General features: G+C 38.2%; 2 protein-coding genes across 2 annotated transcripts; one reads left to right on the top strand and one right to left on the bottom strand.

Moving 5' to 3' along the window:
* The first annotated feature begins 17961 nt into the window (after nt 1-17961).
* Nucleotides 17962-32863, top strand: LOC139740994 (high affinity choline transporter 1-like). The gene is made up of 8 exons (XM_071651585.1): nt 17962-18127; nt 22704-22817; nt 24084-24239; nt 25244-25392; nt 26596-26721; nt 28022-28175; nt 30106-30323; nt 32369-32863. Exons 1-8 carry the CDS (start codon nt 17962-17964, stop codon nt 32861-32863), a joined length of 1578 nt encoding a protein of 525 aa, XP_071507686.1.
* A 7667-nt stretch (nt 32864-40530) lies between these two features.
* Nucleotides 40531-49545, bottom strand: LOC139741001 (protein cornichon homolog 1-like). Its single transcript, XM_071651591.1, has 5 exons — nt 49432-49545; nt 45499-45567; nt 44289-44401; nt 43589-43732; nt 40531-41413 (listed from the first exon to the last, which is right to left on the bottom strand). Exons 1-5 carry the CDS (start codon nt 49510-49512, stop codon nt 41386-41388), a joined length of 435 nt encoding a protein of 144 aa, XP_071507692.1. The 5' UTR covers nt 49513-49545; the 3' UTR covers nt 40531-41385.
* Nucleotides 49546-72089: the final 22544 nt, after the last annotated feature.

The following is a 72089-nucleotide window of genomic DNA, read 5'->3' as shown; positions in this document are numbered from 1 at the left end:
CGGATCGTCCCCATGCACACAAACACAAATGATATGTATCAATTTGTGCGAGCTATTACATATTGAAAACTTTCGGTCATCTGCGAAGCCGCGCTTCCGCGCGAACGCTACAACACGTAAAACGGGTCAAAAATCGACGCATTTTTCCACAAAATCTGCCATAACTTTTAAACTGTTTAAGAAGCAAACTTGGGGCGCCCGGATTCTGAAAGTGGACACTTTAGGAATTATTTATGTGTATATATCTTTATTGTAACATTTGTAGCAGTGACGCAAATTAGATCAGAAAAGTGCCTTATGAGTAGAATTGTCTATGGCGAACAGTCCAAATTTGACGAATTTGAGCATATTTTGCCGTCTTGCAATTCTTCCAGACGGGATATCTCGAGGACGGAAGATCGCACAAACTTGGGGCGCACGGTTTCAGAAAGTAGAGGTTCTGCCCATTTTTGTGACATAAGAATCTTGTCCATTTGTTGAGCAGTCCTGACGCATATTTGCAGTAAAGCTAGACTACCCATTCACTATTGCTGTCATAGGGAACGTGTACAATCCATACAGAACTATCACGTGACGAGACTACCAACGAAAATTTGAGCCGTTGACCTTCACTGTCTGCCGTTGTCAGCAGTGTGAATTCCTGTGATTTCAAGCTTTTGTTTCTCGCCAAATATCATTTTCAACGCAATATCCAGACACAGTTGTATGTGAGACATTATCTATATTGACATTAGCCTTATTGACAACATAACTGTTAAGTTTGGGAGCAAAAACGACCAAATACATTCCACATTCCATCTCATTTTTCGATGATGGCTGTAGTCGGACTGGTGCATTTCCTTCGGAGGTGGTAATAATGTAAGTAGTTGCAACGGTCACCTTGCCACCTGCTGTCTGCAATCGGGCGCTTATATACACGTGTTGTACACAGGTAATCAACTGAAATAATGTTGTAAAGGAATGATAAGGTCATAGACTTTATCATTTGAACTGTAGATTTAACCCGATTTCTGTCGCCTACACACACATTATGCCATCAGCGGAAGTGTTTCCGCAGGAGTTGTTCCGATGGAAGCACAAGTACCAAACAAAACCCCCAATGAACGTCTGTCTACTGCAGCGGAAACAATAAAACAGTGTGATGCAGACATGTTTCCAAATGTTTTTACATTGCTAAAAATATGCTGCACCATCCCCACAACCAGCTGCGAATGCGAGAGAAGCGCCAGTGCCTTACGCAGACTGCACACCTATTAGTCCATGGGCCAGGCCAGATATTGGTACCATCTGAGGTGGCAAAACCTTTTTGGTGTCATTTTGTTTGTCGGGCATAGATATGCTTATCAAGCTATGATAGCATTTCCAAATGAGTAGCTTAGTCATAGTAAATGAATTTTTAACCAATTTGGTCTCGTTGTTATATCCCTATACTTCTGAATCGAAACTAACCGCTATACAAAGAAGAGCACTGTCTTCTGTATGTTCCATAGAGCTGTAAAATGCAGCTCTGTGGTATGTTCACAGGTGTTCTGTTGTAAACGCTGTGCGCTTAGTCTTTATTCAAGGCAGCGAAGGGAATATCCAAAGGTTATGATGCCCACAACGCTTAGTCTTTATTCTAGACGGCGAAGGGAATATCCAAAGCGTATGATACGTGTATATCCTTTTATCTAAAAACAACAACAACAACAAGAGCAATTCCTCGTGAATTTTACCTTATCTTTCAATTATTTATCATTTTCCGGCGAAAACGCTACGGTGAAAACGCTGATACCACGCCAATGTCGCTTTATTTCCCTCCAACAATATAAGATAATGCAAAAACAATGTACCGGTACACTACGATACATTATAATGAATGATATTGTAAACGAACAGAGTGATTTTTGTTTTAAATTGATGTATTTGTTGATAGGGTAGTATAAAAACAGTATAGAGAATCCCTTTTATGAGGAACTTTAGATATGATAACGGTACATTGGTCTAGATAAAGACTAAGCGCACCACGTGACAGCTGTGGACATCATAACCCTTTGGATATTCCCTTCGCTGCCTTGAATAAAGACTAAGCGCACCGCGTTTACAACAGAACACCTGTGGACATACAAAAGGCAGTGCTCTTCTTTGTATAGCGGTTTAGTTTCGATTCAGAAGTATAGGGATATAAAAACGAGACCAAATTGGTTAAAAATTCATTTATTATGACTAAGCTACTCATTTGGAAATGCTATCATAGCTTGATAAGCATATCTATGCCCGACAAACAAACTGACACCAAAAAGGTTGTGCCACCTCAGATGGTACCAACAACCCATTTTTCGGGTCTTGGCCCATGGACTATATCTGAGGGCCAGCATGACACAAGACAGGCTGTCTGCTTTGGCACTCATGCATATCCATTACAACTTTGACGTTGATAACGAGAGGGTGGTGAAATTGTTCGCCAGAAAGCATCCCAGAAGACTGGAACTTCAAACAATGCTTAAAGACTAGAAAAAGACTAAGCAAAGATCACACTGCACAAGTGCACATTCAAAGGACCGGCAAATGCTCCCCTCTAACTCCTGTTATGTAATCATCATTTTCTATTTTGGATGATTACTTGCCTGTCTCAATATATTGTTGATTATTAGTTATACATTTTCTCATGTTGTGACAGTTCGATTGGTTCTCATTTTGAAGTGAGCCAAAACCTAAGAACATTCTCACTTATCATTTCCAAAGAGTATTATGCAGGCACGCAAACTCAATTTAGTTGTATTTCATTTAAATGTAATGGGTAAGAGGGTATGAGAGAGAATGCTGAACTATGAAGTAAAATGGTAAAGTAAAAAGTTTGTCAGATAGTATTACAAAAGCCTGAATATTGCAAGAGCTCCCGGAGTAAAAACAGTCAGGGAAAAACCCTATGTATGATAACATTGTGAGAGCGTTATACTGCATTGTGACGCGTCGTTATTTAATTTACATTCTTTATTCATATTTTTCATAAAAAACACAGGTAATGAGCCGGATTGGGTTAAAATTCTCACTTACAGCTTTGTAGAAGTCTGAGTCAACAGTATCACACAGTACTTCATGACGTATTAGTACAAACGATTTCTTGAGCCTGCACCGTTTCAGGCTCTGTTCTGGATACGGCGGTAGAAACTCATTCTTTTTTGTTGTTTATTTTATCATTATTTATTAATCTCTTTTCTAACTTACAGGTAGCGGATTTCTTTGCAGGCCAAATTCGGAAATATAGTGTTGATTATTACTTATACATTTTCTCATGTTGTGACAGTTCTATTGGTTCTCATTCTAAAGTGAGCCAAAACCTAAGAACATTCTCACTTATCATTTCCAAAGAGTATTATGCAGGCACCCAAACTCATTTTAGTTGTATTTCATTTAAATGTAATGGGTAAGAGGGTATGAGAGAGAATGGAAAGTGCTGAGCTATGAAGTAAAATGGTAAGGTAAAAAGTTTGTCAGATAGTATTACAAAAGCCTGAATATTGCAAGAGCTCCGGAGTAAAAACAGTCAGTGAAAAACCCTATGTATGATAGCATTGTGAGAGCGTTAGACTGCATTGTGACGCATCGTTATTTAATTTACATTCTCCATTGATATATTTTCATAAATATCTCAGGTAATGAGTCGCATTTTAGTTGTATTTCATTAATGTAATGGGTAAGAGGGTATGAGAGAGAATGGAAAGTGCTGAGCTTTGAAATAAAATGGTAAAGTAAAAAGTTTGTCAGATAGTATTACAAAAGAAACTCATTCTTTTTTGTTTGTTTATTTTATCATTATTTACTTATCTCTCTTCTAACTTAAAGGTAGTGGATCTCTTTGCAGCCCAAATTCGAAAATGCCTAGAGACAGCTAGTAACCAAATATGCTACTATGATTTAATAAATAAGAAATAATCATTCCAGTATGTATCTTAGTGTGCACAGTAAGACAGATCAAATCAAATAGGAAAACATCTGAGCACTAAGCCTGAGGTCTGAATTTGCACTCAACTTCTTCCAATGGCTAACGGATGTTTAATTTTTGAATTTCACTGACCTCAAAATTTCACAAAGAAAACCTTCTTAGCATGATGGTTAATATGACATTTGACTGATATTGGAGATGTTTGCGAATCGGATCTACTACCTTTAATATTATTAAATCTAAAATGATTATTTGAAAGTTCGGAAATGCTGGAAATATCCTACCACAAGGAGGCAAAATATAAATGGTTCACATATACAATTCATTTTGTTTTAAAAATTTTCTTATTTATTTTCGTTTTTGACAAACTCCCAAACCAACGGCTGATATACTGTATAGTAAAGTGAATGTTTCATCTTCCAAACAGCATCCAATGGGATGGAAAACTCCAACTGAAAGGTGGACACCGTGACCATACTCGCTTAAGAAAACGCGTAATAGGGGTCGTTTTTTCTCACGGATTAGATGGAAAGCGTGATGTACGAGCGTATATAATCAAAGGGTATCAAAAAGGCCGAAATTTGGGAAAATGGTATATTGTTCAATCATGATGAAGTACTTCTTTAGGGTGCAGGAAACATTTAAGGAATACTTGTTTTTAAGGCCCGAAAAAAATCATATGATCATTACTCGTTTAGGGGCCATTTTGAAAGTCCATGTATGAGCATGGTGTCCACCTTTTAATTGTCTCTACCCCTCCCGGGACAGTATCAAAGGACCGTTTTGTTAATTAACGCAATCCCCCCTTCCTTTAAAAATCCTGGCTTCAGGCCTGCTAACGCGGGTATACAATAGAAAAAATAAAAGTTAAAACAACACCAGGAAAATCACTATTCTCAATTTTGCAGCGCGCTACGCGCGCAGAGTCTCGAACACAATTAAACTTTGCAACTTCCTGGCAAAATGAGTTTTTACTATTTCCTAGATGAAATACCGTAACGCGATTGCATGCAACAGACAAAAATACAAATTTCCTCGAGACTTTGAAACGTCATTAAAACAGTCAAAATTCACACTTTGCGGCGCGCTTCGCGCGCAAATTCTTATACAACTTTTGTAGTTCGGTCGTCCAAAGAATATATATATATATATATAATTGTGTGTGTGTGTGTGTGTCTGTGTCTGTGTGTGTCATCATTGGTATTGGTGCCGAAGGTCCGTTTTTTTAGTGACCGCACCCCCCCCCCCCCCCCCTTGAAAAATCCTGGCTACGGGCCTGGTGGGGAACCTAGCTTGTACGTTCAGTACTGCACGCAGTGATCTATTTTGAAGAATTTGGAGTCTTTGAATATGAGATTTCTTTATATTCCTCCACACAACATCACAGTAATCTAATTTACTTTGAATAATTGATTTATAAAACAAAAGGGCTATATCATCAGAAATAAAAGACCGAATTCGTTTCAACAAGTACAAATTTTTCACTGTACTTTTACACAAATAATCAATATGTTCATTCCAGTCAAGTGATTGGTCAACATAAACGCCAAGATATTTACAACAAGAAACTTGTTTAATGGTTGTATTGTTAATTACTATATTGATATGTTGCTTTTTAACTCGCTTATGTGAACCAATTATCATAGATTCACATTTATTGGAATTTAGAACTAAATGATTACACTTCAGCCATTTAGATACATATTCCAAATCGGTATTAAGTTTGGTTTCAATCTGACTGATTCTCTCTCCAGAAAAATAAATACATGTGTCATCCGCGTACAACGCAACAGATGAATGCTGCAAACAATTGGGTAGGTCGTTAATGTAGATCATAAACAAAAGAGGACCGAGATTGGACCCCTGTGGGACGCCACACCTTACATTCAAAGGCTGGGATCTAACTGCATTGACTTCAGTGTACTGAAAGCGACCACTCAAATAATCCCCAAACCATTCACAGGCGAGAGGACCCATACCAATCAAGCGCAGTTTGTCAAGAAGTACAGAGTGATCGACTGTATCAAACGCTTTTCGCAGGTCAATAGTAACCATGCCAACGAGTTTCCCTGTGTCCATAGAACTTAACCAGTCTTCCGTTACTTTTAGGAGGGTGGTCTGAGTGGAGTGTAGAGAACGAAAACCAGACTGGTTTACATTGATAATATCAGCAGCTTTCAAATAAACATGAACTTGATTGTACACAATTTTCTCTAGTATCTTAGCGCAAAGAGGTAATATAGATATCGGTCTATAGTTATTCATATCAGTCTTTTTACCACTCTTCAAAACGGGTGTAATTCTGGAACATTTCAGTTTCATTGGCACCTTCCCTGTTCGAATGGACAGATTGAACATTTGGGTCAAAGGATTCGCAATATATTTAGAAATAGGTTTCAACAAAAACAATGGTAAATTATCACTTCCACAAGACTTTTTATCTGGTAATACGTCTATTACGTCGATTACATCTCTTTCCAAGATCGAGTGAAATTCAAACGAGGATTTTTGTAGAGCATGTCAGGAATCCCTTCCCTCCAAGTTCTGTCCATTGTGTTTACACATAAATATGTAGTTCCAAGAGTATTCAAGTGCAAAACTTGGAAGAATCAGACCAATGAAATATTTTACAACGAGCCACATTTCTCTGTGACCACTCAACCAAATTGAATGGAGTTTTCTGCAAAATATAGGTAAGATGCTATATTTTCAGACCCTGAAATAGCATTCAGACATTGGAAGTTATCAATGCGAAAATCCAATTGTAATTCTTTCTTTTTTGGGGGGTGGGGGTGGGGGTGGGACATAAAGAAAAGATGACGAAGTAGGGTAGTAATGCATTTCAGTCCAACAGCGCTATTTATTCAAACCAAATTTTCCACGCATACACACGTCTTCTTCAGGGTCGACATGAACAAAATATGTATGTAAAATATTATATATATATATATATATATATATATATGTGTGTGTGTGTGTGTGTGTGTGTGTGTGTGTGTGGTGTGTGTGTGTGTGTGTGTGTGTATGTATGTATGAGTTAACAAATTATATGTACCTTAACTTATTTTGCTGCCTTTACAATGATAGTCAACAAGTCAGGACAAGTGTCTAATCACACGGAAACAGATTGAGTACATAGCACGGTACGCTATCTCCATACTCCCCTATTTTGTTCCTCACGTTTAAACACAAATTACAAAAAAAAAGAAGAGTTTTTCTTATCATGGTCCAAAACTCTCCAAAGAGTTACCTCTTCCTGTCCAGACGCTGAGTTGATTACTCTTTTTGAAAAAAAAAAATCGTCGAACATTATTGGATACCCTAAGATATTAGTCTGGCTAGCAAAATTGAAAATCATTGTTTTTGTTTGCTTTGCTTTGTTTATTTGATTGCGTATTGCGGTGGTATGCATAACACACGCTGGTACCGATTACGTATTCACAATAGCTTGCATCCTTTGTAAAAGAGTAATTTGCACGTACTGTAATTTTGTTTATTTTGTATGCAGGGCTTCGTTATACAGCGGGTCTACTGAATATCAGTAAAACTGATCGGAATTAAAGTCCCTGGTAAAAGATGTGAGTGAATAAAGAAATAAATTCCAGGGGTGCTATCTTGACCTTATACGCCAGCATTCACAAACTCTACCAAAAGAGATGTTTATAGCAAGTTTCCCAAAATTTATTTTTAGAATATTTTCGTATAGAACGGATTCATCAAATTTGATTTGAGTTATCAACAAAATATTACAAATAGGACAGTTATCGGATAATAGCATTCCGACAGAAAGTATACCATACACTGGACATGCGTTCTGTAGCGAAGATGGTGTTTTGAATAGGGATGTTACGTTGTAGCCTCACCCTCCCCCTTCTTCTTCTTCTTCTTGCGGATATCAAAATCCTGCTAAACGAAAGCTGCGAGCTGTAAATGAAAAGAAATGAAAAATTACAATCTGTAGTATATACACAGAGGCACAATAGAATGAGAAAAAGAGGCGAATGAATCATACTGGTATTGTTTGAGGTGGGTAGTTTAAAAAATAGTAATTCAGAGAAGAGAGACAGGAGAGTGAGAAAAGCAAAGACGGCTTGACCAGTAGAGAAAGATTTAGTAGCAAGAGTTATATGGCCCAAGCGATAGACACCAAGTAATACAGGTCCACTACAGTACGTTGGACACTACTACAAAGTGCTTAATATACACGGGCCTATGAGCTCAGCACTAGGCAATTAAAAGGACCATGAGCTCAACACTAGACATAAGAGGCCCACTAGCTTGACACTATATAGGCACAAAGAGTCCATGAGCTCGACACAGTATATACAATGATGATGTAATGTTAGAGTTCATGGGACTTTTTTGCCTATATAGTTTCGAGCTCGCTGACCTCATTTGCCTTGCTGGTGTCAGGCTCATGCGCCTTATTTGCCCAGTGTCTACAGTTCTTGAACCTTATCTATACTATAGCCTGTGGGCCTATTTTAGCTGACATCGAGCTCATAGGCCTTGTTCACTTAGCGTTTAGCTCGTGAGCTGTGTTGTTTGTATGACTTCTAGGTGTTTGACTCGTGACGTGCATACGAATTACATGGGCATGTAATTCGTTATGAGTGTCACTGAAACAGCACTTGTTTATTCGTCGTGTACTAGTACTAGATGCAGTATTTACTGTTCCAGTTAAAGCCAAGTGCTGTGCAAACAAGCGTTGAGGAGCATGTTTGATAGCACTGCCATCATCACATTTCCCCAAACATTATTATCGTTGAATAAACGTCGGGGACAATAAACATGCCCCTTACTGGTGCGATACCGGGAGTCATTCGTCGCGATGCGCTGCAATATGGGCCGAATGCATAAACGCTATTGCTTGTGCTAGCCTTTTACTCGAATCCGTATGCATAAAAAGAGCAATTGCTTGCAAGCAGAAGCTTTTGCTAGCAAGCACAAGCTATTGCTTGCTGCCCGCAAGCAATTGCTGAGAGACCAAGCATTTGCTTAAAAACGTATGCATAAAACATACCATTTGCTAGTTCTTGCTAGCAATTGCTTACGATTTTCGAAGCTCTGTAAAATGAGCTTGAGCTTTTGCTTAACCGGAACGTTCCCTTTTAAGTATCATTTTCATATTTATGAAAGAAAGACCACACTTGTGAAGGAGTGGTATAAATCTACAAGAAATTACTCATAAGTAGTGTAAGAAACTTTTTCATTTCAACAACGGGAATGTCCAGTGGTTAGCACGCAAAATGTGATGAAAAACAGGTAGGATGTCTGACTTCAGTGTAGAGCGAGGAGACCTCTCTCCACGTGCGATCTGGCAGATCCGGGCTGCTGTAAGCTGCAGTGATGGGAATCAGCCAGTAATACGTGTGTGTGTGTGTATAGATGTGTGTGTATGTGTCTGTGTGTGCATTTCATAGCTCTTCTGCTATGTCAGGAAACGTTTCCACACACACATGCCCTTTCAAATACTTGAGTACATGCTGTCACACTCGCCTTTGTTCTTGTGTTCGCACAGGCGTGACATCCCTTTTGTTGAAAACTCAAGCAATTGCTTGTGCGGGACAAGCAAAAGGTATTGGCATAAGCAAAAGATTATGCATATGGATTTAAGCAATTGCTTGAGCTAGACCTTTTGCTAGACGAGCTTGTGCTTTTGCTTGAAGCAATCGCTTACAAGCAATTGCTTGTTTTATGCATTCGGCCCATGGTCTATAGGATATTCAGTAACGCATGTTTATACTAGGTTTTCAATCTACGGAGACAGAACTTCCATAATCAATCAAAATTACAGGCAGGTAGCATTTTTCTTCCCCTTAAAATGGACCTTGCATCAAATAAGCACCCTCGGATTAGCTGCATTTAGTGTACAAGATCTTCAACAGCTCCACACTATCATTGAAACATTGGAAGGTCTGAGAATAAACCTTCAGGAATAACAATAGTTATGTTTAATTGGTGCATTAACAAGATAACTACTAGCACTTAAAATTAATGATATCACATTCCACGTACATCAAAGTTAAGCAGCAGGCCAGTTAGTTTCACAGCCAGAAAATACGATTAACAAAAGTTTTTTGACATGTTATGTAGTATATCCAAATATTACAGCACCTTCGATAAACGTGCAAGTGTCATTGTTCTTTCACAGCAGGTACAAGACAAACACACGATTTTAATGTTCTTGTTTTGGTTTCCGTGTCTTCATGCGATGTTGAACAAGATCAACCTCTCACGAGTCTCACGTTCAAGGCAAAATAGATTTATTTTAAAAAAATCCTCGTATATCATTTACGCCACAGCCATCTAAAATCGATTTCATAGATGATACTACTACTTATAATGTGGTTATAATAAACACGTTCTTTTTAAGGTATTTTCTTTTTTACCGTAACACTTTTCACGAATAAAAGTACATTTTTGTGACTTCGTAAAACATTTATTTCCTTATAATTTCCGCATTGATGAAATGTGCCGACAGGAGATAAATTTGTACACACGTACTCGTATTATTGGAAAATTGCAAGGCCTTCACAATTATATGGGAGCATCGGAGGATTCCAACTTTTATCTTACACTAACAGACATCCCTCCATCAACTTGCAGCCTCTCCTGTGCCAGTGATCAACATCAGATCAACCTCTGGAGCAGTAGGAAGTGATGGAGGTTTCCATTTTCCTTCATTGCCGGGGGGAAGGGGGGGGGAGGGAGGGGACCAAACCATAGCACAGGTTTGTATCAGTCAGATGAAACAAAACATTTATGTCTTTCGTTTGATACCTTTTTATTTTTGCAAGAGCAAAGTGAATAGAAAGTTTGCGATTAGCATTCGGATCAAAACTCAGGGGGTGTAAAATTTTTATGGGATGAACATGCACAACTACTCAGTTTAATTCAATGTTCAATCTTTTCACCATCGTTTCAGAAAAAAAAACAATGAAAATGTTGTCAAAGATGCTTCATCATAATCATGCAAAGTAGATAAAACAGCGACAGAATATTGGCATGATGGTGGGAATCCAACGATAAGCGGTGCTTATAAAATAGAATATAACATGATCTATAAAATACAAATATTGGCCCAGCATAGACGGAAAAGAAAAGAAAACAAAAGTTCGTTATGTATATGTACAGGTCAAACTGGAAGCAGATGTGATGGAACAAAATATACGAATATTTTGAAATAGGTTCTTTCAAAATGAACCAATCATCCGAACTGTTCAATTTTGCATTAACTACCTTCATGAGATCACTCACAGGATTATGCTACACGAAATTTCGTCGACTAATGATCAGAACGTGACCACATACTATCATAAGATGAAGAAACACGCATTCAAAGTCATAATTATCAAGAAACAGAAGGGACCCTTACAAATATGAAGACCTAGTCTTGCTTTCTAAGTCTCCTGTAAGCAACGACTATTCCTCACTAATATCACGCATTTTAGACCAAGTTTTACGAAATACTGAAACAAAGACCTGTTGCCCCTTTATTGTCCATTCGCATTATTTGTTCGTCCAGTGGACGAATTCTCCCCCCCCCCCCACTCTGTACCTGGGGAACAAATAATTTACATTTGATTGGCTTTTTTTCGGGGGGGGGGATCATGGCATCTTGCAAACGAATCACAAGGACATGATGTCGCACCTTTGGTAGCATTTGTTCACTTAATTAATGAGGCCTCATATAATTCGCGGACGACTAGGGTGCCTGATGATCGAGGTCCAAAGTCGTGCGATTGTTGGAAGGAAAAAGCGCAACATTTTCATCAACCTCGACGCTTTGGACCACAACAGCAAGGTTTGTGGTGATAGAAGCTTCTTAAGTAATCTGTGCATATTTAGTCTTTTGATAGTGAGGAGAAAGTAAGGGATAATGGTCCATCAAACGAACGAATAAAACTGTTGATTTTGTTATCGTCATTGTTTATATCCCCGACTCTTATTTTGACGACTTTTTGACCGACCTTTTCTCGAGACAAGTAGACGAAGTCGTGAGAAAGGGAAACTCCTTTAAAGTGGAGTTAGGAATCGCAATGTGAATCGCAGAGAAGTATTTTGTCGGACGCCTGTCGGTGATCAGGTGGTCATAGGTTCGAAATCTGCTCGGGTGTAGATGTATATGCTCATGACTTCTTTTGTCATAGCTACCACTAAACACTGATCAATTCAGTGCTTATTTACGTCGATGTAGGGATAATTTGTCAGTAAGTTGCAGTAAAAACATCTCGACACAAGAATTTCATCAATTTTAATGTTTTGCCCATTGTGCAACCACATGGCTTCGACTACCACGTATTAGTCCCAGTAACGACAAGATTCCTGTAGCACCATAAATACTGTGATTCAAAACGTTCGTCATGATTTGTCCTAGATATGGCAGCTTTCCCGTGTGACTAATGAATTGATTAATTGATTTCAATGTTCTTTGGTCTTTGGAAATTATTTGTCTCTCTCTTTTTTTTTTAATAAAATAATAGTCAAACCTGTCGCAGCGGCCACCTGCTTAATACGGTTACGTTAAAGATCTTCATGGCGGCCACCTGTCTGTGATCTTGCTTTTATTATTCTTGTTGAAGCGAAGAGTGGCTATGATCAAAATTAACACCTGCATATACATACACATTTACTCTTACATTTATAAAAGATACCATATGATATGACATTTTGTTTACTTGAATGTGAGTTGAAAAGAGTGAAAAGTTAGGCGAACTATCAGGAGACGTAAGACCAGTTTGATATTTCATGGAATACATCATAACGTCATAAACGTGGTATTCCTCCATGGAATAGTCGACAGTCAGGATGGCTCCAAAAAAAGTACAGATGGCATTTTTTAAGAGACGAATTAAAGTTGTTGTTTGCGGGAGAACATTTTGTAAAGCGCTATGATGTCGTTTTACGAATTCCTCAGCTGTTGTGTTACATATCTGTCGTAAAAATATTATTCATTTTTGACATCTGCAGATAGGGGTATCATCGAGGGCAAAGGTCACCACCATACTGGAGCTATCTATAGACGACATGTAGCGTTGAAATATGTTGAGACCACTGTTAGAGTTTGTTGGAATACTCAGTTTCTGGCCATCTACACTATGTGCAATAATAACCATGTGGTTTATCTCCATGGTGAGGCCTAGCGTTTAGGACGTACACACAACATAGATGCTTCAGACGGAGAATACTATACTTTCGGGGTGGCTTGCCAAGTTTGAATTAACGAACCCTGTTCCACTTTCGGATTAAGGATTGCCTAGGTATGTGGAATGTGTGTTTCGGAATAACAAACATTTTACTTGATTTTCAGATTAATGAACCTTTGGAATAATCAAGGAGGTTCAAGAGAATGGAGTCACAACCGTCTTATTTCCTTTGCTAGATGTTCGATGCCGCCGCTCAAGAATATTTGAAGCATGTGCCAAACAGGATCTGCCAAGCAGATGGGAAGACAATTGACTCGTGTCTCATTGCATAATCACCAGCCACTTTCTAGGAAAGATGCGTCTTTATGATGGTAATTACTTTCGCTATCCCTTCTTATAAAAGGTAGGTGGTAGAGAGCGGAGGATGCGCGAATAGAAATTGTGCAAAAAAATGCTGAAATAAAGGTAAAAATTACTCGACTGGGCATACCCGGGCACTAATCTGATACAATAAAGAATTATATTAGTCATATTTGTGGAAATTAAGTGGAAAAGTGATGAAACCGGCTTTCCAGGATGGTATAGTTTTAAACATTTTCACATGATGCAGCTCTGAATTACACCATGGAGGTACCTCCATTATTACACTTTTGCACAAATCTCTGGACGGAAGTGAATTTTGTTTAAAATGCTTTATCATTAAGTCAAATTTCATTTCATTAAGCAAAATATGGCCAACATTATGTTAACACTCAAAATGAATCTTCAGATTTGCTCAGCAAGACGTCGGCATCGAACATCGATCATCAAAAGCACAAATGCACCTGTGAAATTCTTTTGCACATCAATAGAAATCTGACAACTGCTTGAATAATTACAGCTAGTTGGAACTCCAACTCTTAAACCTCCTTGGAATAATAATGAACATCACGCAAGTGTATAGACCAATTCGGTTTGGGTACTGTTTGGTTTTTTTTTTTTTTTGTTTTTTTTTAAGGTAATTTCTAACTGGGGGCTTCAAGTATGTCTAACAAAAGGCAATTCATGCATTGACATAGCAACGCTCCTGGCTAATTACATAACCATTAAAAGTGTTTTCGATCTTCTTTTGAAGCCCCCTAGCCTAGATTAACGAACCCTGTTTCACTCTCGGACATGCCATCATAGATGCCTCAGACGGAGAATACTGTACTTTCGAGGTGGCGTGCCAAGTTTAGATAAACCAACCTTGTTTCACTTTCGGATTAAGGAACGCCTAAATATGTGGAATGTGTGTGTTTCGGAATAACAAACCTTTTACTTAACTTTCGGATTAATGAACCTTTGGAATAACGAACATCACGCAAGTGTATAGACCAATTCAGTTTGGGTACTTTTTTGTAATTTCTTACTGGGGGCTTCAAGTATGTCTAACAAAAGTTAATTTATGCACTGACTTAGCAACGTTCCTGGCTCATTCCATAATGCATTGCAGGTATATTTGATCTTCTTTTGAAGCCCCCAGTTTAGATAAACCATGGACCTAATTAACATCGACTATTAACTTTAGTCTTTCTTTGATGTAATGATCGTCACCGACACCTGATTATGTGCATCTCAATGAGTACATTCAGGTGACTTGACAATAAAGATTGCGTAATCATGTATCATCACTAACAAAAGAATCGCTTTCTTCTAATTAGTCTTGTGTCGATGATGTGCCTTTTTTTTCAGACGGAAATGTCTTTGAATAAAATCAAAAATACAGATGATGAGGAGCACCAAACCTAAGGTCATTACAAATTTTGTGTCAAAAGATGGGTAATTGCTGATTCGCACATTTTCGAACACGCATAAGACCTATATCTATTCTCTACCATTACTTTCCCTTTTTGCTCTGGAAAAAGCTGGAGAAAAGTGAATTATTGAGATCACAAATGGCAATCATTCTGCCAAAATGTTAGCTTTCTTTTAAAAACTGCCTGCTTCTCCCAAGCGAAATTGTTTGAGGTATGATTTCCTAACATACACCACAACTTCATATTCACTTTACTTGATTTTTGTGAGTTATTTTCTTCTGCGCATATTAGTTTTAGATTTCTCGAATCTCCGTCTTGTTCTTCTCCCGGCTTGCTGGCGGTGACGATCATGGGATCAAAGCAGGGAAGCATGCTAAAAATGTCTTTGTGGCGCTTTTGAGATGTAAGGTTGCATGAATTAATTACAGTGGCGTATCTAGGGGGGGAGGCAAGGGGGGCACGTGCCCCGGGCGCCACTCCTTGGGGGCGCCAAAAACGAAAAAAAAAAACGAAAAAAAAAACGAAGAAGAAGAAGAAAAAAGAAATAAAAGGGGAAGAAAAGGAAGAAGAAGAAGAAGAAGAAGAAGAAGAAGAAGAAGAGGAGAAAACCCTCGCCGCCCGGACCGGGGGGGGGGGGGGGCAGAAAACCAAATCAAACAAGATAAAAACAAAAATGATGATGATGCGGACAAAATGACAATGTATATTGTGTTCACACATGTCATTTTATATTTAGCAGGCAAAATGTTACACGGAGCAGCGGCTGCAATTTCTTTCGTTCTGAAGCGATCGTCGATTGGATCAAAGGAGGGCGCCAACGGTTTCGAACATAGGGGGGGGGGGGGCGCGAAAAATTATCAAACAAGATAAGAAAAAAACGTAATGATGACGCGCAAATATACAAATTTCGGCTCACTCGCTCGTACTAATTTAGAGTATTTTTTCAAGTCCTCTGTTTGTTGGTACGTTATCTATAAGGCCGTCACTATCATGATTATTATTTTAAGATTTAATAAGCAAAAAAATGACAAGAATTCCATGTTTTGTAAGTTAAATACAAAATTTTCGGCTCGCTCGCTGCGCTCGCTCGCCAAAATTTATCAAAAAAGAAAGAAAGATAAGAACAAAATGTGATGATGACGCGGAAATATACAAATTTCGGCTCACTCGCGCGTACTAAGATGGAGTATTTTTTCAAGTCCTCAGTTTGTTCGTATAAATCGTATCTATAAGGCCGTCACTATATCTTGATTAGAATTGTAATATTTAATAAACAAAAAAATGACAAGAATTGCATGTTTTGTAAGCTGAAATACAACAATTTTTCGGCTCGCTCGCCCAAATTTATCAAAAAAAGAAGAAGATAAGAACAAAACGTGATGATGACGCGGAAATATACAAATTTCGGCTCACTCGCGCGTAGTAATCTGGAGTATTTTTTCAAGTCCTCGGTTTGTTGGTATAAATCGTTAGGTTATCTATTAGGCCGTCACTATGTCTTGATTAGAATTGCAAGATTTATTCTGCAAAAAATTACAAGAATTCCATGTCTTGTAAGCTGAAATACAAAAAAAAAAAATCGGCTCACTCGCTGCGCTCGCTCGCCAAAATTTGTCACACACAAAAAAAGATAAGAACAAAACGTGATGAGACGCGGAAATATACAAATTTCAGCTCACTCGCGCGTACTAAGTTGGAATATTTTAGTTTGTTGGTATAAATCGTTATCTATAAGGCCGTCACTATATCTTAATTAGAATTGTAAGATTTAGAAGGCAAAAAATGACAAGAATTCCATGTTTTGTAAGCTGAAATACAAAAATTTTCGGCTCGCTCGCCAAAATTTATCACACTTTATTACATTTAAATCACTCTCAAAGACCCCTTTTTAGTGCTTGAAAAAGCATATATTATGAAAAAGCATGAAGTCCCTACCGGGATGGGGTTGGGGTTGAACACTTTTTCAGAAATTAGGGGCGTAGAACTCCGCGCTTGCCCCGGGCGCCGTTTTCCCTAGATACGCCACTGATTAATTAACAATACAATGAATGTCCATGTGTATTAGGTGCATGGATAAATGAACCCTGTTACACTTTCGGGCATGCCATCATAGATGTTTCAGACGGAGAATACCGTATCTTCGGGGTGGCGTGCCAAGTTAAGATAAACCAACCCTGTTTCACTTTCGGATTAAGCAACGCCTAAATAATATGTGGAATGTGTGTGTTTCGGAATAACAAACCTTTTGCTCAAATTTCGGATTAATGAACCTTTGGAATAATGAACATCACGCAAGTGTATAGACCAATTCGGTTTTAGTACTGTTTTTTTATTGTAATCTCTAACTGGGGACTTCAAGTATGTCGAACAAAAGTTAATTTATGCTCTTGGCTCATTACATAAACCATTGAAAGTGTTTTTGATCTTCTTTTGAAGCCCCCCCCCCCCCCCCCCGTCATAAGTTACATTGCTTTGAAGTCGGATTCTATACCTATGGTACATTCTTTTTTATGTTGGTGTGAGCAGTTTTTTTTTTTTTTTTTTTTTGGGGGGGTGTCTTTTTTTGTTACTGTAACTTTATGTTCCAGTTGCGTTTTTCTTTCATTGGCAGGTCGTTCAACATAATTGTTACCATTACTGCTGCTTGTACTTTTAAATGAAAAGTCATTTTCAATCTGTTAATGACTTGATCGTATACAATGATCGAGGTACAAAATCATCATTGACGGCGATCGGATTGTGTGTGTGTGCGTGTGTGTGTGTGTGTGTGTGTGTGTGTGTGTGCGTGTGTGAGTTGTCTGTGGGTGTGTGCACGTGATCAGAACGGGGCTTTGTTTCTTCCAATAGAAGTTTCCTAGACTGTGACACCTGTTTTGTGACACTACAATGTACTCATTATTTCGCCGGAGACTCTTTGTATTCTTTCAATGTTTTATTATTTGCTATTCTACATCAATTCTAAATCTGTGTAAGGGGTGAGAAAGATTGGTAAAATCAAGACATAATTTCTTATTTTATCAGTATCCACGATACAGATATCGTGGGTGTATCGAGTGATATCGACAGAGAATTTTCAACAATTTACCACTTGAAGAAACTCCCGACGACAATGGCGGTAAACTGGGGCGGAATAGCGGGAATGATAGTCTTCTATCTAGTCATTCTCGTCGTCGGGCTATGGGCATCCCGTAAGGCCAAGCAACGCAACAGCAGCGAGGAGGCCATGACCGCCGGGAGGGACGTCGGGTGGCTGGTCGGGTTTTTCACCCTCGTGGGTAAGACGTAATCGCCACCTCCGCTGACGGAGAGATATTAAAGCATTACGTTATAATAATGAGGGTGTTTCACGAGGAATCTAAGGTCAATCTTCAAAATTAAGACTGACTTTAAACTATGGTATGACACTGGTTTTCCTTTACAGTTTTATCCGCCTCTGAGAAACCACTTCAAATTGTTCTCAAAACATACTTTTAAAAATTTCTTTGGCATTTTTTCTATTTTGACTAGTACTGGCTGCATTAAAAAATGAAGTTTTAAACGTTTTTCATTTTATTAGGAGTTAAGAAGACCGTTGAAGACACGCACAGCATACCGTAATTTTAAGTTGATCTTAAATTAGATCGGCAATAGATTCTTTGTGAAACACCCCATGGAATGTTGCCCATAAAGGATGGAAATGAAAATTGTAAGAAAAGGGTTTATATTAACAGCTAGTCGTTAAAAAAAATACGAAAAGACATGATAGATGATGAAAATCGGTTTGTCTTCATGTACTTCACAAAAGTACAACAACATCAATAACAACATCTAATCAATGATTACCATCAGAGGTCTTGTTTCATCGCGAAATTGAAATTACGCGTTTGCAGTGTATGTCCCGTCCAATTTAAGATAACTCAATAAGATCTGATCGAACTCAAGATAGACAAAGGAACAAAAGAGCAGGGATCTGTTTGCTTCAAGTGAACTGTATATCTTTTAATCGGTTTCTCAAGAGCCAAGTTGGATATCGACAGGTGGCTATAGAAAGACCAGCATGTATTTGATACAAATTAAGCACAGTGCTATTCATCGCATGCTTTAAGTAAATGAATGAATAAACGAACAAACAAAAGAACAAAAAACACCTAAGGTTATCATCTGCTGAAATTAACGCAATATATTATAATGATATGACTGTATTCCACTAATCGATAACAAAACTTGGGAAAAGTTCACCTTCATATACAATATGTTGATTGGGAGAATGCAGCAATATTAGTAGAACCCATGAGTGAAAGTTTGAGGAAAAACCCACAATCGGTTCAAAATTTATGAATTTTTGAAGGCACAGTGCCGCCATCGCTGGATGAGAAGACTAGTACAGCTTGTGATTTCATTATGTGTGGAACGGCAGCATAAAGGAAATTCAACATAGTTTCACTTTTCTCGCATGACAAGAGCAATGAACTTTCTTCTCTCGGAAGGCAGGGGGAATGATATTATTCTCAACATGCGTCAGTTACAATAATCAAGGGAGTCCGTATTTTTACCCTTTGTGTGTTATATTAATTATCGGTCCGTAGGTTTGTGCGTGAAATTTGTGCATATTTGACACATTGGCACATATAAGGAGTTAAAGAGAATTAAGTTTCATGGAATTCTTTATTTCCCTGATATTGTTCTACGTTTGTGACACATGTGTGACATCATAAACTGCATAGAGTATAGTCTTCTCATTCAGCAGTGACTGCACAGAAATGTTAACAATTCAAAACTTCGAACGGATTTTCCCATTTTTCCCAAACTTTCACCTATGTGTCCTACTGATATTGCTGCATCTACTCAATTCACATCTCAGTTAAAGTGTACTTGTCCTTTAACGTACAATAAGCAAAACTAATGATTAAAGTAGATTTCTCTAAAATTAACTATATCGGGGTCATGTGATTTGTTCAACATCTTCCAAGCAAATCACAATGATTATAGCGAAAAAGGAGAAACAGATGTAGGCAGACAAATAGTCCGATTCGAGTTCATGGACATTATTTTCGTAACATTGTTAATGCTGCAGATTTCTATAGCATGACCCGATTTCGTTTACTTCATGCATATTCTCTTTGAAAAAAAAAAACAACCATGCCTATATTTTCAAGCTGCAAATGTTCTTCAATATCTTACCATGCGCAACAAAAACTCTTCTCAGCGATGTATATATATATATATATATATATATATATACATATATATATATATATATATATATATATATATATAATTCCTCAAATGCATAATCTTCCTCGCGTGGAAGGGAAATATACTCCCTACCAGACATACGCTTTCCCCGCTCGGTCCCTCTCCACAGAATTTGATTTAGTACAGTTTGAAAGAGACTAATTCCCTAACTTTCATCCAAAGTATGCACCAGATCTCTCAGTCAATTTCAAAAGTGATAATATTCCCTCATGTTTGAGGGGGGCTATCCCTTTCCAATGAGCTCTCCACCTGTTTGGTTTCAATTCAATTCAGTTCAATTCAATTTAGTTCAATTCAATTCAATTTAATTCAATTTAATTCAATCTAATTCAATTCAATTCAGTTCAATTTAATTCAATTCAATTGAATTTAATTCAATTCAATTGAATTTAATTCAATTCAATTGAATTTAATTCAATTCAATCTAATTTAATTGGATTTGATTTAATTCAATTCAATTCAATTCAATTCAATTCAATTCAGTTCAATCTCATTCAATTCAATTCAATTCAATTCAATTGAAAAGATTTTATTTTTATATAAAGTAATACAAAGCACTATGCATAACGCTTACATGAGTACACAATATTTCAAGTAACGCTGAATCACATGAGTTTCAACAAAACATTAGATACAATGTCATAATGATATCAACTTTGGTTTTTAGAGAAATAGACAAAAATATCAGACAAATAAACAAGTTTCATAGATGTTGTATAATTTTTTTATTGACAATTTCCCAAATATTCCATCAAAAATTTATGTACAACATCATTTCATATCAATTCTAAAAATGCACAAGCTTGCTCGTATGGGAGGCGTTGGGGATATATCCTCCCACACCCTCTCTGTGCTTGTCTACCCTCCGTGCATAGACTATTGCTACACTTTTACGATTGACAGTTTTCCAAATATTCCCACAGAAGTGTGCATTAGGTCGTTGAATTGCAATTATTACAATTACAAGCTTCCTCGTGTTGGAGGGGAAAGCCAGCCTCCCCCCCCCCCCCCACACACACACACCCTTCCTTACTCGGTTCCCCTCCATAGACTTAGTACACAATGTAGTAGGATTGACAAATTTTTGAATATTCGACAAAAAGTCGTTTTCATCGAAATTCTGAAAACACACAAGCTCTCAGGCATTTACCATTCCGTTCTGTTCATTGACCTTCCTATTCCCATTCCCACTTTATGCGTAAGAAAAGAATCTGCCTCAAAAGTGATAAAGTTTTGCGTTTTTAGAATCCATCCCCACTCCGTCCACCTATCTATAGACTTAGTACACTATGATGACGCATACGCTGAACAAGAGGTGGAGATGCTGCGATGTAAGCCATTCATATTTCACATTTCATATTTCTTTTTCTTACTTTTTTATTGAAAAAACACACACAATATTTCACCACAACACAAAGTGTGCACCAGATCGTTTAAGTTTAGTTCTGAAATTCAAAATTTCTCTCTTGTGGGGAGGGGGTGGAGAGAGAGGACACCCCCTCCCACACCCTCACCTTGCTCGATTGCTCGGTTTTCTCGCACATATCCTCCAAGTCCGCCTCGCCCCCCCCCCCCCCCCCCATCATGACTCCGAATCGACGCCCCTTGTTGGAAAGATGATGACCGCCGAGTAAAAGCGATGGAGGTTTTTGACCGAAATACAAGTTTGCAGTCTGAACAATATATCAATACCTTCTTGTTATTTTCACGTTACATTATACGCAAGGTAAATTATAGGTTTTTGCAGTCGTTTTCGGACGTTTGTCATTCATTTTTTTCCCTTTGGGCAGGGGGGGGGGCATGACCATGCATGTTGTTGTTTTTGTCAGCATATTTCCTGGTACATACGCTGAACGAATGGTGACTGCTGCCATAACATTGATATCCTACTTCATGTTTGCATTTCCTCAGTACTGTACTTTCAAACACGCACTGTCTGCTATGTACTTTTATATTAATACATACCTGCATCATATTATTATGATATTAGCTATCAATTGCTCGAAGTGTACATCGATAAAGTTTGGATATTATTGTTATTTGCATATTGTTCATAGAGTGCTCAACCTCTTCCAAGCTCCGCTTTTCAGTAGATTACTTTCTTCGGTAGCTGAATTCAATTTTTGTCACCATTGCAAAGTATGCACTGTTTCTCTCATCATAGTACATTCTCGTACATTACTTTGTATAATGCCTTATTAGTTGCACTGCTTACAAATAATGTAAAACGATACAATTTGTCAAATTTAATTCTTTGTAAAATATATCACTTATTGTTTGATGGAAATAAGGTATAACTGAATTGAACGATGGATGCCTTTTCGTCCTTATCAGGTAAATACTCAGACAACTTTGATTTAAGAAATAGAAAGGAATTATGAAAAAAGAAGAGAAGATGATGGGATTGATTATGTTCAAAACACCGTACACTCGTTTAAAGTTTTAGGGCGTTTTCAGTGTCATTTGAAACCATGCACTCTTACAGAACGGCAACAAAGTCGGGCAAAGGGACAGACAAAAGAACACAGGAGAGAACAGTTGCGTTTTAGTTACAATATGTATTCGTTGTTGTTTTTTTCTTTTTTTTTTTCTTTTCCTTTTTCTTTTTCTTTGTAGCCACTTGGGTTGGAGGGGGTTACATTAACGGCACGGCTGAGATTGTATTCACACCAGGATGGGGCCTCGTCTGGGCACAAGCACCCTGGGGCTACAGCATCAGCTACATCATCAGTGAGTCGCATTGCAATACTAAATGTACGAATAAAACGTTAGAATAGATAATCATGTCTCGTCTCATTGTGCTTTGTGCCAAGAGGTCTGCCTTTCATCCGCTCATGTTTATATTTCAATTCAATAGTATATTTATTTCCATCATCAAAAAGAAAAGAAAAAGTTGACATAATCCAAAGTGATACAATTTTTTTCATTTTTCTTACACTCGTCTGATAAAGAGTTTTTTTTTTTCAAATACAATGATATGCACGAATGATGTCATTAAAAAGAAACAATGCACTTTGCCATGGCAACAAAAATAGTAAATAATCACAATGATGGAAAACAGTGTTCCACTAAAAAGCCAAGCTTGTAAGACGTGGAACACTGGAACAAAACAACAACAGCACCAATTTGTTACACCAATAAAAAATTCATTTTAAATTCTTCTATGTACTATTGTGCATTTACTCATTGATATATGATGCTGATACTATGAACAATACTTACTAGGATTTTATAGAATGCAAACATAGTTTATAAACTATAACATATCACACTTGGGAACAGTGATTTAAAAAATCAAAATATGACATTCAATGCATATGTGTAGGTCTGTCGTACCACAAAACATCCTATCATATACAATTTTCGCGATAAAGCAATAATAAAGCTTAAAATATAGGGAGATATCTGTATTTTCTCAATAAACCGTAATTGTAGACAGTTTAGTCTTGAAGGATTTTTATGATAACTATTGTTCATATTTTGTATACTTAATAGTAATAAACCTATACGGAGCAATTATTCGACTTCTTTATTGCCACTTTAGCTATGATGCAGATGCATTTCTTACGACCTAATGTTTACGAACGGAAGTTAGTGTTGGAGATTATAGAGTGCAAACAACAATGGCATATTCAGACTAGAGGTTGTATTACCTCATCTAATTTGCATAATGGTTGTGACCAACATGAAGAAAGGCATTTGAAATTCTAGATTTTCCCTATACTTTTAGCAGCATAGATTCACTTTATTCATATCGTTTGATTTTTCTTTACTGAAGTCAAACTGGAATTTGTCTGAAATGGACCTCTATTTCTTTCTCCCTTCCTCTATCTATCTATCTATCTATCTATCTATCTATCTATCTATATATATATATATATATATCAAACTATCTATCTATCTGTCTATCTATCTATCTACCCATCTACCTATCTATCTATCTCTTTATATCAATCTATCTCTCACACTCCTACACACATTCTGCATGCTTGCAAGATGGAATATTCTTTGCGGAAAAGATGCGAGCGGCAAAATACGTCACCATGATAGACCCATTCCAGATCAAATACGGAGATCGTATGGGAGGTATCCTCTTCCTCCCTGCCTTGATGGGAGAACTGCTCTGGTGTGCCGCCATATTGTCCGCCCTTGGTAAGATGTCTATTTTATTTTTCCATTCCTCATTCATGCGTGATGTTTTCCCTTATTTTATCACATGTTTCCCTCGTTTACTGCACTCGCACAGCACTTCCTCACATATTTCTTCCACTATATAACATACTACTGCAATTAACAAAAAAAAAAGCCTTTTGTTCGAGGCAAACCTGAGCTACATTCCAAATGAGGCCATCAGCCCAGTCAAGCCTTGCTTATGTTGACGGTCTTCTGCTTCCATGTTAAATCAAATGTTCTGCCTTTTCTGTACTGTGTATGCAACCATGATTGTTGCACTTTTGTATTGCTCCTTTATTATTTGGTTAGGTTATGTTTAAATTTAAAAAATTCAAGATTTTGTGTACAAATTATGTGGTAAGTTGTGAGGGGATGACATTATCAACTCACTCATTTTTATATTCACACTATGTTCGAGAAATGTTTTATGAATTTAATGATACTTCTAAATCTATTAACTAAATTCATTATCCGACTTATGTCAAATTCTCACTGTTTTGCTTATACATTAACTAGTTTCTTTTAATTAAACTAACTTTTAACTAGTTGCAATTCCCACTAAAGGCAGCAGTTGTAGTAATAACAGTTTGCAGCGCATACGAATAGGCGAAGAAACTTGAATGGAACAGAAAATGATTGAATAACTGTTTACATTGGGAGCAGTGATTTGAAATATGTTCGAATTATCATATTTGATGTATATATGTATAGTTCAGTTGTATCACAAAACATCCTGCCATTATATACGTGAGTAATATCAGTTATACTATACCAATTCCTGCACTTCACATTTTTATACTTAACTTTGCCCTCTCTCTCATAATTGTAAGTAAAATAAATTGAGCGAAGAAAATATGATTTTCATTTCTGGTCAGTTTTCCTTTGTTTGCGTTTGTATTAATATCGTATGAATGATCTTATATTGCATTTATATTTTGGCCATAATCTTAATCAAAGACTGATTGTACCCATGCTCTCCAAAGGATCAACGATTGCTGTGATCATAGACATGAACCAAGATTTGGCTGTCATTATATCGGCCTGCATCGCTGGGTTCTACACGTTTTTCGGCGGTCTCTACTCCGTGGCGTACACAGATGTTGTACAACTCTGTCTCATCTTCTTTGGCCTGGTAATCACTCATATCTTTGGGGGTTTTTTTCAGTGTGAAATGAAAACATCCGGACGGTTTTACGTTTTTACTTGTACGCGATCGATTGGATTTAGCAGATTAACTATAAAAGAATGGCGCCATTGAATACAATACTTCTTCTGGTTAAGTCTGCCTCCTTTAATACGCTAAAGATTCTCGTAGACTGTGCTATTTAGCCTACATTATGATACATCTAAGATATTTTCTGCAATTACAAAAGAGCAAATTCTGAACATTCATGACACTTTTTATAACTGCATGACAATAACCTCTACAGTAGTATAACTGTTTTCTTTGATTGTCGTTGTTGTTGTTGTTGTTTTGCAGTAGCCTGTCGCTTAGTTCAGAAGAAAGCAAGATACCAAGGCAGATCCGTATCAGTGAATAGAGAAAAGTATTTGGGATAGGTTTACCTGGTGATGAGGTTGCCATGTCATTGTCCTAACACATCTGAATGTTAAAGTGCTTGGAAGTTTTAGATTCCAGTTTCACAGAAAAATGACTGAGATGCTCACGCGTGCATGGCATGCAGTGTTGCCGGAAATCACACACACACACACACACAAGAAATGAAAGGATGGTTGGCGTCCGTTGCCATGGCAACAGCATCACGCGTCTTCTTTGAATCTCAAGAAAATGCACACATAATGCATGAAGAGTGAGGGGGAGGAAGGGAGGGAGGAAGGGAGGGAGGGGAGGACGGATATAGGGAGAGAATGGGTTATCAAAGGATGAAGAGCTTCATAGATCTGACAAAATGGGGTCGTCATGACATTCAGTGTGGTCATGTCAAAAGCAGATGGAAGAGGAGAGCATGATAAGATGCATGATGAGACGGAGTGAAGAAGATAAGATGACCCACAGGTGAGGTGGATGCCGGGATAAATTGAGAGGAAGATGACTGAGTATAGTACAAAAGCAGGCAGACTGATTGATGGCTTTTATATAATGTAAGGAAGATATCTTATTCGATAACTACACATGGGGCAGAGAGCTGAAATAGATAGAAGTTTGTACTGGCAAGTTCAATGATTCTAATTATTAAAAGATGAATGAGGAGTTGAGGGGGGGGGCGGAAGAACGTTGTTTGGAAGACCTGTATACCACTGCACAACAACCGGTCATCAGCTTTCCGAATGTCGTCAACTTCAATGTTTTTTGGAACTCTTTACCCTCTTGCAGTGGCTGTGCCTGCCCTTTGCATTGACCAACGACGCCGTGACTTCCCTGGGGGAGACCAAGGATAGCTGGCTGGGTCAGCTGAACCCTGAGGATGCTGGAGTGTGGTTCGACATCGTTATGCTCTTGGTAAATCGCAGGCATGCACCAACTCACAATTTTTGCCCTCTGCCTTCATCCCCACCCCCTTTCCTCCCTCCCTCTCTCCCGCTATTATATACTCTCCTGCCTTTGATTCAATTCGTTTTGTTTCATATCTCCCTGAATAAATCTCCAATCAGATAAACACTTGCGATGATCTATACCACCTGATTAATGAAGAGATAAAGAATACGTGCTTGAAAGGCTAAAAGAAATCAGTAAATTCATGGCAGCAGAAGGAAACAAGTCGGCAGAAATTGTCTGATTTCGATAGTTTGAGCTTCTCATGACAATATCGCCATTATTGCATTCTTGCAACTTACATCAACACAATGGGCTACCTTGCATCACCAACCTGAATTTAACGGTTCCATGGAAATTTTTCTTTTTTCTTTTCTTTTTTTTTTCCTTTTCGTGAGCGCCATGTAATACGGTTTTTGTACCTTGGGGTGCCAAATGAAATTTCGCAATTTGTTGATATTTTTGTTTGCTTGTTTGTTTAGCGCTGTACGTTGGGTAACCAAAACTGGATGAAAGTAATTTTCAGTGCTTCTTGCAAGAAGATTTTCTTGTGCTTTTGATTTTAAGACAACAATAACTACACTTTAAATAGATCAACTTAATATCGCAATTCATTTCTCTCTTTTTACGGCATTTATGCCGAGTAGTCAAAGTTTTCTTTCATGTCGATACAATGTTTCTTCACTGACAGGAGCATCGTTCATGTGTTTGACTTTTGCTGAGTACGTTGTTCTTACGTTGGGATCCAAATCGTTGTATAGCATTGCCATTTTGGCATTCATTTAAATCAAATCATGATAATCATACTGAATGTCGATCATCACAATGACACAGGCTGTGTTTAGCTTGATGAGGGAATAGATGTACAAGTATTACAATATGTTATACAAGTAGTGCAGATACTTGTAGTTAATAATTTCAGCAAATTCGTTGTTTTGTTTTATTTATCTGTACTATGTTGGTTCGTACTGATTCATAGCATAGACCTATTGAACCGGGGGCAGTACACATTGAATCACATAATATTTGATATTGCTTTAACTCCTTATGGTATGATAAAATTAAACGACCAGTTGTACCTTTGGACTAAAACGGGGCAACATGCTATTATATGCTAGGTGAACAAAACGAAATTAATGTTGCGTATTACGCCTTTAAGTTGGTTTGTATCGTTGTTGTTTCTTTGTTGGCCTTTGCGTGTGTATGTGTATCATTATATATATATATATATGTGTGTGTGTGGGTGTGTGTCTGTGGTATTTGGCAGATCTTTGGTGGCGTACCATGGCAGGCCTTCTACCAGAGGGCTCTGTCCGCCAAAACTCCCACCCAGGCCAAGTACTCGACAATCATAGCGGCCTTCGGTTGTCTCGTGATGAGTGTACCTGCTTACGTTATGGGAGCTGTTGGGGCAAGTACGGGTGAGTGCGCTTCTGCGGCTTCAGCCTATTTTAAAGGACAAGTTCACCTTCATAATTATACATTTGGAATGAATAAATGCAGCAATATTATGTTAGTAGTACACATCAGTGACGGTTTTGAGGAAAATCTGACAATCCGTTCAAAAGTTACGAAGGATCTGCGCAGTCACTGCTGGATGAGAAGACTCCTGCAGTTTATGATGTCACAATATGCGTAGAACGATTATATAGCAATCAATAAAGAGAATTTCACAAAATTTAATTTTTTTTTGTTGTTGAAAAAAAGTACATAATCCATCGACTTGTCACTGACATATGTTAAGGGTGATATCATTCACCTTACCTTCTGTCAGAGGCAAGTCATGTGTTCTTTTGTTATGCGAGAAAAGTGAAAATCTATGTTCAATTTTATCTATAAAAAAAAAATCATAACGTGTGAATGTATTGTCCTATTTTTCCTCAAACTTCATTGATGTGTTCTATGCGAAAATTGCTGCATTCATTCAATCCATATGTATAATTTGGGAACCTCCCCCCCCCCACCCCCATTTAAACCGTGGAACTATTATGCAATTAGTGACTTGATCAGTGCTATGGCAACACTAAGTTATAACGAACATTTACAAAGCGCTCCCTTGACGATGTAGGGGCGGATCCAGGAATTCCGTAAAGCGGCACTCGCACCCCTCCCCCACTTTTTTTTGTTTTTTGTTTTTTGCTTTTTCTTTCTTTTGTTTTAACAAAAAAATAAAGGGGACGCGCGCCCGGTGCGCTCCCCCTTGGATCCACCACTGCGATGATTATATTATACATCACAAACTGAGAAAATTCTCCATCACACAGTAGTCTTTCTCACGAGTCTTGCCTATAAAGGCCAGTGTTGACATGCATGAAATTTCGACGCTATTTGACTTTCCGACACGAAAACGTTAAGTGAGTGTAAGATTACTATACTAAGTAATCGGTCACTGTACGTGGTACTATGTATCCACGCTTACGAAAATCCAGTGTTTATTCCATACTAGTGTTCAATAATAGTCAAATGCGATTCATCATATCGTTTACATGTGTCATAATCTATTATGGTGTGCAATGCAGGTCTCTGAAATTGATGTGTGGCGATTATAATAGGAAAAACGGTGACACAACATTTGTTCCTATACCACTTACTGCTCCGGTCTTATTTTCTCCAAGGACTAAAGGGTTAGGATTAGGGCTGTGAGAGAGTTTTAGGTTTAGTTTGATGTGAGGATTAGGATTATGTTTGTGGGTATAGGTTTTATGCTTGGCTTTAGCGTGCAGATATTTCATGGGAGCAATTGTCAGAGGAGCAAATGTCATGGAACCAAGAAAAACGTGAGACTTTCCGGAGCAAACAATCAACAGAAGCTAATTGAATGACACAGAAAGAATATGTCCTCTGTCCTCTTATCATTAGTGTTTTTCCATCACATTCTTTTAAGATTTATGAAATTAGAGAACAATTAGATTCATTGAGAAATGCGACTTAACCTTAGCCCGCCCCACGAATTTGGAAAAGTTAACAACTTACAGCTCGAAACTGATGACATTAAATTTAATGTGGTAAGTGTGCTGCTTATTTATTGTTAGCTTTCTGATGCAAAACAAATCCGTCTGCGAACATTAGACGACTGCATTCAGTTAAAATTATCCATCAACATCCCCCACACACATATCATAATGCTGTAAAAAAGAATAATTTTCGCGTGAATTAAATTTTCTCCGAATTTCGCGAGGATAGCCAAGATTCGCAAAGTTAAGATGCACTCAAAAGTTCTTGTCTACATTGTATGCACTGAATGCCAGTAGCAATTCGTGAAAATCTCATGCCGCGAATATTTCTGGTTTCACAGTTTAAGATGCTTGCATCTACCTGCTTTTCGTTCACTGATATCCATCCACCCTCCAGATTGGGGAATGACGGGAATCGACCTGAACGTGACAGATCCATACCAGGAGCCGAACATCGTCCTCCCAGCAGTCGTCCAGTACCTGACCCCGCCGTTCGTGGCCTTTCTGGGCCTCGGCGCCATCTCGGCCGCCGTCATGTCGTCCACGGACTCTTCGATTCTCTCCACCAGTTCGATGTGGACGCGGAACATTTACCGCAACATCTTCAGACCCAATGTACGAAGTTAGCTATTACTAGGATTATTACAATCTTAGAGTCAGTGTTATTGCGATAATAAACGTCAGAAATGATAAATGTCTCTCCTTTTTATGAACGGTTGAGTTATATCGTATCTTTCTAAGCTCCCCACGACTTCTCCCACACTATGACTATATCGCAGCCCTTGATCACAGGCAAGATTGTCATTTACAATCGTTATGAACCATGAGATATTAATGGTGGTGAGAGTACTAAGTATATGCACGGTGTGTATTTCATTCGCATCCCAGGAAGAGCAAACAAACAAACAGACAAACAAACAAAAAACAATCATGACGTCATGAGTATGACCCACGAATAAGATTTTTCCATTAGCCAACATTCAAATAGAAGCATGGGGATATTGTGGAAAAGAAGGATCTACGTGGGCCCTTGTTATACTTAAAAAGATGCAATCAAACATGAATAAGTAAATCAATCATAAGTCAGATACCAGCCAATCAGAACTGAATGCTCAGATACTTGTGTTTTACTTTCTGACTTATGTTTGATTTCATCTTCTGATGCAACATGGCCCTGGCCTCTTACATTGGAGACAGTGAGTTTAAATTCTGCCCGACGCACAGTAGGCTATACCTTCAAAGGGGAAAAAAAACAAACAAACACAAACTGTATTATGTCCTATAGCTGGAAGAAACATACATCTGGGCCCTGTTTCATAAAGCTGTTCGTAAAGTTACGAACAACTTACGAGCGACTGGTGATCAGTTCTGATGTGCTATACTCATCAGAATTTCCATAATTCAGCACAAGAACTGATCACCAGTCGCTCATAAGTCGTTCGTAACTTTACGAACAGCTTTATGAACTCCTCCCCCACCCCCCCCCCCCCTCCCGGTCTGTGAGTACTTGGAACTTGGGAAGGATGATTTAAGCCTGCAGAGAGCAGTGGGGAGAACACTATACTTCTCTGAAGAGGCTGTGTATCTTGAGTATGAAACTACAGCTTTTGTAATGGGTAAGTGGAAAGGGCCAATGGTTCTGAATCTTGATATGCCTATCCGGTCTCGCGGTTTGGAAGCCGTGTGAAAGTTTGTAAAGTAAGACACTTGGTCTTCATGGTTCTGAATGGGACTATAGGTCATGATTATGACACCCAGTCATTTGCTTTGAAGAATTCAATTTCTTCCTCAAATCAATTCACACTTTACCGCAATGAGACTGCGCAATCGATTTGACATCATGTTGCACATGAGTAGGCTTAAAGGAATGGTGTAGTTTTGGTTGAGATGGCGGTTCTGGTTTTAAAGGGATGGTACAGTATTGGTGGAGATGAGAATTGGGCTTTTAACTTTTTGCGAGATACCAAGAAAACACTTATGAAATAGTACAGAGCATTCCAATTCAAGAGGAATTCAAAGTTTATTTGAAGAAAATCGGGTTTGGAATGACTGAAACATCCAAAAACAAAGTAAAACAAAGCGATCGTAATAAATTGTGGGTCCCACACTTATTAGAATCGCTCTGTTTTGGATATCTCAGCCATTTCAAAACCAATTTTCATCAAATAAATGTAGAATTCCTTATGAAATTACATGCTCTGTCATATTTCATAAGAGGTTTCTCATTATCTCACCAAAAAATGTCAGAAACCTAAAATTAGGTCTCAACCAAAACTCTACCATCCCTTTAACTGTTCGCGAGGTGATTATAAACCAATTATATAAAATATTAAAGAGCATACAATTCTAAGAGAAGTTCAAAGCTTATTTGATGACAATTAAGGTAAACTAAGGTATTAAAAAAACCGACGTGGTCCTAATAAAAAGTGGGACCCACCTTTTATTAGGACCACTTTGTTTTACTTTGTTTTTGGATATCTCAGCCATTGCAAAAGCGATTTTCATCAAATAAACTGTGAATACCACTTAGAATTGATATGCTCTTTAGTATTCCATGTAAGCGGTTTCTAATTATCTCCCAAAAAGTGAAAACCTGAAAATCATCCCTGTAATGTACTGATAAATATCACTAAATTCTGAACGGCTGTAATTATTTGCAGGCATCTGAGAGGGAACTGATGTGGCTTATGCGCTTGTTCGTGATCGTCGTGACCGTAGTCGCTACCATCATGGCTCTGACCGTATCTTCCATCTATGCCCTCTTCGTGCTCTGCTCCGACTTCGTCTACGTCATCCTCTTCCCCCAGCTCGTGTGCGTCATCCACGTGGACAAGTCTAACACGTACGGGTCGTTCACGGCTTTCACTTTGGGCCTGTTTCTCCGACTGGCCGGCGGGGAGCCTGCGCTGAAGTTGCCCGCCCTCATTCACTACCCGTTCTACGATGAGGAGTACGGCCAGCGATTCCCGTTCCGCACGCTATGCATGCTCGTTTCGCTGCTCACGTCCATACTGGTGTCCTATGCCGCTTCCTTCGTGTTTGAGAGGGAGTACCTCAGCAAAAAGTGGGACGTCTTCAAATGTTTCGGAGAGAAAAGCGCTGATCAAGCGAAATATGTTTCTGTTGATCAGGAGCTCAAGGAGTGCAAGGGATGATTTCAGTTTTACAAGACCATGCGGCTGGAATACAAACTTTTGGCAACACAAACAGTAGTTAAGATTCAATTTTGAGTTTTGGACAGAATGCCTTCATGCATGCCATGCCAAATATCTATATTTTCTTTGTTCTCTTTATTTCATTTTACGTCATTTGACAAAACTGTTTCTGCCATGAATAAAACTTCATCAGCAATTGATGTTTGGTTTCTCAGTTTAATCCATGTATTTCCAGGTTTCCCTATACATGTATATATGGGGACAAAACGAACAAAATAAGCTTAGGATAATAGTAAGGGTTTTAGGACAACATGGGTATGATAAGGTAGAGCATACAGTATACTAAGGTAGATAACCCGCTGAAAGCAAAGAGTGAGAAAAAGAAATAACCATTGCATCATTTGCATCGTGCATGTATTAACACGGAAGAAATATTATTGAGGAGCCTGTGAAAGAATATCGATGAAATTGATTTAGGATAAAGATACCAATATACGAAATATATCAAAGAGAAAAGTCATTGCATTTGAAGATACTCCCAATGACAATACGCATCCGAAGGCACACACTGGTCATATTTACTATAAAAAAAAGAAAAAGAAAAAAAAATGCTGCATTGAGAATTTAGAGTGGAAAATTTTTAGCGAAGAACAGGTCATTACATGCGGAAATGTTTTTGTAAGTGTGTGTAAGGGTGCATAAAAGGCCCATTATAGCATCTTTCCGTTCGCTTTGTGGACTGGAAAGACAGTTGAATAAAAGGTGAATGAAAATCAATACCAATCAATAAATGATACGAAATCCCTGATGCATAATATGGATACGCTCTAGAGTAAGTCGACCATAAGACGCTTTCGAAAATGAAAAGAATATCATTAACGAACTGACTGGTGCTCTGGGTTAATGGTAACACTGACCACACACCTCCCCCACCCCCCACCCCCCTCGATCTGAGGGAAAGAATTTTCGTCATAACCCTTGCTTGGGGAGTTATGGCTTTTTGATTTTAATATCTATTTGTGATTTCTTTTTCTCGTTCTTTGTTGAAGAGCCCCAAAAATGTGTGTTGGGGGTGATGCCCTCCCCCCCCCCCCCCCCCGCCACACCTCCGGTTTTGCTGCCCCTGTAGCGTATGTCAGAGTTTGGTCTGTGTTATGGCATTTCATTCACCTACCCATTGAGATCTAAAAAATAAACAAACAAACAAACAAACAAACAAACAAACAATAAATTTGAGTTGTCAGAACTGAGGAAGACAGGAACAAGAGGCAGAAAGACATTGGTATAGATTCAGATGTCTACTGATCCATTTGTTTTCTCTGTTCTCTGATATTTACGGTCTGGTAACTGACGTATTTGGAAACGATTATCATTTCGATAAGAACTGTTTTTATGCCAAATGCCTTTTTGTGCAGCTTCTGTATACAAGCGATCACCCTTTGTTTGCTTGTCTGCGAGAGCCCTCTTGAGTTTCTTATTTGTTAAATTCAAAGTTTAAATTTTGGATATTTCACAAGCAGTCTGGTGCAAATCAGATCTTTACGGTATTTTGATCGTGTAGGAAAATCATTTGATGTGCAACACTCATGTATGTAGTACCCAATAGTTCACACTAGCTCTGTAACAACTCATTGCTTCACTCAAGGCACGGTCATTCGAGAAATTTTAATTATTCTTTTATCCTTCTAGTCGATACTTATGTTCCCACAATTGCGTTGCTGATGCCACTCTAACAAGGCGAGGATTTACCAGGAAGGCATGTTGTAAGCGTAGTGGTGATTAACACATCTATAGTAATCCTGCTCAACTATCATTGCAGCGACCTCCTTAAATTACTCCTAGTGAGATTCGGTTACTCATCTTACACTGCAGCGTATAGCGATTGGTAGTTTGCGACATTCCAGCCGTCATTTTGGCCACACTGTGTCGTTTGGCGAGCAGCAGACTGCGCCAGTGCATCCTACCGTTGAGGGCGGGAGTCTTCTTTGATTATACCCTTGTTTGCATATTATATCGCACGTGTACATGAACGGGGTCTGGGGCAATAATTCCCCTGGGCAATTATCCCGGACTCTTCCGCTGGCCCTAATTCTAATCCTAATCTTGAACCTAATCCTAACCCTAACCCTAACCCCAAATCCTAACCCTAAACCTAACCCTATCCTTGATTGTTACTCTAACTTTACCGCTTAGCAGTATTTTAGCCGGGGGTAACTGGGGGGGGGGGGGGGGGGGTATAATTGCCCTGATACGGTACATGAATGTAACTGCTGCTTCTGTTCCGTGAGATAAAATCACGGCGAGAATAAAGATCCCCCTTCATTCATTCATCGCAAAGAGCAGGGTGTTTAACCTGGTGAAGTGGTCCCACCTCACATCCAACTGGACCCCGTGAAAGACCAGCTTAATGTAGCTGAATATGGGCTATCCAGCCATCTTCTCAGATGGAAAATGAACAAACAAAAAGAGCACTAAAATGCACTGACTGTGAGCACTTCAATATCAAAGCCAGTTTACATTTTGCACTTTGCGCATGAGTAGAAAAAGGTCATTTTTGTACATCAGGCGTGTGTGTTTTTAATTCACTGAGATAAGCATCCTTGATGTAATGATTATTCATGTAACCCTTGTAAATGGTTCTTACTGGCACACCCACCCGACAACAAGCTTGGTATTTACCAATGTTGGTAGAAAGACTTTGTTTATGCATTCAACGTGAAACAATGAAATGACTACTTGTCCATGAAATGATGCCTGGTGAGTTTATGAAATATTTTGTATTCAAAGAATTGTATTATGGATTGAGGAATACATGTAAGAATCTAGAAATTGCAAGACCGCGACAAATTAAAAAAACGGAGTTTATCAAATAGAGGAGTTATAAAATGGAATCAATTTCCTGAATATATTACAAGTAAGACATTTGCTGTATTCGAGGTTATTGTTTAGGAGTAAGGGTGAAATATAATTGATTATGAAACATATTTAATGGATAAAGATATATATTATGTGAATATTCAGTATTATGTTATGAATGGACGGGGGATGGGAGAGGGTAAACGTTTGGCAATTTTTGGTACTTATTGTATTTAAGTGCTTTTTTTGTTTGTTTTAATCAACGTTTTGTATTTTTTGTTTTGTTTGTTTGATATGTTTGTTATTGTACAATGTATGATGATGTATATGTGATTTTGTCGGGCACGGACCAGCTGAAGAACAGCCATTGGCTGAAGCCGGTTCCGTTCGAAAATAAAATAAACTAAACTGAATTACTCTTGTTACCTGCTCTGCATGTGCAAGTTCATTCTTTGTTTGAACGTGAATTCCATAAATTGTGGACATGCTTATGGTATCATGCTGCTTTGAAAACGAGTGAAGAGCTTAACCAATTGAGAAAAAAAGGAAAGGTCCTCTTTAACAATGCACCCATGAGCTAACTGTAAACTGGTTTATAAATACACGTACTCTCTGATCACAACAGCCCCCTCTATGTTATGTGCCCTCCAAGGGACAGGTTTTGCCTCATGTATTTAACAAAACTTTCCTCAGCTGGGTGCAAACAATAAATTTCGTCGGCCTCATGCCAGAAGGGCCTTAACACCACAGACTTTGTACACTGTTAGGGCCCTTCTGGCATGAGGCCGACGTTATTATAGCTGTTTAATTGTAGCTTGCTCATAAACACACACGTGTCAACACGCTGCAGATTGCAATGTGGGCTTTGCCTTCACACTCTCTGAATTTGTCATTAGCAACTCCGATCCGCACTCATTCTCCTTCTCTCCCTCATTCTCTCTGCTTCTTTCTCACTTTCTACCCAGAACCTGACGGCAGGCAACAATTAATGACTTTATAGCTGTATAGTATGTCACTTTTGTGTTCTGCTGAATATAACCTTGTGATAGTTTTAATGTAATATTAAGTGTGCACTTAAGTATGCCCTATATGTAAATCATGTCCTATTTCGGAAACATATGATAGCTTTGGTCACAATTATGGTTTGCATTTCAGTAGAGTTTTCTTTTTTATTTCTCAATCATTGGCATACCTCGTTTTCCTTATTTGGTACCTTTAAATCACCTGGTCTGAACTTCTGTTCCCTGTTTCTCTTTCACAAACACTGATCATTCTGGGTTTACAGCCAAACAAGCTTGCTTTCATGTAGGTCCCATCATACTTCTCTTTGAACAACCCCATTTTGACTTTTGACCAGTTATCACTATAATTATTGTTATTATCATGTATTTTCTTTTGTGATTGTTGATAAGGCAAAAGAACTTGTGCTGCTATTTTTTTATGTAATATTGAAAGACGAGAAGTATGAAATAAATCAATTGAAAAAAATAAATAAATAAAAATTTGGAAATCATCCCTGTGACAGCATCAGCAACCAAAACGCCTGATATACGATGTGCATATTGCAAATAACCACACAGGAACACGATTATGTACGTACATTAGAAGTATACACATGTAATTCACGCATCACACTTGCCATAGTCCAACAAGGTTCACAGCAGGAAAGAACAACATGTACACACATTACAAAATACATTGTATGTACCCAATACAAAATCAATCATACTTAGGCAAAAACTGAACAACTGCAACACATGACAGACATTAACTGTATGTTAGCTATGGCATTTTCTCCCTTTTAAAATCATGCAGATCAATTATTTCGCTGTAGTGCTCATTTCTAGCTTCTAGCAAATTCTCAGACCTACAAATTTTTTTTTGAGCAGTTGGGCACAGCAAAACAAACCAGTGTACCCGGTGGTATGATGCGATGGTTGAGACTAAACTACAAGACAACACTATTCATTTCCTTGGAACTCGAAAGTATACAGCACTGTGCATACATCAACTAGAAGGGTAGACAATTTAACCAGCAGACATACATACGCATTGCCCAGAGGACAAGTTGTACAATCACATCACTTTCATTGAGAGACGAGCTCTCGCCACCAGCTCAGTATTTCAGCACTCCTTTCTTCCCCATTTGTGATGAAAATGAACAACCTCAATACACTGCCTTTACAGAATATTCCCTAAGATACTTTTAAATTGTCAACGATTTAATTTCGTTGGCAGGTGCTGTCACTAACTCAAATACAGTACATGTACTTCTTCCTTTTTTTTTTTTTTTTGCTTTGTTACTGTGCGTATACAAATTGTCTGTGCAAGGTTTCTGTAATAATACTGCAGCAAGTGACACACTTCTCACTTTCAAAGATGATTCCTTGCATTTGAATACAAACACAAAGAATTAGGCAATTGCGAACCAGAATATAAAAGTCTGGTACTGACTCGGAGGTCTATCAATTCTGACCTTTGCCTCGATTTCTGAGTTATCATAGAGAATGATGATTCCATTCTTGTTTTATTATCCCAAACTGATTGGTATATTGATGTATAAGGCACATTTCATACAATGGTCCTTTTGCAAATGTGAATCAAAGTGTTCATCTGAAAAGTTTCCATTTTGCCATGAAGCTGTATATCCCTATTTTTATATATGTACTCATAGCACTATCAGTAAAACTTACAGTAAATTACCTCCATAGCGATCATTGCTGGAAACATCAGGTGACAATCACCCTCAATTTGATGCACCAACTCAGCAACAGACAGATGACAAAACGTACACACATACAGTCAACCTCGCCTAAGTCGACCTTGCACAAGTCGAAGAAAAATTTTGCTGCTGATGGATATGGACATGTGTTCACTCTACAATGCTTGTGTACATCAAATTTCACGCAAGTCAAAGAATCTCCTCCAGTCCCTTTGGTTTCAACTTAGGCAAGGTTGACTGTACCTTCCAAACCCTAGAGCCATATGATGTACACGGTAAACTCCTGACAAGTGACTGCATTACTTACTATTGGGTGCTATGTTGGCTCTCAACTACTGTCATGATACCTCTATACAGAGCACCATCTTTTATTCTCTGGTGCTACAAAAATGGTGGAAGTTTCTGCTCAGCGCTGACTTACTCTCCTACATATTCCGTCATTTCATTCATGCTGCATTGTAGTTTTCAGAAGCTTTTCAACCCGATGGTCAGGCGATCACTTTCCTGTCGATCAATATTTGATTGCATATATATACTATGCCACTCTTTTCGTGTCTCAGGCAAAGATGAACTTTACAGCGATGACGTGAGCGTTTACACTTTACAATGCACATTTTGGAATATAGAACAATCAGCAATTACTTTCACATTAATCAATTAAAATGAAACATAATGCTGGAGTAAAAAAACAGCAAAAGTTAGACACATGAAATGAGAAGCCTCGAGAGAGAGACAGCTTGCAGAAATTGATACATTACACTCATATGCAGTGAAATCATTTACCAGATGCACATCTAAGATGTGTGACTACAATAAAAGCTACATGAAAAAATGCGAAGAAAGCCCTCCCAGCCATCATTTTGTCTGAAACATTGTTTCAAACTTCTGTCCACAGACACAAAATGCTCCCCCATCTGGATACCAAATACTCCTCATCAAGTTAATGGTGTAAAACTGTTTCCCCCTTCCCTCAACAGTCTGCAAAATGTACACAAACCAATCCATGGTTGATAATTTACTCAGGCCATTAACCTTCAATAAGAAATAATGTGCCTTAAAAGGGATGGTATAGTTTTGGTTGAGGTGGGATTCAGATCTTAACTTTTTTATGAGATAACTAGAAAACATGTTAAAGAGCATACAATTCTAAAAGGAATTCAAAGTTTATTTGATGAAAATCGGTTAAGAAATGGCTAAGATATCAAAAAACAAATTAAAACAAAGTGGCCCTACACATAAGTCCCACATTTTATTAGGGCCTCTTTGTTTTTGGATATCTCAGTCATATTAAAACCAATTTTTATAAAATAAACTTTGAATTCCTCGTAGAATTGTATGCTCTTTAACATTTCATATGAGGTTTCTCATTATCTCACAAAACAGTTGGAAAAATAAAGTCCCCTCTTAACAAAAATTATATCATTCCTTTAAGACTGACATATCTAAGGCAATGATCCAACTACCTTGTATATCACAGAATGCCTTCACTTGCACTTCAACTGTAAAAGGTAAACATTTGACAGTGACATTTGACAGTGAATGCAAAATTCATGGCACACGTACACTGTAGTAATATGTGAATGCTGTGCACATGTACTTTAAAAAGCAAACATACCAAATGGATAATATGGGGCAGTTTAGCATGAGAAAAGGTCAACATCTCACAGCACATTGAAGCAACTCTTTATCATTTGCAGATGAAGAAGAAAAAAAAAAGCTTTAGTGCATCAAAGTACAGTAGTTCTAAAATGTGAGTTACATAGGGATAGAAACAACCAATGTAAAATGTTAATCAGTATAATCAATGTTAAGTTTATTAAAATTGTTTCTAGAATAAACTGTCTACAGTTATGATTTATTGAGAAAATTAGTGATATCTTCTAACATTTGCAGCTTTATTGCAATTTTTTAATGGCAGAATGCTTTGTGATACAACTGAACTATACATATGCATCAAATGAGATATTTCAAGCATTTTTTTTTTCATCACTGCTCTCATGGTAAACAGTGGCTTTACGAGCTCCATAACAAACCATGATTCCTTCAGCATTAAAAAAAAAAAAAAAAAAAAAAAAAAAAAAACCTCTGACATGTATCACTAGAGAATAGTCACCCACAGTATGATCTATGTACTGTGCTGTGTTCTACCCAATACTGTAGTAACCTTTATGTATGTATACTCTACACAATAACTGATGCTGGTTCACTTATTGAGGACAACACACATTTCAGAGATCAGGCTGCAAGACAGGCCCAAGACAGAACAAAAAATATACATACAGGGGAACTTTGTTATAACAAGAATCTAAAATCCATGACAAGGGACCTGCTATAATGACTTTTCTCACTATACCAGAGTATGCAAAGTAAAGAAATATTAAGAGCTTGGACTTGCATAATCGTATTGTTATTAGATGGTTTTGTTATATCCTACCACATCTTGTAACAAGGTTCTACAGTATATAAAAAACATGGCTGCTAGCTCCACCCAAAGCCCTGAGAATTATCACTCTCCTGGCTTTACAAAGTACATGCATTTAATTTCAAAACATCATCAGCTCCACTGTACTGGATTTTTTTTTCTACGCAGAGTAAACTACATCATCTTTCAACAACCGCATGATATGAATGACTTTAGTCATTCGAACGGGAACCTAACCAACAATGAAATGCTACTAGAAAGAGAACCAAGAGCTGGCCATCCAATGTATAAAAATACCCCCAATTTCCTTCAAAATTACTCTGATGCAGGCTCTGTTCTACCCTAACCCTCTCTGATGTCAACAGACTACATGTGGTTGTTCCTTTATTTTTCTGTACTTACTTACTTTACTTGGTCTGGACAACCTTGCCAAGGCAATTATTTACAATCCAGTCTACATTTAACGCTCTTCCAGGGACCTACACACTTCAGGGCAGCTCCTCTTTCAGGCCCACCAGTGCCTCATGAAGAAACCAGGACATAGATCATGCTGAAATGTAAAACAAACACACATGCAATACAGTAAAGAATACATCAGCTAGAATGATTTGGTCTATTTGATGCCATATCATTTGTCACTGGAGCAAAATGTTCACAATTCACTGAGAACATGAAGTGGAAAAAAAAAACCAACAACAACAACAAGCAGGTAATGTCATTCATATCTGTGAGAACACATCACAGAACAAAGAGAGAGAGAGGAAAAAAAAAAGATTGTTGGATCAGATGGTTTAGACTACATCAGATTTTTGAAAGAGATTTCCGGTTTGAAAATGATGCACATTTCATCAAAATTACATGCTCTTGATCACCTGGTAACACTGATGGAACATCCAGGTTTGAGAAGGGTTCTTTAGAGAAACAGGGCATTGAAGTAAAGAGTCTGTTAGAATGTGCTGGTTAACTACCAAATTCCGTATTACACCTACATAAAGGACTAGATGGGATGTCATACTTTCATAGAAAAAGCTTTTGAAGGGATGGTATAGTTCTTGTTGAGATGGAGATTCAGGTTTTAAAGATGATAAAAAGTTTTGGTACCTCCAAAGCTTCCCTGAATTTCCTTGTCTTGGTTTGTGTTTCACGTTAAAGTATGTTGTCTGTGAGAATTACTCGCCCCAAAGTGCTCTCATGTCTTCGTAATCATGCAATAATGGTTTCGTACCAGAGCCGTCGCCGTACGGCGTCGATAAATATTGTACGAAACCACTGACTGCGACCGGCAGCGTGCAGCCCATTGTACACATAGCTAACTGCAACCAGCAGCCCCATACGCATAGAGTAATGGGGCTTCGCATTGTAGCATTCAGGATCATGACAGAATTAGTATCGCGGGTAAATGTCAACTTAAAATCCAAAAATTTCTTCGATTTGAAGACTTACCAATTAATTTGAAGTATTGAAAACAGGCTTCGAACAACGTTTGGTTCTGCCAATAGTCCCTTTCTTTTCGAATTGATGACTGAATGTGACTCGGTCGAGAGGACCTTGGGAGAGCTACATACACTGACTACTACGGCCAGCGCATGCGCACACAAACATCTTATCCGTTGATGGATTTGAAATTTGTGCGCATGTGATGTGTTCGCATGCACTGGCTGTAGTATTCAGTGTATGTAGCTCTCCCAAGGTCCTCTCGACCGAGTCACATTCAGTCATCAATTCGAACAGAAAGGGACTATAGGCAGAACCAAACGTTGCCCGAAGCCTGTTTTCAATACTTCACCTTAATTGGTAAGTCTTCAAATTGAAGAATTTTTGGGATTTTAAGTTGACATTTATCCTGCGATACTAAATCTGTCATGATCCTGAATGCTACAATGCGAAGCCCGATTACGCTATGCGTATGGGACTGCTGGTCGCTATGCGTATGGGGCTGCTGGTAGCAGTTAATTGCATGATTACTAAGACATGAGAGCACTTTGGGGCAAGTAAGTCTCACAGTGTTAGTTATATGAAAGGTACTTTAACCTGAAACACAAACTAAGACAAGGAAATTCAAGGAAAATTTTGAGGTACCAAAACTTTTTATTATCTTTAACTTTTTGTGAGATAATTAGAAACCACATGCATGTATATGAAATATTAAAGAGCATAAATTCTAAGAGGAATCAATGTTTGTTTGATGAATATAGGTTTTGAATTGGCGGAGATATCTAAAACCAAAAGGAAAAGGAAAACAAAGTGGTTCTTATAAAAGGTGGGACCCACCTTTTTTTTAGGAACACTTTGTTTTCATATATCTTCATTTCAAAACCGATTTTCATCAAATTAACTTTTAATTCCTCCTCGAATCGTAAGCTTTTTAATATTTCATATACATGCGTATGTGGTTTCCAATCATCTTGGAAAAGGTTAAAACCTGAATGCCCATCTCAACCAGAACTATACTATCCCTTTAAGATATCACCAGATTATCTTAAAAATTGGCCGTCTTTTCCTCAACTTTGCAAATTCGCAAGTCAATCTAATCGAATGATACCTAGCTAAAACTTTAGATGAAGGGTTACTCCCATACGAAAAAAACCTAAAATCAGACATCAACACTGCAGATCTTGAAGTGTTGATGCTGAATCATCACAAGAAAAGACCCATCCAAGGACTGCCTCCTACACTCCTAGACTCAAGAGAGAAGTGTGAATGCAGCAGGGTCTGCCTGACTCACCTGTAGAGATAGTAGAAGAAGGAGAGGAGGTAGAAGGCCAGCTTGATCCAGCCCTCCCTCATACACCGGGATAAGATGTCTGCGTTCATGATGGTGGTGGCATCGTACAGGCCTGGACCACTCATCACCGGTCTGTTGGCATACCTTCATGAGACATAGGAAATAAAAGAGAGAAAAATGATATTTTAGGTATAACAAACACATGTCTAAATGAATGAATTAGTAGATACAGAGACATATAGATGAAGAGATATAACAATTACACACCCACGGACAAAAGGAAAGAAATGGGCAAAGATGTACATCAAAGAGAAACTTTTCAGTGCAAATTGTCACACTAGCAAATTGCATTAATAATCATCAATGTAAAGCAGTGCATTAACGATACTGTACATGTAAGCCAAGAATGTTGGCATCTCTTTCTTCACTTCAGCCTACTTGTTCTGACATGTGAGATGAATCTAAGCATGAGTGTAAACCATACCAGCTTAGCTGGTACCTATTGCTTAAAACAATCAATCTTCTCCTTTATCTTGAACTTTGAGACCTCCAATAATGACAATCGCCACGCTTACAGACTTGACTCACAAACCTGAACCTTTGACCTCAATACTTTGATACACATCTGCTTTGTATTCCATGCAATATTCTCAGAGACTAGATTCTCCTTGTGCTCCATAACCCACCACTCCCAACTCACCTGTAGACGTGATACCCCATTAGCGGTAAGTTGAGTGCCACGGTGAAGAACTGCCCGGCAATCAGGAACAGCACATTGAAGAAGATGTGGATGATGTACTCGGGCAATACGAGCTGTGCACAGAGACAAGGATAATTGTGCTCAAATCAAACCGTTGGCTCTTGTTGTTTGTGTGCCTAGGTCTTTGTTTCCCCCGAGTGTCTGTGTGCCTGTGTGCCCTTGTGTGCTTCTGTTACTTTACTTTTTTCCTTTTTTTAAGTTCAATTTATTGAGTGGTTTAAATCTCTACATGCTTGTCTTTTATGTGGGCCTCTCTATTCCAACGACACAAAGATTCTGAACAAATAGTTTCATATACGTACGTTTACATAATTGTTGTAGTGATTTGCTTGTTTGTCATTTGTAGTTGTATCAAAAACAAAAATATGATATTGGAAACAAAATTTGAATGTGAAAACTTGCCAAATAACAGGCCTTCAGTATTTGTAGTTTTGTGAAAATGAAATACAACAAGCTATGATTTGACATCCTCTAGCAGAGAATAACAGGTGAATGCACAGAAGCGAATCTATGCATAGTTAAACTTATATGCTTACGTGTAAGAAAATGCACTTGATTCATTGGATTGAAGAGACCTTTTTTTTTTCACACAATGGGTATCTCACTTTCTGTCGATGAAAGTGTTCCATTTGATGACAATGTGTTCCACTGAAAGTATTTTGTGTAGTATTTAAAAAGCATAGTATACCACTGTGTTGACATTTGGAGAGTCTCTTCAATAATTCTGCTACACTGTACACTAGAGGCACATTTTCGTCAAATATTGCACAGTTTTGAAAGTGCAAGCTTTGTAATTGTAAAATACTTTTTATGAAACGTCAAGTTAATAATGAACTATCTTACTGTCACATCAGAATACAGACAAAACTTGCAATCACTCCTTCAATAACTATGTTTAGCCTTCAAACTTACAACTGTGTAATAAGCCTCCATAAATCACAATATATTGTGTACGTGGTACAGGATAAACCACTTATAGATAAATAAACACTGAACACTGTGTCAATTACATGGCCTGAAAAATTAAAAATAAGAAATCCTCGGTAGAGGTGGTTGTTCCACAAAACTGCAGGACAGAAAGACACCAGAGGTCTACACTGTACATGTACAACTACATTACAAACGATGCAGTGACAGCAGTAATACTTACCGGGTTCAAGCTATTGCACTGATCTATTGGATTTTTGTAGTCAGTCTTCAGCTCATCAAATGCGATTATCTGCATAAGAAAACAAACCACATAAGACGTAAACAGGCAATAATTTTCCTGGTATCGCATCGCAATTTGCTATGCACTTTTACACCACTGCTACACAAACTATCTTTTGTGTAGCAGTTTTCTTCCATAGAAATGTACAGGATACCATGTGAAATATTTTTCATCAGCTGAAATTGCTAATCAAATTTGAGCTGGAAAATTATTCCCTGTGTACAGTAAATGTACAAATATCCTATTTACAACACTTACAGTTTACATTAGACTATATATTGTAACTCTGTTTTGATAAATGCATGAAAGCAAGTGATAAAAGCAAGACTCTAGCATGCTCAAAATTGAGCAGGCCTTGTTGTACGTGGAGCATATACAAGGGGTGCAATTCTGCTTTTCCACTATTCAAACTGTTACAATGGTTGCCTGTTTGTTTCACTTTTCCATCTAAAAATATGGCTGGATTGCCAACGTTCAGCTGCACTAGCTGGTCTTTCATGGAGTCAGTTCCACTTCACCAGGTTTTACCCCCTGTTCTTTGCGATGAATGAATGAAGTGGGATAGTCTTTTCTGTGCATGCCATGAGTTGCAACTCTTTCACACATGGCACTTCCATCCTGTCCAAGGGACGGAGTACCTTGCCTCTTCCTAGAGGAGATGGTATGATTACACACAACATTGCTCTGTTATAATCGGGAATCGAACCTGCTTCCTTTGGATCTGGAGGCAGACGCGCCATTTATTGACTGAGCTAAATCATTGCCCTTGACTCACATTCAATATACACATGCTTACAAGTTACAGTGAACATGGTTCTGCTTCAATAATTATATTATACTGGACAGCAATGAAGGGGATACCAAGGAATATTGGCCCTAATGAGTGCAATATTCCCTGGTATTCTATGAATGAAAGCCATCCAATATAATCATTATCATCTACAACAGTTTAATCATTATTATCTACAGATGGCATAAACTGTGAACTAGTACTGTACTTGTACTAGACTAGTCAACACTGCATTGAAAAAGGAGCTATTCACACTGTTCTTGCACATGCAGGATGTTTATGCGCTTGTGAATTGTAGCAATTGGATTTTGCACATTTAGTACATACCAACAAGCATTTGTGCACTCAGCAAGCACTCGCACAACTGACAAGACAATGGAATACAGTGTACACGTATTATTGACTGGGATTATATTGAGGTTTCTTGAAAAAATCGGAAATCAAAATTTTTGGGCGATTTTCATACATGGAAAAAGCAAAATGCGTGTAGACTTGAGAAAAAAAAAATAAATCTGAAATCAGACTTAAATCTACAGAATAACATGCCTGTATTGAACAGCCAGACAAGTACCAACGGTAGCCTATAATGGGGAATTGATACATTGATCTATGCATTTTGTTCAATATGCTCTCATATTGAACAGTAAAAATTGAGCAGACAATACAGACAGACACACACAAACATTTTTCAATACTGTAACTACCTTCTTTTAACTTAAGACAATCATAGAACATTCATTTTTACCGTAGCTCCTGCAATGAGTCTTGGTTCAACTTCACGTAGTACCACAGAGACTCCAACTCTCCCGTTTTCGACGGGAGATCTCCCGCCGAAAGCCCATTTTTGCACAATCTCCCGTTCTCCCGTTTGAGATTTGATATCTCCCGCCCTGGCTCTGTGTCTCCCGGTGGAAAGGATTTCTTACTTATTTCTATCGTATGTTTAAAAAATAAGCCTTAGATAGCACCAGAGAACATCTAGAATCCTAGGAACTTCGCGCTTCGCACACATCAACATGGAGTCTCCCGTTTGCTAGGGGTTTCGGGCGGGAGAATCTCCAGATCAGAAGGTGCTTGGGGTTGGAGTCTCTGCTACCAATGTAAAAGGCTATTAAAACCTCAGTTCTATATGATGTACTAGGGTACTATTGCACAGGTAGCATTAACCCCGGGGTGCTCCTGGTACACAGTTATGCTGTTAGTGGGAGCGCCCCACTGGGTCAACAGAGTGCTGTCTCAGTACGATAAAAAAAGGCTTACTTTTATACTACAGCATATGCTTCCTAGGAGATCTAATTCATATGTACCTGCCGTTCACTTGCTCATTTTTTAATCTAATCCCATGGTCTTGAAAAAACGTTTTTCTACGAGTCAATCTCCATTCTCCCCGTGCCTTCCTTCGTTTTTCGAAACAACCTCGGCATACTCATTGGTGATATGCATGAAAGGCGCAATGTCTTTAGCCTTTGGACAAGGCCCTTTCACTCTCGTGATATCGTGCTCGGCTGGGATCGCTTCTTACTTGCTCAGAAAGTAATGCAATACAGTATGTCCCCCCAAAAAATTAGATTTTCGCATTTACAACACCCAATATGATTACACTGTCTAAATGCTATGTCAGGGTCTTAAAATATAACATCTTAAGTAGCTCTATTTTGCAGAAAACCCCATTCAATTTGGTTAAGCGGTCACAGAGAAATGTGGATTGTTGTATTCAAAGCATGTCATGAGACTGATTCTTCCAAGTTTAGTACTTGAATGCTCTTGTGTGTGAACACAATAGACAGAACTTGGAGGGAAGAGATTCCTCACATGTTCTACAAAATTCCTTATTTCTCTTTAAACCACTGAAGCAAATCGAATGGGGTTTTCTGTAAGATGTGGGCAATGAGTTACACACTGTAGTGTCATACCCTGAAAATGCATTTGGATTGATTCACTATTTCTAAACTTATCATTGCGGAGGTCCCCGTTGTAATTTTTTTTTTTGACATGTGGTACAGCAAGAGAGGGCCTTGTCAAAAGGCTACACTTCACTCCTAGCGCATGTGCACAGGTTTCAAATCTATCGAACGGAGTAGTTATGGTTCTCAGAGATTCCTCTTGACCATATCATTTAAAGTCATCGATTTCAACTGAAAGGGACTAGTAGACGAACCAAATGTTACCAGGTTAATACCAGGTACCAAATGTTATCAACAATTGGACTACATCGTATCACCAAGCATTGTGGGACCAGACGCGTACCAGCTGTACCAGTATTGTAAATGCGTCTGTAATGAAAATGACCCACCCAGGAATTCTCACGCCGTTTTCAGAGTATGTTGTCTAGACTAGTATATGAGGAGTCTACATGTATATCAAGTCTTTGAGGTAAAGAAGGGTGCATATTCTATGTAAAATATATAAGTTTTCACGCGCGAACTTAAGACGTTAAGTGTCCGGAAACACAACCCCCCATAGTTGATAGTACTAAATGTATGTATTCAAATTGCAGCAATTTTTAAGTAAATTTACTAGGTCTATTGTTAGAGTTGGAATTTTGAGGCGATATTATCCCGTACAAGACACCACATCCTACAAAGCTGCAGCCCGAACACTTCACGTTTGGGCTGGTCACAGTTAAGGCAGCATATGCCATGATCTCTCACGAAGAGTGAGTTTGTTTTGAGTGAAAACTTGAAAGTCAACGTCGATATTGACACCTTCCATTAGACTCTGCCTCAGAGGTTGTCTTACGTTAAACTACATCTGATGATACAAAAGTAAAAGTTTATATCAGCGGCGAAGGCACGCTTCGTTGCACTTCCATACACGAACAGTCTGAATTGACTTAGCCTGAGCGTGTTACTGTTACTTTCATGTGCAGTCAGTAGACCCTGTCCGTCCTCAGGCCCTGCGTTAAAGTGTTCTATTCCATTAGCCCATTAGGTAACGTTAAATGTAATGTATGGGACTACAATATATGTAGGTTACACGCCCAAGGTATGACTACCGGCTAGCGAATATTATTACAACACAAATTCAACAGGGATCTCTTGTTCAATAAATCAAACTTCACATTAGTGAAATTGAGGACTTACGTGAAAGATGGCAAAGAATATCAAAACTGCAGCCAATATCATGGCCAGCAAATAGCAAAACGCGACGAAAGTGAACGCCATGATGGAACTTTGAAATTCCGAAATTTAGTGAATCACCTTTTTGCTGCCCTCTACAGTTTCGACGGATGTAGTCCACGTCGTGTATGAGCTTTCATCTTCCAACCAAAATGCAGTTTGTAGAAGAATTCATACTCAATACTGACAGCTATTCAGTTCTTTGCAAAACTGCGTTTTCTGATTTTTAATAATTTTTTCTTCATTTATTTTCGTATCTATGGTACGAATTTGTGAGGCGGTCAGGGATATTCCATTTTATATTCCACATACCAAGAATGTTGCAATAGGATTGGTCCAGAGCTGATCACGTATCGAAGCGTAGTTTTGCCCATCACATCACCTGAGAAGAAAAGTTCGTTACACTCTATGTTGATAGTCCCTTTTGTTTCGCTGATCTCCACACAGTCCATACTTGGTTGGTAACGGGCTGACCCTATGTCAGAGAGAGGAGCTCAGCACCCTCCACCCCCTAGCTGTCTGTTTTCTCTGTTCTGTCCTCACCCTTTCCGCTATTCTTCTATCATCCCTTCTCTTCCACGATGTCTCTGCCTACTAGGCTAATAATAACTTAACACTAGGCCGATAAGATAACTAGAGGCGCCTGCCCCCAGGAAAGGCCAAGACATCACTAGCGTCGACGGGCGGGTCCTATACCTGCTTTGCCGACGGGAACGGCGTAACCCTGCATCGCAACTCTCTCGATGCAGGAGCACAGAACTCTTACACATAGAAGAATCATACCCATTCACAACCCGCTGAGCTCGGTGTCGCCACCGCGCACCCCGGATGCGACGCCTCAGTGCACACGCCGCCATGTTGCTTAGCGGTACCTCCGCAGCTCCTCGCGAGTACGGTACGGTCAACTCACTGATCGGACAGTATGACAGCCGCTATAGCCCTTGATATTTACTTGAACTTGTAAACTGTCAAACTGGTACTTCTCAATCCAGCGTTGACCACAGATTCATGTACTCATTTATGTTATTTATTTCACACTCTTCCCTGAAAGTTGTCTGTATTGAAACAGGTGTTTTTTCCCCTTTCGGATAGATCTATTTGACTTCGGAGACGTGATCTGCTTTGGTATAAAATAATCTAAGACGCGCGCCTGTCCTTGTCTGTGTCCTGCCATTTTTCTGATACCCCTCTCACCCCTATGTCTTGCATTTTTCCCCCTCCAATGATATTGTAAGAAGATGTGTGTTCGTGCTTTTGATTTTTCTCCCATTAAACAGGTCAAATTAAATTTCCAGTCAGTCCAGTTGTAAAAATCAGTGATTTGTGGATATGATCATGTAATACATCTTCCCCATCTGACACTCGTTCAACATATGAGAAATTTGGAAGACAACATCACCTTAATTATCTATATTCCTGCTGTTATCATTATCATTAGTAGTGTGTAGTACAATGTAGTTACCACTATTGCACATATTGGTATAGGAAGCAATATGCCTATAGGCACGTATACACTGTATATCTGTATACATGAATAAAACAGAAATCGAGTTCATGCTAATCACCAACAATTTATTTCACCACACCAATTTTTGAGCGATTTGCAACAACACTTGAGAAAGAGCGAATCGCTCAAATATTTGTGTGCTGTAAATAAATTGTTGGTGATCAACATGAAATTGGTTTCTGTTTTACTTTCGATATCATGATATTGCTGCACCAACATGTAGACTACCTGGTACTCAATCAATATATATATATATATATATATATATATATATATATATATACATAATATATATATATATATATATATATATATATATATATATATGTATTCACACACTCACACACACACATTACAAGCATGAACTCCTTTCAAGATTGTCTTCCACAAAAAACAGAAAGTTAAGTTGGACAGAGTTAATTTTCCTGATTTTTTACAATTTATTTGACATTCATCAAGGTCAAAGTTGATTGCTGAGAATCAACCACAGTAAAGTGATATACCATTTGCTTGAAGTTTACGTACCATTATCATACCTAATACGGCGGCTATAATCACAGGCAGTACATGCGTCAGGAACATATTATGCAAATGATAGGCAAGACCACCAGTGTCGCAAATTTGTGACAACTATTGTAATCACAAAATCAAATGCATATACATCTATAATGGACATGCAATAGGGCAACAACATAAAATTCATGAATAATGAACACTGTCTGGCAAGATTATCTAAGGCAATACATCAATATAGTGCACAATTTCACTTGCCCTTGATAGCTTCAAGCGTGATTCAAAAAGAAAATCCTAATGAGTGTAAAAACACACTATGGTATCAGTATGAAAACATATTGTGTTGATCCGCATGCACTATGGCAATATAAATCTACGAATTATGAACACTGAAAAGAACACCAAAGACATTCCTGGCAACAGTATTAAAGGCAATACATTTGTAAATGTAAGATTTCACTCGTACTTAGCTCAGCATGATTCAAGATTAAATCCTTAGTAATGAGTTTAACAAACACTATCCCATACACTGTGTAGTATGAAAACATAATTTGGTAGCAACATGTAAGCAAAACAAGTATCACAGATATACAACAAATGTTGTATATCACGAAAGCAAATGCCTGTATAATCAACTATCATGCAATATAGCAACAACATAAAATCCATAAAGAATGAACACTGTCGGGCAAGAATATCAAATGCATTCTTGGCATAACAATATCAACTAAAGGCAATACATGAACATCTGTATAATGCAAGATTTCACACGCACCCATTTGCTTCAAACGAAATTCAAGGTGAAATCTAAAGAGTGTGAAAACATACTACACTGCATCTCAAAGTATGTACATGTATTATAGGCAAAACAAGTGTCACAAATAAGACAACTACATGTATTGTATATCATGAAAGCAAATGCATGTACAATCACTTAGCATACAATATGGCAGCAAAATAAAACCATGAATAATGGACACTGGCAAGAATATTAAAAAAAATACCAAAGGCAATACTGTATAATCCAAGATTTCACTTGCACTTGTTCGCTTCAAGCACAATTCAAAATGAAATCCTTATGAGTGTGAAAACATACTATATGGTATAGTACGAAATGTTAACGTGGCAACAATATGTAGGCAAGATAAGTCTCGCAAATACATGTATGACAAATATTGCATATTGCGAAAGCAATGTCCTGGGGTTACTTTAATACTAGAGTACACAGTCAGTCTAGACAATCTAGTATCTAAACGACCATAGTGTTGTCACTGACACTGACACTGGCCCACCACTGGTACTGTGACTCTAACTACCTAGACAAGAATAAATCTACGTGTAAAGTTTACACCTAAGCTCAAATTTACATAAATTTACACTTTTTTCATGTACAAAGCTGTTTGCCCCAACTCACAACGTACAGAGTGTAATATAGCCCCAGGGCCTAAATTAGGCCTAGATCTAAATGATCTTTTTTATTTTGCATAGTAGTTGGTGGTAAACAGATATGTCGACGGCAAACACAAAATCCAGTGTCTGGGACTACCTTTGCTACTGCGCTCACAAGAAAGCCAACATACGACCGATCCGCCTAATTGTAACGTTACTTGGGGAATTACTACTTCTTATTCTCATCATGGCTTGGTGTCAAACTTACCTGTTTCCAAATCCTTTTTTCAAGTGATTTGTGCAGTTTACAGCCACACAATATGGCATTTTAATGCCTCGCTCAAGGTCTCGGAACGTCAGAAAAACACGGTACAACATGCAGTCACTGTATGTGGATAGCGTCTGCTGGGATTTGCACGCAAAAAAGTTCCGCTAAGCAAAATGGCGGACGTCACGTGACAATGAGTCGAGCGACGGCGACAAAACGGGTGGCGAGTGATTCTTCTATGTGTAAGAGTTCTGTGTGCAGGAGTAGGCAGATGACATCATTTCCGGAACCCTGTCCCCTTTTCCTTCCTTTGTAAATATATCTCTTGTAAACATTAAAATAAATGTGATTAGTTTTTTTGTAAATAATTTGAAGTAGTAAAGGTTTTTTAATTGAATTTAAAGGCATATTTGAATAATTATATTTTTTGGAGCAAATTGCCCACCCGGCAGAGAGTTCCATCAAATCTAAAACAACAACAACAGTCCATACAGTCCTAACCAGGCGCGCCGGAAGCAGTTTTGGATTTGGGGGGGGGGGGGGGGGCAAACATTGGAGGGGGCTCAAGATTAGACCATGCATATCGTCGGTGAAAACATGAACCGACGTTTCCGACCCGCAAGTGCGCAAATGTGAATCGGAGAAAAACGCGTTTGAAAATATGGACTTTTTCAACGGATGAAATCACGTAGTTATCGACTGTTAATCTAGACAAACGTTACACCACAAGAACGTCCAAGACCTGTTCTTTCTAACCATTGTAAATTAATAACATGATTATCTGCATGCAGTGAGTATTGACGTGGAGAAAATTAGGTTGAAATTTCGGACAGTGCTTTTCTGCCCGTTACAGCGCGCGAGGAGGTTTGCGTCGGTTCATGCCATCAAGTCTATTGCGCGTCTGGTTGTAAACAGACGTATACGCTTAGATACGTCGCTTCATCTGCGCACAGTAGGTGAACGCGTAGCGTAAGCACCGTCTCGTATGGGTATGCTTACACAGGCGCTCAATATGGGTCAACGAACTTTTCTGCAGACTCGAAGGCACACGTTGGTTGGGTCTTTGCGTATTACAATATTTACTGTTTTCTAACTGAAAAATTCAACATGTTTGTGATTTTAATGTACGGTGTATATACCTATGACTTTTCATATTTTATTACAGTTCACTTAGTGCCAAACAAATTACACTAAGAATTTGACAGATTGCTCTGGCAAGCGAATGTATATAGTGACATCGCTAAATGAAGCAAACGATTACTTTTACTTTTTATATGCAATACAGTATTGATCTTTATTTTTAAAGTGCTTATGTGAGGTGACTTGTACCAGTGTGTACTGGAATTTTGTCAACATTGCAAAGAAAATTATGCATCTCTTATTTCTTGCTGCTATCAACCTTGTAAAGTAGTGCCAAATTACGCCAATTTCGGGATTTTACATCGCCGGTGCCCAGCTCCCCCCCCCCCCCAAAAAAAAAAAAAAATAAATAGATAAATAAAAAATAAATATATAATGATGATAAAATAAAAAAGGGGACACTTTATTCTTTTGTTGCCACTTCCGTGTTACATCAACTAACATGCAAAAAAAAAAATAATAGTAATAATCAAAAGGCCTTCAGCGGGGGAAAAAAAAGGACTTATCACGCTCATACTTTGGGTTTCATCTTTTTTCTAGTTCCACTACCGTGGTAAAAAGAAAAAGAGAAAAAAGAGAAAAAAAGTAGGGGCATAGTTGTGACACCCTATGTACATGTATTCCTATGCATCGTCCAAATAAAAAAAAATAATGATAAAAGTGGAGTGACATTTTTTTTCTTAAACAATTAGAAAATTTTCTAAAATTAGAAAAAAACAAAACATGTATAATACTTACAAGTTATGGTGAGCATTCAGTTACCACACCATTTACTTCATTTCCCTTTGCAATACTGAAACTGTCTTATTGTTTATCTAGCAATCTGGATATTAGTGAATCAAAATGAGAATAAAATCTCCACATGACAACATGTGCGCTCATCCATCACACACATCTTTACACATGAAACACTGTACACTTTTTTTTGAACACTTTTATTAACAGTAGCCGGTAGATACTAATACAAAGTTGTATACATAGTACAAATTGTGTGTCAACAATATTACTTAGGACTTACTATCATCAGAACATACAATACAGAAACATGACTGACCTTCAATTGAAATTAAAATATAAGTTGGTAGATGAAGTACATGTATAAACAGAATTTTGTTAGAGGACACTACAATGAGCTTACAGCACAAATACATGACAAATTAATTTGTACAAACAAGAGTGATGATATAACGTGATTATGTTCGTAACCTAAAAACATTACCATTAACATGGGATAGCAATAGTGTGAGCAGCATGTATCTACTGTTACAGTAGCTAAAACGAATACAGTAGCAAAGAGTATGACAAGCAGAGTAGAAAAATGGAGAAAATCACAACTGCATTCAAAATAAGAAAAATGTGCAATAAGTCTGTCAAGCAGTAGAAATCCAGCAAATGCAGCATCATTGCATTGCAAAAGCAAGTCTTAGCCACAGTTCAACAGCATGTCACAACAAAAGCATGCGGTAGAGTGTCCATTTCAACATGTGGTATCATGGCATATTTCGACTAAAAAAATAAAAAGGCAAATGCCAAGCAACATCTCACCTGCATGCTGCAGTTTGTGAGTTGAGTACATTTCAACATAAGTTTATGGACCTTTGACCTTTAATGAGTTGACGACGATGACAACAACTACAGTGACACCTATGTCTTGCTTCCGCTACGCAGGCAAGACAAAAACAACAACAACAACAACAACAACAACCACCACCACTGCTGGGCCCCATTGCATAAAAGTTACTATTATGGTAACTTTGCCATCCAGTGGAAACTCCCATGGAATTCTTGATTTTGATTGGCTGTTGAGTATTGTTGCCATGGTAGTTACCATTGGATGGCAAAGTTACCACAATAGTAACTTTTATGCAATGGGCCCCTGGTAATTAGAACATTCATGTCCAGGGAGCAAAAACACACTAGCTTCCCTTCCAGAATGAATTTGATAACACACAAATTTTTCAAGAGAACATAATGCACTCAGCTGAAAAATCCACCAGTGGAATGTATTCCTTGATGGCCACAGAGTCACAAGAAATGAATTACTAAAGCTTCTAATTCCTACATGGATTTCTTAGAAATTTTTACAGTACTGCGCTGCAATGCATTTTACGTGTGTTCTTAGCCTTACTAGTATTTGGCTGTGTGCATGTGGGGAATAGGGAAATTTCACACACAAAACAAAAATGAATAAAAAAAAAAACATGACGAGCCACAATAAGTTCAACAAGGCAAGGGTAGGGAAAGGAAAAGAAAGCAAGAATGTTGGGTTATATTGTATCTTAGCAACATTGACATTTGTACAATAGCGCAGCCGTCAACATGAACCAATCAAAACAACACTGTACCAAATTCTAGGTAGAAATCCACTTGTACACTTTCAATTACAACGTACATTTCCTATTTAAAACAACATTATGATATTTACAGTAAAGGAGAACCAGAATTATGTTTCCAGGCTCAGCACTACTAATTAAAGAAAATTCTGGAAAGCTGGCAGCTATGCAGCAAATGAGAAATTAAAAGCATGGATGAAGTTTTGGGGAAAAAAGTCAGGTGTGTTATGCTGAAATGGTAAATTGACAGGCATGGAATAGATGAAGATGAGAATCATTAAAGACAACTCAAGGGCTGGTTTGATATTCTCAACTTATTTTTTGGTTTCTGAGATTTATGGCAGATAAACAAAATGCTTATGCTGTGAGGGAAATACAAAATACAAAAATTTGAATGAAGAATAAGGCTAATAAAAAATATCACTGCATTGATCATAAGAATATTGACATGGATTCATGATGAGTGCATTCTTGTGAATCTGCCAATTAAGCCCTGCTGTTCACATCTGCTACACATCATATCTTGGCAATGTCATATTTGTCCATTCTCACTATAATTGCAATTGACCTATAACATGAAAAAAAAGTAAATGCAGGAACAGATGACACCTGACAATGTGGTATCCTTGGGTAGAGTGGTACCCTTGCAGTTCCTTTGGAGGGACAATTACAGCCACTTTATTAACATTGGGAGTAGTGATCAAAAAGAAATGCTCATATTATCGCACATGTATGGTTTATTTGTGTCACGAAACACCTTAGCAACAAAAATTTTGCAACAAAACCACAAACAGGAGATAGTACTAATTTTCTCATTAAACTGTCACAGTGATGGTTTATTCTAGAAACGGTTTTTATTCAACTATTGTTAACTGTTTGTTTATCTTACAATACCCTGTACTTAACACTGATTGAATAGAGATTAATATTTTCACGTTGGTGATTTTTTATCCCTAACACATAGTTAGAAACTACTTTGAAGCACGGCAACAGTTTGTTTTCTTCATCTGCAAATGTTAGCAAGGTGTTTTATGTGTTGCTGTAAGTGCCATTGAAGAGGTGCTCTGCACTTGAAAAAACAGTACCTGGGTGGATACCAAGTGGTACTGTTCCTGTCATTGAAGGGGTGCTCTGCCCTTACAGACCAGTGCCGTGGTGGGGACCAAGTGGTGCTGTAGCTGCCATTGAAGGGGTTCTCTCCACATGAAGACCAGTACCTTGAGTGGGACAATTAAAGTCACTTTTTAACATTGGGCGCAGTGATTAAAAATATGCTAAAATCATCACATTTGATGCACATGTATGCTTCAGTTGCATTGCAAAGCACAGCATTTAAATAGTTTGCAATATTGTCCCAGTGATGGTTTATTCTAGTAACAATTTTGATAAAACTATTGTCCACATTTTTTAAATTTTACAATACCCAATACTTACCATGAAATAAATACAGATAAACATTTAAGGTTCATGATTTTCATCCCTAGCTCACATTTAAGAATTCTTTTGAAGCACTAAACCATTTTTTTTTCTTATCTGCAGTTGTTGCCATAGAATCTGGGTGGATACCTTTTGTGGTACTATTCCTGAAATTGAAGGGGTGCTCTGCCCTTGTAGACCAGTGCCATAGTGGAAATTACATGATGATGCTGTCGCTGTCATTGAAGGGGTGCTCTGCCCTTGAAGACTAATTGCTTGGGAACAAGTGGCATTGTCACTGCCAGTGGAGGGGTGCTGTGCCCTTGCAGAGTACCATGGTAGGGAGCAAGTGGCACTGTTCCTGCCATTGACGGGGTGCTGTGCCCTTGCAGACAAGTATCACGGTGGGGACCAAGTGTTGGTATTGAAGGAGCACTGTGGTCTTGAAAACCAGTGCCATGGCAGTTGCCGATTGGTGCTGTTGTTGCCTCTGACTGGCTGCTCTGCCCCTGGTCTGTTCGGCTTGCACAAGCTGTACAAATAGTATAATCCCATGCAGAAGAGCCTGAATGTTATACATGTACATGTAATTTATGATGTACGTGGATAACAATATCAAGAAAATATAAAGGGATTACTACAAAAAATCATTAAAAAAATGAAAACAACACATTCCATCAACTTGACTGACATATGTTATGGGTAGCAATTATTCCCCCTGCTCTCTGAAAGTGGTTAGTCAAGTGGTCTTTCATTTTGATAGAAAAGTTGATTTTTGGCTCTAAGGCCCAAATTCACTAAGGTGGTTTAAATTTAGACCATGGTACAAAATAAGCGTAAAATGGGTGTACCTTTGACAAGTGCTGATCAACGAGCGATTGTTAATGTTATTGAGCATCTGCCAGTGTATGCAAGCTGTCACATGCATTAACGCAGAGGGAATTGCATAAACCATGGTCTAAATTTAAACCACCTTCGTGAATTCATACCTAAGAGTACAAGTTTTGTAATAATCTATATCCATCTATGTAAGTATACTGACACTAGAACAGCTCAAGATATCTAAAGATAAATACCTAACATCATCATTAAGATAAAACCCATTACTAAATCAAATTCTGATTGTTGATATTTGCTTCCTACATAAATTATTTGACTGTATGAACTGCAATGACACTGAAGTTGTAATCTACATATTTCTTATTCAAATGGACCTCTGTATTTAAAAAAATGTATGATCTTGAACGCAAACAAGTTAAATGACAATACCCTGATTGATTTTAAGGTCCAACCAGACCATCTATCTTTTCATACAACTTGATAACTCTAGAATCTGAACAATCTCTAGTCATGGTGAGTGGTTTTTTGCAATAACCACTCACCATGACTAGAGATACATTTCTTTTACACGCACTGTTCTCTCTCTCTCCCTCTCTTGTTAGTATAGTAATGCACACACCAGATATCAGCTTCGCAAAAATCACTCTACCATAGACTTTGCACGTTTTCAAATGCCTCCATCAGATTTCCACGTGACAGCGAACAGCATTTCTTTGTATTGCTTGTTGAGGCAAGGTCCCAAGAAGAGCCATTTCAGTTCTAAAATCTGATTAATATGAGTGGATTTTTGTCCTTTTTTTTTGGGCTTGGACTTGGAGGAAAAAAACCCCCAAAAAACAACATATAGCCATGACATAGGCGTAGTACAAGTACTAGGCTCCTACCAACCTAGTAGAACTACTGCTACTACAACTAGCCTAGGCTAGGCTGGACAGTGTTTTGATATCTAGAGTAGACGCCTATATATCCTACATTGATACAAATAGAAAGTACAATTAAAATAATTGTATGTGTCTTTTGTAGATATCTACATGAACGGAAAATTTCTCTAACGCAATTAATAGGGGAGTTTTAGGGAATTCTGAAGCGAAAATAAGTTTTTAGTGAGAGGTGTTCGGATACAGAATCTTTTAGATAAAGGCTACCATGAACACAAAGAATTAAACTCTTGCTGATTGTTCTTACACGGTTACTAATGAATGGGACTACATTAATTGAGACGGCAACTAAGTTACATAAAACTATGAAAATTACTAACTTAGTTATATTTCCACGACATAGGCCTCCAAAAACAAATGTGAATGTGAAATAGGCTGTGATATACACCTCATAGGTGAATTTTAACAGAAATGTATTCTTCTTTACCTGTTTGTCATCTTGATCACTGACAATACGCCACTTCATCCATTCACTGAGGATTCGATGAAGAGCAGAGGACCGGCGTTTCACCCCGAAGTTACAACGTGCGATCCTATGCGATGCGTCGGTTCATTCACGCACATGCAAAATACGCGCTAGTTCATGAACAGACGCATGCGGATGCGTCACTTCATGCAGTCAGTGCGACAACAGCAGTGACAAAATAATGTACGGCGTGTGCGTAAATCATGGCTTTTGGCTGTAATTTGAAGTACGCAACTTGCTACGATGATAGATGCAAGTGAGAACAGTGGAATAAGGCAAAAATCTCATTTTCGATAAAATTGAAAAAAATTCTCAGATACGTCGGTTCATCTTTTCACCGACGATATGTTACACAATATACACATACACACACACACACACGCGCGCGCGCGCGCACACGCACACACACATTATATACAGTGTATATATATATATATATATATATATGTAAAGTGGCGTACGGTGGGTCGAAACATGGGGGGAACCATAAAGTAATTTTGACGGTCTGTATGCTTGTGTGTGTGAGCGTGAGCAATAATGGGACTACAATACATTACGGAATGTGATACATTCAACAACGCAGTCATTGAGGAACATTGTAAGTTTTCCTTACATGGATTATGGAATGACGGTGTGAAACGATCGACAAATTATATACTGTCAGCAACATAAGGTGAATGGCATTTAAACAATAAAATGCGAGCGAGCGAAGCGAGCGAGCTTGAAAATTTTGATATTCTACAGTTCCAAAACTGGAGTTTTAATTGTAGCTATATATTTCGCTTTGGAAATAAATGGGGGCGCATCGGGCGCAACTGCTGGCAATTATTGGCAGCAACATTAGGAGAATGGCATAACGATTCAATGCGAGCGAGCGAAGCGAGCAAGTTTTAAAATTTTGACATTCTACAGTCCCGAAACTGGGGTTTGTAGCTATATCTTTCACTTTGGAAATTAATGGGGCGGCGCATCGGGCGCAACTGCTGGCAATTACTGGCAGCAACGTTAGGAGAATGGCATAACGATTCAATGCGAGCGAGCTTGAGAATTTTGACATTTTACAGTCCAAAAACTCCCGTTTGTAGCTATATCTTTCGCTTTGGAAATTAAGGGAGGGGCATCGGGCGCAACTGCTGGCAATTACTGGCAGCAACGTTAGGAGAATGGCATAACGATTCAATGCGAGCGAGCGAAGCGAGTGAGCTTGAAAATTTTGACATGTTACAGTCCCAAAACTCCGGTTTGTAGCTATATCTTTCGCTTTGGAAATTAAGGGGGGGGGGCATCGGGCGCAACTGCTGGCAATTACTGGCAGCGACGTTAGGAGAGTGGCATAATGATTCAATGCGAGCGAGCGAAGCGAGCGAACTTTAAAATTTTGACATGTTACAGTCCAAAAAACTCCAGTTTGTAACTATACCTTTCGCTTTGGAAATTAAGGGGGGGGGGCATCGGGCGCAACCGCTGGCAATTACTGGTAGCAACATTAGGAGAGTGGCATAACGATTCAATGCGAGCGAGCGAAGCGAGCGAGCTTGAAAATTTTGACATTTTACAGTCCCAAAACTCCCGCTTGTAGCTATATTTATCTTTCGCTTTGGAAATTAAGGGGTGGGGGCATCGGGCGCAACTACTGGCAATTACTGTCAGCAACATTAGGAGAATGGCATAACGATTCAATGCGAGCGAGCGAAGCGAGCGAGCTTGAAAATGTTGACATTCTAGAGTCCAACAACTGCCGTCGTAGCTATGTTTTTCGCTTTAGAAATTAAGGGGGAGGCGCACCGGGCTCAACTGCTGGATGCGAGCGAGCGAAGCGAGCGAGTTTGAAAATTTTGACATTTTACAGTCCAAAAGCTGCCGTTTGTAGCCATATTTTTCCCCTTTTATTCATATATATACATATTTACTTTATTTTCTTTGTTTATTCATCTATTTTTATCATTATCATTATTTTTTTTGGGGGGGGAGGCTTTTGGGAGGGGGGGGGGGCAAAAATGCGTTTTTGCCCCCCCCCCCCCACTTCCGGCGCCTATGGTCCTAACGCAAGATGAGTACGCGCGAAATAAAAGTGCGTTGCACTGTGGACTATCATATGACCTAGGTCACTAGATAGTACACAGTGCAACGCACTTTCACTTCGGTGCCGCGCGGTGCGCGCAGCAAATTCATTGTCTTGTCAACGCGCACACGTAGCCTAAGCCCTAAGGATACCTAAAGACAGCTAAAACGGTTTGGGAATTTCTAGGACCCTAGATGTGGATTATAAAGCAAATAATCAACTTTTAGTTTCAGGCAATGAGACAAACTATCACTTCCTCGGCAATCTGAATGTGCTCTCTATCTTTCCTCAGCTGCGCTTCGGAAAGATAGCTACATCCAGATCGCCTCGGAAGTGATAGTTTGTCCCATCACCTTCACCAACGTTGATTATTTGCTTAATATTTACAGGTGTGAGCCACAGTGTAGAGTTCTATGGTGTGAGGCCTAAACGTACAGCGTAACCAGATACACACACCACTGCAGTATTCTCAGATTATCATCTCGGCAGCAGAATAATCATGAGCGATCTCCAATAATGTAAAATACAGTGTACTCCCGTTGCAACTAACACAGTTATAAAGGAATTCTCGTTGAAACGAAGTAAAATTAGGCCTATCATCTATAAAGGGCAAATCTTTGAATACTTTACTGCTCGTCTATAACAAAATTTTGATATAACGAAAAAAAAACCGCCCATCCCGAGGATTTCGTTGTAAAGGGAGTATAGGCCTAATGAGATTCTCATGATGCAAAACAGGAAATTAAGGCAAAACAAGATCATTATAAAAACCCTAGAGATATTATAGGTGGAGATCAACAGGCAGACAGACACAAAGGAGAACATAATACAAGTTAAGGAAATTACTAAGTAACTCTACATTGAGGTGTATTGTTGAATGTATGAGATTGCATTATGAGATGTGTAGGCCCTTTTGTATCAGGTATGAGGTTTAGTGTGTCACCATAATAGCCCAGGTCAGATTACGCTAAATTGCGCGTAGTTTCACTTTCCGGACCGGTATTCATGGTATTACTTTGCTTATTTCCCCGAGTGCGAGTAATAGTGCCTGTAAGCTTTCGAGAAGTTTGTCGCTAGATTGCCCAAACTAAGAAGCTTGATTATTATACCGGGAAGTGAAATTACGCGTAGTTTTGCGTAGTCTAACCAGGGGTCCGTTTCATGAAAGTAAAAGAGACTTTTCGCTTATAAGACACGCTTACGAGAGACTTCATGAAATGGATTTGAAAGTCTCATCTAGCTGTATAATTATGAGCGATTTCGGTTAGTCTTAGATTTATGTAAAGACTTTTATATGATGATTTCATGAAACGGACCTAGTTTTGTATTATGTAGTGTGTGGCAAAGCACGGTTGAAACTTTGAGGTGTGTTTGTCACTTATTGGTTAGATCCACTGTTATGTCTGTGTGTGTAGTATAATTCTGTTTGCGATTATAATTATATATAGCTTTGATGTGATCGTGAGTATGATTTGAAATAGTCTCGTGAAACGAAGTACTCGACTCCCAATGTACCTGTGTGAGACTGTTTCAGTGAGCTAACCTAAAATCATTTTCTTGTGGTGTCAAAAGCTATTGTATTTCTATAAAAGAAGCCTTTTCACTAGTGCCTTGAATGAATATAGTTGCACCGTTCTGTTACACGAAACTTTACGTGTATAAGTAGTATATACATGTACCCGTTCGCACCTCGTGGAGCAGTGGAGCTGTGGAGCGGTGGAGCTCCACAGCTAATGAATATTAATGAGCTCATGAATAGTAATGATCATGAATGTGTATGAATATGTATTTATGTAAATGTACATGCATTATGTATGAGTGTGAGATATAATAGTCTGTGAATGGGTGTGGCAATAGCAATAATGAATTGTGGAGCAGTGGAGCTCTATGACCTAGCATATCATATTAGTGAGCTTAATTTATGAATATGTATGATTATGCAATTATGTTAACATTGTATAAACTATGCGTACGCGGTGGAGCTATGGAGTTGTGGAGTTGTGGAGCGGGAGTGACTCTCTTGCAACATGGCTAGTGTGGAGTGTATGTTGTGGAGTCTATGATTTTTGCACGTATACAGTTGATGCGAATATAATTATGCAAATGCGTATAACAGTAAGGTGCGAAGAAATGAACATTATCAATGATAAATTGTGGAGCTGTGGAGCTTCAAGATGACCTAACGTATGAATATTAATGAGCTTAACAATGAATATGTATGATTATGTATTTATGTAAATACACATGAATTATGTATAAGCTGTGGAGCTATGGAGCTGTGGAACTGTGGTGTGGAGAGTGACTCTTTGCAACTGATGGTATGCCTGGTGTGGATTGTAACTTTGTTGTGGAGTCGTATGATTTTACACGATGATATGAAAGGGTAAATTAAATCAGCATCATATGTAAAGATTAAATGTATGACACAGATACGTTTAGCTTGTGAATGGGCGTGACAGTAACGCAAGTGGGCTTAAGTACATTTCATACTACTGTGGAGCTGTGGAGACTTACCTTTTTTTTTTGCAACGGATTGTATGGCTTACAGTGTGGAGTGCATATTGTGGAGTCTAGTTTTTTTTTTGTTTTTTGGGTTTTTGTTTTTTGCTATTTTTTTTTTGTGTGTGTTTGTTTGTTTGTTTGTTTTTTTCTGGCACGATGATACGAAAGGTTGATACAAAGTCACAATGCGACTGCATATACCGGTAACGTATGAAGGATTAAGCATCATCTATAGTGAATTGTGGAGTAGTGGAGCTCCAAGACGACTAATATATGAATACTGATAAGCTTTATTCATGAATATGTAAATATATAAATTATGTTTGGGCTAAGGGGCTGTGGAGCTGTGGAGCTGTGGAGCTATGGAGCTGTGAAGGGGTCTCTTTTTTTCCATTTGATTGTATGGCTGGTGTTGAGTGTATGTTGTGGAGTCGTATGATCTTGAGCGATGATACGAAAGGTTGATATGAATATAGCTATGCAAATTCGTAGGATAAGGATAAGTCATCACCAAAAGCGAATTATGGAGCAGCGGAGCTCCAACAAGATGACCTAGCATATGAATATTAATGTATGCAAATGCGTATCAATAATGTATGATTGTAAGATTAAGCACGCTCAGGTGAGACTTGTGGAGCTGTGGAGAGCGAGCCTCTTGAAATGATTTCTATGGTTATTGCGAAGTTAGGTTGTAGAGTCGTTTGCTTGCACGATAATACATACAGAAAATTTCATATCATTACCGGTATTCGTGTAAATGTGTAAACACGACGTAGGATCATAAGTCGTGAAGCAGTGAAGTTCCAAGATAATGCAAAATGTATGAATATTCATGAGTGTTGACATCGCATGAACTTGAGGGTTTATGTGGAGTTTATGGTGTGATGGGGTTGTGCGCGTTTATATATGATGCAAGATTTTATATGAATTTGCATGACGTAATCTCATGGTGTGAATAGATGACATCAAAGGTGAGAATGGATTAGGATAGCAATATTCCTTTTTTCGTCGTTTCATCGTTTTATCGTTTCATCATTTCATCGTTTCATCGATTATTTCATCGTTTCATCATTTCATCGTTTCATCATTTCATCGTTTCATCATTTCATCATTTCATCATTTCATCATTTCATCATTTCATCATTTCATCGTTTCATCATTTCATCGTTTCATCATTCATCATTTCATCGTGTAATCATTTTGTCATTTCATCATTTCGTTAGTTCATCACGTTCATCATTTTATCGTACTAAATTGTGAAAGAGATTTAAGTCAGTTTTCTACACAATGTTGGAAAAGCAAACATGTTGAAACACAAACTTGTATATAGTGTTTACAAGTGTGAAGTAACAGATAGTGTTTTGAACAATAATTGCGGAGTCGTATGTTTACCCGATAATACGGAAATGTGATATCATTGAAGGTATATTCATGTTTAAATGTGTATACACGATTTTCGCAAGATAACGATCGAGTACCCACTGAGCAGTGGAGTTCCATCATGGTGGATGACGCATGAAAGAGTGCTCATAGATGCGACTGTGACATGTGGGTTCTTTATCATGGTCACGACATCGTACATTGACCCAATGAGGTCTATATGCATGGTGTGATCAATAACTTATCTTTTTCTTAATATAACGAATAGGGGTTCAAACAACTCGAAGTCTTTCAAATATATTCGTGAAAGAATACGCGGAAAAAAAATTACAAGAAAAAAAATGAGTGATTGATGTAATCGATGTTTTGATATTTCCCATGTTCATGATACAATTTCTTTCTTTTGTTTCACTCTAATTACAAGTCGCACCTAGCTTCCATAGTTTACAAAAAATGTATCTTTTAATATCGTGTTATGTATAGTTGAACTTGATGAACAAAAAAGATATTTCACAACAACATTTTGACATCGTAGTGTTTTCTCTCATGCATAACAAGCTGGTACTTGTATCTCGTACAATTTTCTCTCTCCCTCTCTTGTTGTCTTTCTTTCTCTCTCTCTCTCTCTCTCTCTCTCTAAAAAAAAAAAAGAAATCCGCAAACCACATGGTCATTAACATGCAATCATGTTTCGAGACGTAAGCATATCAGACGTTACACAATGATATTGAAGACGTAAAAATTATTTGTTAATTTTGTTTAAGAATGTGTTGTACAAATTTAAATTTGTTTTCGGTTTCGTTAAAGTTCAGCATGTTGAATAAACAACAACAACAACAACAGAAGTCGCACACTAGTACATAGATTTAAACAAAATGGCTAAATGACGAATATGAGTACATTCTTGCCTTTAGAGGAACACGATTGAATTTTACTCTCTTAATCGTCCATACACGCATAATGTACACAGCTACGCAAGGAGAAAAAAAACACATTTAATCTTTCGGTATTATACACACTTAAAGGCTTTTTAACAAAAAAAAGTTAGTACAAACTATTTACACATTGAATAGTAGAAATGTTGAAATGAAGAATATTGATAAATAAGTAACATATTACGATGTCAATATTAATTTTGTCACAAATACAACTTAGAGAACCGTTAATCAAGAAAATGAACATTCGCTGACCATATGGCGTATATATTCGCTATATATACAACCGTCGAAGCTATGTATACTGTAGCTAAAGAACCTCCAAGGGAAAAGAAATACGCAAAACATAGTCATGAAATGGTAACACAAAAATATTAGTCTGGTTTTGCGCAGCATTATCGACTATTAAAAGAGAGACCCTGACCATGAACCGACAAACAGATTTCACCTGTTGAGACTCGTCTGCATGAGTCATAACTCTTACGTAAGAATGACCGATTGCGGAATTCCCCAGTCTAATGACGTCATTGTTAATTTAAGTATCGCTGGCGGGTGATTAGCAATAGCTTGTGTTATGCGGGCATAATATTCTTTGACAAAGAATGTATAGTGAATTAAGTATGTGCAGTAGACCAAAAGTCAGAAACAATCGCGTTCAACGGACTTGTTTTGTTTTGTATTGTTTTTCATCTTGTCATTTTCTAGTTTTGTTCTGTTGTTGTTGTTGTTTTCGCTGTTGAGACTGTGATTCTGCACGTAATTTAGTGCTGTGGAATAAAACGATATTTCATCACATCGAATGGAAAGCAAACGACAAAAGCGATTGATATCCTACAGAAACATCCAAAAATTTTAAGGTATACTCGTTCAAGTTTAAATATAAACTCATAACATTTGCCCACTTTCCGTCAAGGACTTTCAGTGAACACAATGTCAAATGAAGTATAGTCCATTGTGTTCAATCGAAATGAGGTTTAACACAGTCTTCTTTTACAATGGAATCACCTTTTTCGTATTTTTTTAGGCTAAATATACCCCCTCTGTTTCCACGTCTATATAGCATGATAGAAATTACAATGTACGTACTTACGTATTTTGAAATATCCCAATGATAATCTGTAACATTGCGTAGAAATAAAAGAACAGTAAAAGCAATTCTCATTTCAGAATTATATTCTACATAATTCAAATCAAATTGTTATACATGACCAAATGACTATACACAAAATAGGAAGTGTTCGTTAACACGATGATACGGACACGAATAGGAGTCACGAAATGGCGTAACATATACATGTATACAGATATACTAGTCTGGTTTTGCGCATCAGCATCGAGTAGATCAGAAGCGAGGCCGTGACTGTGAACCGACAAACAGATTTCACCTTTTGGGACTTGTCTCTACGAGTCATGTCTCTTGCGTAATACGAACGCACAATGGCGAAATGCCCTGGTCCAATGACGTCATTGTTGATTTAAGTGTAATTGGCGGGTGATTTAAATGAGCGCAATTGGACTTCGAGCTCAGTCAGGCGCTAATCTTTTACGGCGTACACAATAAACCACCTCTCGTCTCTCGTCTTAGCGAGACTCTCCAGACTTTCAAGTTAGGCCTACCCATGTATACTATCTTTTGGAGTTAAGATGGAAAGTTCGATAAAATATACCTGTGAGCTGTGCAGCGCAAAGTTTTCAGCTAGGAGAAATCTCAGGCGTCATCATCGCATACATCATCAGGATCAGCAAGTATTACACGCATGTAAGGTGTGTGGTCAGACTTTCAAACGAATCGACAGCTTGAAGCGCCATGAGAAATCCCGGCACCATCATCAAAATATCCAAGGACAGGAGGATAAAACGACGGCCGGAGCTAGGAAATACATTTGCCTAACGTGTAATGCAGAGTTTTCAGTGAGGAGAAACTTAACCCGTCATCATCGCACATTTCATCAGGATCAGCGAGTTTTGTATGTTTGCAATACGTGTGGGAAGGCGTTTGGTCGACCCGACAGTTTAAGACGACATGAGAAGACACAACATCTTTCCAAATGTCATTCGGATGAGGAAAGTCAACAATTGGTTTGTTCAGAATGTAATGCACATTTTACCACGATCAGAGATCTCGAAGATCATAAGAAAACTCATTATCCAAAAGAAACTTATCTCTGTCACACTTGCGGACGAATATACAATGAATGCAGAAAATTTGTGAAACACATTAAAAGTCATGGGAAACAATCTTCATCAACACCAACGTGTAAGCGGAAGTCTCCACGAGAGAATCAGTCAACAAGGCGAAAGAAGCGTAAGTATTCTTATTTGAATTTTCTGCTTGAATTAATTCTTCATTATCTCATATTTAAGGTTTCAGTAAAGATTTAGTGTTTATCAATGAAATTACCTTTATCTCCGTTAATGATGCACTCTCGAGAACTCTCTCTCTCTCTCTCTCCTCATCCTGTTTAACAAGTGAATAGATAACTTAAATTGGAGGGGACATCTTTTTAGCAGTCGCCTCCATTTCCGACTCTTTATTTGTCATGATCTATTCAGTTACATTTTTGTCCATGCATTTCTTCATCTAGTATTATCATTTTCTTCTATCATTATTATTTTCCTGTAGAAGCGCTCAATAAGAAATAGTCATTATTATCATTATCATTATTATTGTCTCATTGTAAACAAATGACATGCATTTAAATCTCATTCTGAGATGTAAAAGTCACGTTGTACTTTATTTCGTTTATATGCAATTGTCATATTGTATACTTTCATCGATCGGAAATGAAATAAAATAAAATGACTGAATAATAGATGCGTATTTTTTTTGTAATTAGATTATCAATTGATTGTAAGTAGTTTTCATTTGAATGTTATAATGATGAATGTCAATATAATCACCGACTCTACAGTCTCTTAGGCACGAATTAAGACCATTGTTTGTTCGTTTGTTTCTAGCACGGTGCCCTCAGTCTGACCAACAGTCCGACCTCAGTACAGATATCAAGCTGCCCCCGCACGTGGACCCGGAGGGATGTGTCGCCAGAATGTACAAGGAACACTGGTACAATATCAAGGACAGGCAATCACAAGGACGAGTACATAGATGGTACAATTTTCACCTCCAATCACTCGACAACACCATCTTGAAAGAAAAGGCTCGAAAAGTGTTTGAACTACAGTCCACTGCCTTTAAAATTAACGCTTCGTATGGATTTGTTTTGTTTAACAACGAAACGGAAGAGTGTAGGTACTATTACGCGAGTAGAAACACAAAGATTTTCAACGAACCATACGTTATCACAAATCACGCTTCGTTTGAAGGTTTCATTAACACATTCATTCACGAAGATGTTCTTGAATATGCCAGGTCCCTGCGCCCAAATTCCAAATGGGTGGTTCAACATATCACGAACGTCACATTCTACGTATTTTCCCTCATTGATCATCCCATCGGTAGGGGAATGGAGCTCCCACTGTACGTGCTAGATAACAAAGCGATCGTATCATTGGTCAAGAACCGAATGACTGGTAAAACGTACGACGACAATTTGTGCCTCTTTCGATGTATTGCTCTTCTTCGTGGTTGCAGTTCAAAATGTCTGGAAACAACAACGAAAGAATTGTTAAAGAGTTACAAACCAAATGAAGAAATAAACAAATTCCCAGGTGTTAAACTCAGCGAACTGAGTGACATCGAAGAATTCTTTCAAATTAATATAATTGTTTATCAGTTAGTGCCTGTAGGTGATGAATCAATAGGTGGAGATTGTGGAAAGGAAGTCAACGATGTCTGTACCCCTACTGTTAGTTCGACTGAAACTGAAAAAGATTTATTCAGCAGTGAACAGACAGTGGCTGCTACACTCATTCGTCGAGGTCTGGATAAGTTTGCCGAGACACTGTACGTTAATCTTCACGACAGTCACTTCAGTTATATCATTGACATCGAGAGGTATTGCCGTAACTATCAATGTAGACAATGCAACAAATTGTGGAAATCTCGAAAATCACTTCACCGACATGAAAAACTCTGCAGCGCAACAGCCACCAAACACGTTTTTCCTAAGGGGCTTGCAACATTTCACAACTCAGCCACAATATGGGAGGAACTAGAGGCTGAGGGAATTTTCGTAGAGGGAAGTAGGAGATTTTTCCCATATTTTGCTACATTTGACATTGAGAGCTATCTTGAAAAATCTAATGAAAGTGAATGCAAATCTGATGGTAGCCTACAGTATACATCTCGACACATACCTTTGAGTGTTAGCGTGAACTCAAATGTACCAGGTTACAACGAGGCTTATTGCATGGTGTCGGATGGAAATCCCCAGACATTAATCGACACTATGGTGGCGTACTTACTAGAAGTCAGCCAACGATCTTTCCAACTTCTGGAACCACTTTATCAAGACGTCCTGGACAAGATTGACGTCAAAGCTGAGGAGATACGAAGTAGATTCTTGACTGATGGGGAAATATCTCCTGTACCCAAATACTTAACGAGACTGCGACAAAAATTCTTAAACTATTTACAAGAGTTGCCAGTTGTCGGATTTAACTCGGGTAAATACGACATTAATGTCATCAAGGAGTTTCTATACCCAACCCTTCTCGAAAAGGATCCTATCAACTACCTAGTAAAGAGAAACCACAATCACATGGCTATCAAAACTCAGCACCTACAATTCGTCGACATTTTGAACTTTCTTGCCCCAGGATTCTCTTTAGCTTCATTCATGAAGGCCTATGGATGCAAGGAAACAAAGGGGTATTTTCCGTACGAATGGGTAGACTCTCTCGCTAAGTTGAATGAACCACAACTTCCACCCATAGAAGCATTTAATGACACCCTTCATCGCACTGCATTGACCCCTGAACAATACAAGCAATGTCAGCGTGAGTGGAAAGACAACCAGATGTCCACTTTCCG

Source organism: Diadema antillarum, unplaced genomic scaffold (genome assembly GCF_040938485.1).
Source record: "Diadema antillarum isolate AM-2024a unplaced genomic scaffold, OU_Dant_1.0 seq00000894_RagTag, whole genome shotgun sequence".
NCBI classification, from domain to species: domain Eukaryota; kingdom Metazoa; phylum Echinodermata; class Echinoidea; order Diadematoida; family Diadematidae; genus Diadema; species Diadema antillarum.
The sequence above is the reverse complement of the archived record's forward strand: the minus strand, read 5'-3'. Positions and strand labels throughout refer to the sequence as shown.

Bases quoted from the DNA above. Each gene is read 5' to 3' on its own strand.
- LOC139740994 (XM_071651585.1), top strand. From the start codon at position 17,962: ATGGCGGTAAACTGGGGCGGAATAGCGGGAATGATAGTCTTCTATCTA. The intron at 18,128-22,703 runs GTAAGACGTAAT...TTTTCTTTGTAG, and splicing joins CGGGTTTTTCACCCTCGTGG to CCACTTGGGTTGGAGGGGGT. The intron at 26,722-28,021 runs GTAAATCGCAGG...GGTATTTGGCAG, and splicing joins TCGACATCGTTATGCTCTTG to ATCTTTGGTGGCGTACCATG.
- LOC139741001 (XM_071651591.1), bottom strand. From the start codon at position 49,512: ATGGCGTTCACTTTCGTCGCGTTTTGCTATTTGCTGGCCATGATATTG. The intron at 44,402-45,498 runs GTAAGTATTACT...CTCTGTGCACAG, and splicing joins AGTGCAATAGCTTGAACCCG to CTCGTATTGCCCGAGTACAT. The intron at 41,414-43,588 runs GTGAGTCAGGCA...TTTACATTTCAG, and splicing joins TTCTTCTACTATCTCTACAG to CATGATCTATGTCCTGGTTT.